Source organism: Coturnix japonica, chromosome 16 (assembly GCF_054131305.1).
Source record: "Coturnix japonica strain WE chromosome 16, WE-NBRP24, whole genome shotgun sequence".
NCBI classification, from domain to species: domain Eukaryota; kingdom Metazoa; phylum Chordata; class Aves; order Galliformes; family Phasianidae; genus Coturnix; species Coturnix japonica.
This window is the reverse complement of record NC_140678.1, coordinates 9357842-9429930: the sequence shown is the minus strand read 5'-3', so window position 1 is coordinate 9429930 and position 72089 is coordinate 9357842.

The following is a 72089-nucleotide window of genomic DNA, read 5'->3' as shown; positions in this document are numbered from 1 at the left end:
CCATAGAGACCCGATAGGAACCTATAGAGACCCCATAGCGACCCTATAGGGACCCATAGAGACCCCACAGGGACCCTATAGGGACCCATAGAGACCCCATAGGGACCCATAGAGACCCCAGAAGGACCCACATAGACCCCATAGGGACCCATAGAGACCCATAGGGACCCATAGAGACCCATAGATACCCCATAGGGACCCATAGAGATCCATAGAGACACCATAGGGACCCATAGAGACCTATAGGGACCCATAGAGACCCATATAGACCCCATAGGGACCCATAGAGACCCCATAGGGACCCATAGAGACCCCATAGGGACCCCATAAGGACCCATAGAGACCTTATACGTACCCATAGAGAACCATAGAGACCCATAGAGATGCATAGAGACCCCATAGGGACTCTATAGGGACCTATAGACAACCCATAGGGACCCCATAGGGATCCATAGAGACCCCTGACCCCATAGGGACCCATAGAGACCCCATAGTTACCGCATAGGGACCCATAGAGACCCATAGGGACCCTATAGGGACCCATAGAGACCCCATAGGGACACATAGAGACCCATAGAGACCCCATAGGGACCCATAGAGACCCCGTAGGGACCCCATAGGGACTCATAGAGACCCCATAGAGACACATGGAGACCCCATAGCGACCCTATAGGGACCCATAGAGACCCCATAGGGACCCATAGAGACCCATAGAGACCTCATAAGGACCCATAGAGACCCATAGAGACCCCATATGGACCCATACGGACCCATTTAGACCCCATAGAGACCCATAGAGACCACATAAAAACCCCATTGGGACCCATAGAGACCCCATAGGGACCCCATAGGAACCCATAGAGACCCCATTGGGACCCATAGAGAACCATAGAGACCCATAGGGACCCATAGAGACCCCATAGGTACCCATAGAGACCCATAGAGACCCCATAGGGACCCATAGAGACCCATAGGGACCCATAGAGACCCATAGAGACCCCATAGGGACCCATAGGGACTCCATAAGGACCCACAGAGACCTCATAGGGACCCATAGAGACCCCATAGGGACCCATAGGAACCCATAGAGACCCATAGGGACCATAGAGACCCCTGACGCCATAGAGACCAATAGAGACCCATAGAGACCCCATAGGGACCCCATAGGGACCCGATAGGGACTCATAGAGTCCCAATAGGGACCCCATACGGACCCCGTAGGGACTCATAGAGACCCGATAGGGACACATAGAGACCCATAGAGACCCCATAGAGACCCATAGAGACCACATAGGGACCCATAGAGACCCCATAGAGACCCATAGAGACCCCAAAGGGACCCATAGGAACACATAGGGAACCATAGGGACCCATAGAGACCCCATACGGACCCATAGAGACCTATAGGGACCAATAGAGACCCATAGAGACCCCATAGGGACCCATAGAGACCTTATAGGTGCCCATAGAGACCCATAGAGACCCCATAGGGACCCTGTAGGGACCCCATAGGGACCCCATAGGGACCCCATAGAGACCCCATAGGGACCCATAGAGACCCCAAAGGGACCCATAGGAACACATAGAGACCCATAGGGACCCATAGAGACCCCATAGGGACCCATAGTGACCCATAGACACCCAAAGGGACCCATAGAGACCCCATACGGACCCATAGAGACCTATAGAGACCAATAGAGACCCATAGAGACCCCATAGGGACCCATAGAGACCCCATAAGGACCCATAGAGACCCCATAGGGACCCATAGAGACCCCATAAGGACCCATAGAGACCCCATAGGGACCCCATAGGGACCCATAGAGACCCATAGAGACCCATAGAGACCCCCTAGGGACCCATAGAGACCCCATAGGGACCCCATAGGGACCCATAGAGACCTTATAGGGACCCATAGAGACCCATAGAGACCACATAGGGACTCTATAGGGACCCATAGACACCCCATAGGGACCCCATAGGGACCCATAGAGACCAATAGAGACCCATAGAGACCCCATAGGGACCCATAGAGACCCCATAAGGACCCATAGAGACCCCATAGGGACCCATAGAGACCCCATAAGGACCCACAGAGACCCCATAAGGACCCATAGAGACCCCATAGGGACCCATAGAGACCCCATAAGGACCCATAGAGACCCCATAGGGACCCCATAGGGACCCATAGAGACCTTATAGGTGCCCATAGAGACCCATAGAGACCCATAGAGACCCCCTAGGGACCCATAGAGACCCCATAGGGACCCCATAGGGACCCAGAGACCTTATAGGGACCCATAGAGACCCATAGAGACCCCATAGGGACTCTATAGGGACCCATAGACACCCCATAGGGACCCCATAGGGACCCATAGAGACCCCTGACCCCATAGGGACCCATAGAGACCCAATAGGGACCCTATAGGGACCCATAGAGCCCCATAGGGCCCTATAGAGACCCCATAGGGACCCCATAGGGACCCATAGAGACCACATAGAGACCCATGGAGACCCCATAGCGACCCTATAGGGACCCATAGAGACCCCATAGGGACCCATAGAGACCCATAGAGACCTCATAAGGACCAATAGAGACCCATAGAGACCCCATAGGGACCCATACGGACCCATATAGACCCCACAGAGACGCCATAGGGACCAATTGGGACCCATAGAGACCCCATAGGGACCCCATAGGGACCCATAGAGACCCCATTGGGACCCATAGAGACCCCATAGAGAACCATAGGGACACATAGAGACCCATAGAGTCCCCATAGAGACCCGTAGAGACCCATAGAGACCCCAAAGGGACCCATAGAGACACATAGGGACCCATAGAGACACATAGGGACCCATGGAGACCCCATAGGGACCCATAGGAACCCATAGAGACCCATAGGGACCCATAGAGACCCCATAGGGACACATAGGGACCCATAGATACCCCATAGTGACCCATAGAGACCCATAGGGACCCATAGAGACCCAATAGGGACCCCATAGGGACCCCATAGAGACCCCTGACGCCATAGAGACCCATAGAGACTTATAGAGACCCCATAGGGACCCCATAGGGACCCTATAGGGACTCATAGAGACCCAATAGGGACCCCATAAGGACCCTGTAGAGACTCATAGAGACCCGACAGGGACACATAGAGACCCATAGAGACCCCATAGAGACCCATAGAGACCCCAAAGGGACCCATAGGAACACATAGAGACCACATAGGGACCCATAGAGACCCATAGAGACCCATAGAGACCCATAGAGACCTCATAAGGACACATAGAGAGCCATAGAGACCCCATACGGACCCATACGTACCCATAGAGACCCCATAGGGACTCATAGAGACCCATAGAGACCCCATGGAGACCCCATAGGGACCCATAGAGACCCATAGGGACACATAGAGACCACATAGGGACACATAGAGACCCATAGAGACCCATAGAGACCCCATAAGGACCCACAGATACCCAATAGGGACCCATAGAGACCCATAGAGACCCCATAGTGACCCATAGAGACCCATAGAGACCCCATATGGACCCATAGGGACTCCATAAGGACCCACAGAGACCCCATAGGGACCCATAGAGACCCATAGGGAACCATAGAGACACCATAGGGAACCATAGAGACCCATAGGGACCCATAGAGACCCATAGAGACCCCATAAGGACCCATAGAGACCAATTGAGACCCATAGAGACCCCATAGGGACCCATACGGACCCACAGAGACCCCATAGGGACCCATAGAGACCACATAGGGACCCCATAGGGACCCATAGAGACCCCATAGGGACACATAGAGACCCATAGAGACCAATAGTGACCAATAGAGACCCATAGAGACCCATAGAGACCCCATAGGGACCCTATAGGGACCCATAGAGACCCCATAGGGACCCATAGAGACCACATAGGGACCCCATAGGGACCCATAGAGACCCATAGTGACCCCATAGGGACCCATAGAGACCCATAGAGACCCCATAGGGACCCCATAGGGACCCATAGAGACCCCATAGGGACCCATAGAGACCCATAGAGACCCGATAGGAACCCATAGAGACCCCATAGCGACCCTATAGGGACCCATAGAGACCCCACAGGGACCCAATAGGGACCCATAGAGACCCCATAGGGACCCATAGAGACCCCATAAGGACCCACAGAGACCCCATAGGGACCAATAGAGACCCAATAGGGACCCCATAGAGAACACATAGAGACCCCATAGGGAACCATAGAGACCAATAGGGACCCATAGAGACCCATAGAGACCCCATAGGGACCCATAGAGACCCATAGAGACCCCATAGGGACCCCATAGGGACCCATAGAGACCCCATAGGGACACATAGAGACCCATAGAGACCCCATAGGGACCCATAGAGACCCATAGAGACACCATAGGGACCCATAGAGACCTATAGGGACCAGTAGAGACCCATATAGACCCCATAGGGACTCATAGAGACCCCATAAGGACCCATAGAGACCCCTTAGGGACCCCATAATGACCCATAGAGACCCCATAGGGACCCATAGAGACCATAGAGATGCATAGAGACCCCATAGGGACTCTATAGGGACCCATAGACAACCCATAGGGACCCCATAGGGACCCATAGAGACCCCTGACCCCATAGGGACCCATAGAGACCCCATAGTGACCGCATAGGGACTCATAGAGACCCCATAGGGACACTATAGGGACCCATAGAGACCCCATAGGGACCCATAGAGACCCATAGAGACCCCATAGGGACCCATAGAGACCCATAGACACCCATAGAGACCCCGTAGGGACCCCATAGGGACTCATAGAGACCCACAGGGACTCATAGAGACCCCAAAGGGACCCATAGGGACCCATAGAGACCCATAGAGACCCCATAGGGACCCCATAGGGACCTTTAAAGGACTCATAGAGACCCAATAGGGACCCCATAGGGACCCTGTAGGGACTCATAGAGACCCGATAGGGACACATAGAGACCCATAGAGACCCCATAGAGACCCATAGAGACCCCATAGAGACCCATAGAGACCCCAAAGGGACCCATAGGAACACATAGAGACCACATAGGGACCCATAGAGACCCCATAGGGACCCATAGAGACCCCAAAGGGACCCATAGGAACACATAGAGACCCATAGGGACCCATAGAGACCCCATAGGGACCCATAGGGACCCATAGAGACCCCATAGGGACTCTATAGGGACCCATAGACACCCCATAGGGACCCCATAGGGACCCATAGACACCCCTGACCACATAGGGACCCATAGAGACACAATAGGGACCCTATAGGGACCCATAGAGCCCCATAGGGCCCTATAGAGACCCCATAGGGACCCACAGAGACCCCATAGGGACCAATAGAGTCCCAATAGGGACCCCATAGAGACCACATAGAGACCCCATAGGGAACCATAGAGACCAATAGGGACCCATAGAGACCCATAGAGACCCCATAGGGACCCATAGAGACCCATAGAGACCCCATAGGGACCCCATAGGGACCCATAGAGACCCCATAGGGACACATAGAGACCCATAGAGACCCCATAGGGACCCATAGAGACCCATAGAGACCCCATAGGGACCCATAGAGACCCATAGAGACCCCATAGGGACCCATAGAGACCCATAGACACCCATAGAGACCCCATAGCGACCCTATTGGGACCCATAGAGACCCCATAGGGACCCATAGAGACCAATAGAGACCTCATAAGGACCCATAGAGACCCATAGAGACCCCATAGGGACCCATACGGACTCATATAGACCCCATAGAGACCCATAGAGACCCCATAGGGACCCCATTGGGACCCATAGAGACCCCATAGGGACCCCATAGGGACCCATAGAGACCCCATTGGGACTCATAGAGAACCATAGAGACCCATAGGGACCCATAGACACCCCATAGGTACCCATAGAGACCCATAGAGACCCCATAGGGACCCATAGAGACCCATAGGGACCCATAGAGACCCATAGAGACCCCATAGAGACCCATAGAGACCCATAGAGACCCCATTGGGACCCATAGGGGCTCCATAAGGACCCACAGAGACCCCATAGGGACCCATAGAGACACATAGGGACCCATAGAAACCCCATAGGGACCCATAGGAACCCATAGAGACCCATAGGGACCCATAGAGACCCCATAGGGACACATAGGGACCCATAGAGACCCATAGGGACCCATAGGGACCCAATAGGGACCCCATAGGGACCCCATAGAGACCCCTGACGCCATAGAGACCCATAGAGACCCATAGGGACCCCATAGGGATTCTATAGGGACTCATAGAGACCCAATAGGGACCCCATAGGGACCCTGTAGCGACTCATAGAGACCCGATAGGGACACATATAGACCCATAGAGACCCCATAGAGACCCATAGAGACCACATAGGGACCCATAGAGACCCCATAGGGACCCATAGAGACCCCAAAGGGACCCATAGGAACACATAGAGACCCATAGGGACCCATAGAGACCCCATAGAGACCCCATACGGACCCATAGAGACCTATAGGGACCAATAGAGACCCATAGAGACCCCATAGGGACCCATAGAGACCCATAAGGACCCATAGAGACCCCATAGGGACCCCATAGGGACCCATAGAGAAAATAGGTGCCCATAGAGACCCATAGAGACCCATAGAGACCCCCTAGGGACCCATAGAGACCCCATATGGACCCCATAGGGACCCATAGAGACCTTATAGGGACCCATAGAGACCCATAGAGACCGCATAGGGACTCTATAGGGACCCATAGACACCCCATAGGGACCCATAGAGACCCCTGACCCCATAGGGACCCATAGAGACCCCATAGGGACCCTATAGGGACTCATAGAGCCCCATAGGGCCCTATAGAGACCCCATAGGGAACCCATAGGGACCCATAGAGACCCCATAGGGACCCTTTAGGGACCCATAGAGACCCCATAGGGACCCATAGAGACCCATAGAGACCCCATAGGGACCCTATAGGGACCCATAGAGACCCAATAGTGACCCATAGAGACCCCATAGAGCCATAGAGACCCATAGAGACCCCATAGGGACCCATAGGGACTCCATAAGGACCCACAGAGACCCCATAGGGACCCATAGAGAAACATAGAGACCCCATAGAGACACATAGAGACCCCATAGAGACCTCTGACCCCATAGAGATTCGATAGGGACCCATAGAGACCCCACAGGGACCCCATAGGGACCCATAGAGACCCCATAGTGACCCATAGGGACCCCATAGGGACCCATAGAGACCCATAGAGACCCCATAGGGACCCATAGAGACCCATAGAGACCCCATAGGGACCCATAGAGACCCATAGACACCCATAGAGACCCCATAGCGACCCTATTGGGACCCATAGAGACCCCATAGGGACCCATAGAGACCAATAGAGACCTCATAAGGACCCATAGAGACCCATAGAGACCCCATAGGGACCCATACGGACTCATATAGACCCCATAGAGACCCATAGAGACCCCATAGGGACCCCATTGGGACCCATAGAGACCCCATAGGGACCCCATAGGGACCCATAGAGACCCCATTGGGACTCATAGAGAACCATAGAGACCCATAGGGACCCATAGACACCCCATAGGTACCCATAGAGACCCATAGAGACCCCATAGGGACCCATAGAGACCCATAGGGACCCATAGAGACCCATAGAGACCCCATAGAGACCCATAGAGACCCATAGAGACCCCATTGGGACCCATAGGGGCTCCATAAGGACCCACAGAGACCCCATAGGGACCCATAGAGACACATAGGGACCCATAGAAACCCCATAGGGACCCATAGGAACCCATAGAGACCCATAGGGACCCATAGAGACCCCATAGGGACACATAGGGACCCATAGAGACCCATAGGGACCCATAGGGACCCAATAGGGACCCCATAGGGACCCCATAGAGACCCCTGACGCCATAGAGACCCATAGAGACCCATAGGGACCCCATAGGGATTCTATAGGGACTCATAGAGACCCAATAGGGACCCCATAGGGACCCTGTAGCGACTCATAGAGACCCGATAGGGACACATATAGACCCATAGAGACCCCATAGAGACCCATAGAGACCACATAGGGACCCATAGAGACCCCATAGGGACCCATAGAGACCCCAAAGGGACCCATAGGAACACATAGAGACCCATAGGGACCCATAGAGACCCCATAGAGACCCCATACGGACCCATAGAGACCTATAGGGACCAATAGAGACCCATAGAGACCCCATAGGGACCCATAGAGACCCATAAGGACCCATAGAGACCCCATAGGGACCCCATAGGGACCCATAGAGAAAATAGGTGCCCATAGAGACCCATAGAGACCCATAGAGACCCCCTAGGGACCCATAGAGACCCCATATGGACCCCATAGGGACCCATAGAGACCTTATAGGGACCCATAGAGACCCATAGAGACCGCATAGGGACTCTATAGGGACCCATAGACACCCCATAGGGACCCATAGAGACCCCTGACCCCATAGGGACCCATAGAGACCCCATAGGGACCCTATAGGGACTCATAGAGCCCCATAGGGCCCTATAGAGACCCCATAGGGAACCCATAGGGACCCATAGAGACCCCATAGGGACCCTTTAGGGACCCATAGAGACCCCATAGGGACCCATAGAGACCCATAGAGACCCCATAGGGACCCTATAGGGACCCATAGAGACCCAATAGTGACCCATAGAGACCCCATAGAGCCATAGAGACCCATAGAGACCCCATAGGGACCCATAGGGACTCCATAAGGACCCACAGAGACCCCATAGGGACCCATAGAGAAACATAGAGACCCCATAGAGACACATAGAGACCCCATAGAGACCTCTGACCCCATAGAGATTCGATAGGGACCCATAGAGACCCCACAGGGACCCCATAGAGACACATAGAGACCCCATAGGGACCCCATAGGGACCCCATAGGGACCCATAGAGACCCCAAAGGGACCCATAGGAACACATAGAGACCCATAGGGACCCATAGAGACCCCATAGGGACCCATAGTGACCCATAGACACCCATAGGGACCCATAGAGACCCCATACGGACCCATAGAGACCTATAGGGACCAATAGAGACACATAGAGACCCCATAGGGACCCATAGAGACCCCATAAGGACCCATAGAGACCCCATAGGGACCCATAGAGACCCCATAAGGACCCATAGAGACCCCTTAGGGACCCATAGAGATACATAGGCAGCCATAGAGACCCCGTAGGGACCCGGTAGGGACCCATAGAGACCCCATAGGGACCCATAGAGACCCCACAGGGACCCCATAGAGACACATAGAGACCCCATAGGGACCTCTGACCCCATAGAGACCCGATAGGGACCCATAGAGACCCCACAGGGACCACATAGAGACACATAGAGACCCCATAGGGACCCATAGAGTCCCCATAGGGACCCCATAGGGACCCCATAGAGACCCCTGACGCCATAGAGACCCATAGAGACCAATACAGACCCTATAGGGACCCCATAGATATCCGTAGAGACCCCATAGAGACCCATAGAGACCCATAGGGACTCATAGAGACCCCAAAGTGACCCATAGGGACCCATAGAGACCCATAGGGACCCATAGAGACCCCATAGGGACCCATAGGAACCCATAGAGACCCATAGGGACCCATAGAGACCCCATAGGGACCCATAGAGACCCCATAAAGACCCATAGAGACCCCATAGGGACCAATAGAGACCCCATAAGGACCCATAGAGACCCCATAGGGACCCCATAGGGACCCATAGAGACCTTATAGGGACCCATAGAGACCCATAGAGACCCCATAGGGACTCTATAGGGACACATAGAGACCCCTGACCCCATAGGGACCCCATAGAGACCCCATAGGGACCCATAGAGACCCATAGAGACCCCATAGGGACCAATAGAGACCCATAGAGACCACATAGGGACCCATAGAGATACATAGACAGCCATAGAGACCCCGTAGGGACCCCATAGCGACTCATAGAGACCCCATAGAAACCCATAGGGACCCCGTAGGGACCAATAGGGACTCCATAAGGACCCACAGAGACCCCATAGGGAACCATAGAGACCCCATAGAGCCATAGAGACCCATAGAGACCCCATAGGGACCCATAGAGACACATAGGGACCCATAGAGACCCCATAGGGACCCCAGAGGGACCCATAGAGACCCCATAGGGACCCTATAGGGACCCATAGAGACCCCATAGGGACACATAGAGTCCCATAGAGACCCCATAGGGACCCATAGATACCTAAAGAGACCCCATAGGGACCCATAGAGACCCATAGACACCCATAGAGACCCCGTAGGGACCCCATAGGGACTCATAGAGACCCCATAGAGACCCATAGAGACCCCATAGAGACCCTATAGGGACCCATAGAGACCCCATAGGGACCCCATAGGGACCCATAGAGACCCCATAGAGACCCATAGAGACCCCTGACCCCATAGGGACCCATACAGACACATAGGGACCCATAGAGACTCCATAAAGACCCATAGAGACCCATAGAGACCCCATAAGGACCCACAGAGACCCCACAGGGACCCTATAGGGACCCATAGAGACCCCATAGGGACCCATAGAGACCCCATAAGGACCCACAGAGACCCCACAGGGACCCTATAGGGACCCATAGAGACCCCATAGGGACCCATAGAGACCCCATAGGGAACCATAGAGACCCCATAGGGACCCTGTAGGGACCCATAGAGACCCCATCGGGACATATAGAGACCCATAGAGACCCCATAGGGACCCATAGAGACCCATAGAGACACCATAGGGACCCATAGAGACCCATAGACACGAATAGAGACCCCGTAGGGACCCCATATTGACTCATAGAGACCCCATAGAGACCCATGGAGACCCCATAAGGACCCTATAGGGACCAATAGAGACCCCATAGGGACCCATAGAGACCCATAGAGACCTCATAAGGACCCATAGAGACCCCATAGAGACCCCAAACGGACCCATACGGACCCATAGAGTCCCCATAGGGACTCATAGAGACTCATAGAGACCCCATAAGGACCCATAGAGACCCCATAGAGACCCCATAGGGACCCATAGAGACCCCTTTGGGACCCATAGAGACCTATAGAGACCCCATAGGGACCCAAAGAGACCCATAGGAACCCATAGAGACCCATAGGGATTCATAGAGACCCCATAGGGACGCATAGGGACCCATAGAGACCGATAGGGACCCATAGAGACTCCATAGGGACACATAGGGACCAATAGTGACCCATAGTAACCCATAGAGACCCCATAGGGACCCCATAGGGACCCATAGAGACCCATAGAGACCCCATAGGGACACATAGAGACCCCATAGGGACACATAGAGACCCCATAGGGACACATAGATACCCATAGAGACCCATAGAGACCCCATAAGGACCCACAGAGACCCCATAGGGACCCATAGAGACCCATACAAAACCCATAGGGACCCATAGAGAGCCATAGAGACCCCATAGGGACCCATAGAGACCACATAGGGACCCATAGAGACCCCATAGGGAACCATAGAGACCCATAGGGACCCATAGAGACCGATAGAGACCCCATAGGGACCCATAGAGACACATAGAGACCCCATAGGGACCCATAGAGACCCTGTAGGGACCTTTAGAGACCCATAGAGACCCATAGTGACCCATAGAGACCCATAGAGACCCCATAGGGACCCTATAGGTACCCATAGAAACCCCATAGGGACCCATAGAGACCCCATAGGGACCCCATAGGGACCCATAGAGACCCCATAGGGACCCCATAGGGACCCATAGAGACCCACAGAGACCCGATAGGAACCCATAGAGACCCCATAGCGACCCTATAGGGACCCATAGAGACCCCATGGGGACCCTATAGGGACCATAGAGACCCCATAGGGACCCATAGAGACCACATAGGGACCCTATAGGGACCCATAGAGACCCCATAGGGACCCATAGAGACCCCATAGGGACACATAGGGACCCATAGAGACCCATAGGGACCCATAGAGTCCCCATAGAGACCCATAGAGACCCCATAAGGACCCCATAGGGACCCATAGATACCCCATAGAGACCCTATAGGGACCCATATAGACCCCATAGAGACCCTATAGGGATCCATTGAGACCCCATAGGGACCATAGAGACCCTTAGAGACCCATAGAGACCCATAGAAACCCATAGAGACGCCATAGGGACCCATACGGACCCATACAGCCCCCAGAGGGACCAATAGAGACCCATTAGGGACCCCATAGGGACCCATAGAGACCCCATAGGGACCCATAGAGACCCATAGAGACCCCATAGAGACCCATAGAGACCCCTGACCCCATAGGGACCCATACAGACACATAGGGACCCATAGAGACCCCATAACGACCCATAGAGACCCATAGAGACCCCATAAGGACCCACAGAGACCCCACAGGGACCCTATAGGGACCCATAGAGACCCCATATGGACCCATAGAGACCCCATAGAGAACCATAGAGACCCCATAGGGACCCTGTAGGGACCCATAGAGACCCCATAGGGACCCATAGAGACCCATAGAGACCCCATAGGGACCCATAGAGACCCATAGAGACACCATAGGGACCCATAGAGACCCATAGACACGAATAGAGACCCCGTAGGGACCCTATATTGACTCATAGAGACCCCATAGAGACCCATGGAGACCCCATAGGGACCCTATAGGGACCAATAGAGACCCCATAGGGACCCATAGAGACCCATAGAGACCTCATAAGGCCACATAGAGACCCATAGAGACCCCATACGGACCCATACGGACCCATAGAGTCCCCATAGGGACTCATAGAGACTCATAGAGTCCCCATAAGGACCCATAGAGACCCCATAGAGACCCCATAGGGACCCATAGAGACCCCATAGGGACCCCATGGAGACCCCGTAAGGACCCACAGAGACCCAATAGGGACCCATAGATACCCCATAGTGACCCATAGAGACCCATAGAGACGTCATAGGGACCCATAGGGACTCCATAAGGACCCACAGAGACCCCATAGGGACCCATAGAGACCCATAGGGACCCATAGAGACACATAGAGACCCCATAGAGACCCCATAGGGAACCATAGAGACCCCATAGGGACCCCATAGGGACCCCATAGTGACCCCTGACGCCATAGAGACCCATAGAGACCCATATAGACCCCATAGGGTCCCCATAGATATCCATAGAGACCCCATAGTGACCCATAGAGACCCATAGGAACCCATAGAGACCCATAGGGATTCATAGAGACTCCATAGGGACACATAGGGACCCATAGAGACCCATAGAGACCCAAAGAGACCCCAAAGGGACCCATAGGGACCATAGAGACCCCATAGGGACCCATAGGAACCCATAGAGACCCATAGGGACCCATAGAGACCCCATAGAAACCCCATAGGGACCCCATAGAGACCCCTGACGCCATAGAGACCCATAGAGACCCATAGAGACCCCATAGGGACCCATAGAGACCCCAAAGGGACCCATAGGAACCCATAGAGACCCATAGGGACCCATAGAGACCCATACGGACCCATAGAGGCCCATAGAGACCCCATAGAGACACATAGGGACCTGTAGAGACCCCATAAGGACCCATAGAGACCTCATAGGGACCCCATAGGGACCCATAGAGACCTTATAGGTGCCCATAGAGACCCACAGAGACCCATAGAGACCCCATAGCGACCCTATAGGGACCCATAGAGACCCCATGGGGACCCTATAGGGACCATAGAGACCCCATAGGGACCCATAGAGACCCATAGAGACGCATAGAGACCCCATAAAAACCCATAGAGTCCCCATAGAGACCCATAGAGACCCCATAAGGACCCCATAGGGACCCATAAAGACCCCATAGAGACCCTATAGGGACCCATATAGACCCCATAGAGACCCTATAGGGATCCATAGAGACCCCATAGGGACCATAGAGACCCTTAGAGACCCATAGAGACCCATAGAAACCCATAGAGACGCCATAGGGACCCATACGGACCCATACAGCCCCCAGAGGGACCAATAGAGACCCATTAGGGACCCCATAGGGACCCATAGAGACCCCATAGGGACCCGTAGAGACCCATAGAGACCCCATAGAGACCCATAGAGACCCCTGACCCCATAGGGACCCATACAGACACATAGGGACCCATAGAGACCCCATAAAGACACATAGAGACCCATAGAGACCCCATAAGGACCCACAGAGACCCCACAGGGACCCTATAGGGACCCATAGAGACCCCATAGGGACCCATAGAGACCCCATAAGGACCCACAGTGACCCCACAGGGACCCTATAGGGACCCATAGAGACCCCATAGGGACCCATAGAGACCCCATAGGGAACCATAGAGACCCCATAGGGACCCTGTAGGGACCCATAGAGACCCCATAGGGACCCATAGAGACCCATTGAGACCCCATAGGGACCCATAGAGACCCATAGAGACACCATAGGGACCCATAGAGACCCATAGACACGAATAGAGACCCCGTAGGGACCCTATATTGACTCATAGAGACCCCATAGAGACCCATAGAGACCCCATACGGACCCATAGAGACCAATAGGGACCAATAGGGACCCATAGAGACCCCATACGGACCCATAGAGACCTATAGGGAAAAATAGAGACCCATAGAGACCCCATAGGGACTCATAGAGACCCCATAAGGACCCATAGAGCCCCATAGGGACCCCATAGGGACCCATAGAGACCTTATAGGTGCCCATAGAGACCCATAGAGACCCGATAGAAACCCATAAAGACCCCATAGCGACCCTATAGGTACCCATAGAGAACCCACAGGGACCCTATAGGGACCCATAGAGACCCCATAAGGACCCACAGAGACCCCATAGGGACCCATAGAGACCCCATAGGGACCCCATAGAGACCACATAGAGACCCCATAGGGACCCATAGAGACCCATAGGGACCCATAGAGACCCATAGAGACCCCATAGGGACCCATAGAGACCCATAGAGACACCATAGGGACCCATAGAGACCTATAGGGACCCATAGAGACCCATATAGACCCCATAGAGACCTATAGAGACCCCATAAGGACACATAGAGACCCCATAGGGACCCCATATGGACCCATAGAGACCTTATAGGGACCCATAGAGACCGATAGAGACCCATAGAGATGCATAGAGACCCCATAGGGACTCTATAGGGACCCATAGACAACCCATAGGGACCCCATAGGGATCCATAGAGACCCCTGACCCCATAGGGACCCATAGAGACCCCATAGTGACCGCATAGGGACCCATAGAGACCCATAGGGACTCTATAGGGACCCATAGAGACCCCATAGGGACCCATAGAGACCCATAGAGGCCCCATAGGGACCCATAGAGACCCATAGAGACCCCATAGGGACCCATAGAGACCCCATAGGGACCCATATAGACCCATAGAGACCCCATAGGGACCCATAGAGACCCATAGAGACCCCATAGGGACCCATAGAGACCCATAGACACCCATAGAGACCCCGTAGGGACCCCATAGGGACTCATAGAGACCCCATAGAGACCCATAGAGACCCATAGAGACCTCATAAGGACCCATAGAGACCCATAGAGACCCCATAGGGACCCATACGGACCCATAGAGACCCCATAGAGACCCATAGAGACCCCATAAGAACCCCATTGCGACCCATAGAGACCCCATAGGGACCCATAGAGACCACATTGGGTCCCATAGAGAACCATAGAGACCCATAGGGACCCATAGAGACCCCATAGGTACCCATAGAGAACCATAGAGACCCCATAGGGACCCATAGAGACCCATAGGGATTCATAGAGACCCATAGAGACCCCATAGAGACGCATAGAGACCCATAGAGACCCCATAGGGACCCATAGGGACTCCATAAGGACCCACAGAGACCCCATAGGGACCCATAGAGACCCATAGGGACAAAAGAGACCCCATAGGGACACATAGGGACCCATAGAGACCCATAGGGACCCATAGAGACCCCATAGAGACCCCTGACGCCATAGAGACCCATAGAGACCCAATAGGGACCCCATAGGGACCCTGTAGGGACTCATAGAGACCCGATAGGGACACATAGAGACCCATAGAGACCCCGTAGGGACCAATAGAGACCCATAGAGACCCCATAGGGACACATAGAGACCCATAGAGACCCCATAGGGACCCATAGAGATACATAGACACCCATAGAGACCCCGTAGGGACCCCATAGGGAGTCATAGAGACCCCATAGAGACCCACAGGGACCCAATAGGGACCCATAGGGACTCCATAAGGACCCACAGAGACCCCATAGGGACCCATATGGACCCATAGAGACCCCATAGGGAACCATAGAGACCCCGTAGAGCCATAGAGACCCATAGAGACCCCATAGGAACCCATAGGGACTCCATAAGGACCCACAGAGACCCCATAGGGTCCCATAGAGACCCCACAGGGACCCCATAGAGACACATAGAGACCCCATAGGGACGCATAGAGACCCCATAGGGCCCCCACAGGGACCCCATTGAGACCCCTGACGACATAGAGACCCATACAGACCGCATAGGGACCCCAAAGATATCCATAGAGACCCCATAGAGACCCATAGAGACCCATAGGGACCCATAGAGACCCCAAAGGGACCCATAGGGACCCATAGAGACCCATAGGGACTCATAGAGACCCCATAGGGACCCATAGGAAACCATAGAGACCCATAGGGACCCTTAGAGACCCATAGGGACCCATAGAGACCCCATAGGGACCAATACGAACCCATAGAGCCCCATAGGGACCCATAGAGACCCCATAGGGACCCCATAGGTACCCATAGAGACCCCATAGGGACCCTATAGGGACCCATAGAGACCCCATAGGGACACATAGAGACCCATAGAGACCCCATAGGGACCCATAGAGACCCCGTAGGGACCCCATAGGGACTCATAGAGACCACATAGCGACCCATAGAGACCCCATAGGGACCCAATAGGGACCCATAGAGACCGCATAGAGACCCATAGAGACCCATAGAGACCCTATAGGGACCAAAGAGACCCCATAGGGACCCATAGAGACACCATAGGGACCCTATAGGGACCCATAGAGACCCATAGAGACCCATAGAGACACCATAAGGACCCATAGGGACCCATAGAGACCCAAAGAGACCCCATAGGGACCCTATAGGGACCAATAGAGCCCCATAGGGACCCATAGAGACCCCATAGAGACCCCATAGAAACCCATAGAGTCCCATAGAGACCCCATAGGGACCCAAAGACACCCCATAGGGACCACATAGGGACCCATAGAGACCCCATAGGGACCCAAAGAGACCCCATAGGGACCACATAGGGACCCATAGAGACCCCTTTGGGACCCATAGAGACTCATAGAGACCCCATAGGGACCCATAGAGACCCATAGAGACCCCATAGGGACACATAGAGACCCCATAGGGACACATAGATACCCATAGAAACCCATAGAGACCCCATAAGGACCCACAGAGACCACATAGGGACCCATAAAGACCTATACAGAACCCATAGGGACCCATAGAGACCCCATAGAGACCCCATAGGGACCCATAGAGACCACTTTGGGACCCATAGAGACCTAAAGAGAACACATAGGGACCCATAGAGACCCATAGGGACACAGAGAGACCCCATAGGGACACATAGAGACACATAGAGACCCATAGAGACCCCATAGGGACCCTATAGGGACCCATAGAGACACCATAGGGACCCTTAGAGACCCATAGAGACCAATAGAGACCCCATAAAGACCCACAGAGACCCAATAGAGACCCATAGAGACCCATAGGGAACCATAGAGACCCCATAGAGAACCATAGAGACCCATAGGGACCCATACAGACCCCATAAGGACCCATAGAGACCCATTGAGACCCATAGAGACCCCATAAGGACCCATACGGACCCACAGAGACCCCATAGGGACCCATAGAGACCACATAGGGACCCCATAGGGACCCATAGAGACCCCATAGGGACCCATAGAGACCCATAGAGACCCATAGTGACCCATAGAGACCCATAGAGACCCATAGAGACCCATAGGGACCCTATAGGGACCCACAGAGACCGCATAGGGACCCATAGAGACCACATAGGGACCCCATAGGGACCCATAGAGACCCATAGTGACCCCATAGAGACCCATAGAGACCCATAGAGACCCCATAGGGACCCCATAGGGAACCATAGAGACATCATAGGGACCCATAGAGACCCATAGAGACCCGATAGGAACCCATAGAGACCCCATTGCGACCCTATAGGGACCCATAGAGACCCCACAGGGACCCTATAGGGACCCATAGAGACCCCATAGGGACCCATAGAGACCCCAGAAGGGCCCACATAGACCCCATAGGGACCCATAGAGACCCATACGGACCCATAGAGACCCATAGATACCCCATAGGGACCCATAGAGATCCATAGAGACACCATAGGGACCCATAGAGACCTATAGGGACCCATAGAGAGCCATATAGACCCCATAGGGACCCATAGAGACCCCATAAGGACCCATAGAGACCCCATAGGGACCCCATAAGGACCCATAGAGACCTTATAGGGATCCATAGAGACCCATAGAGACCCATAGAGATGCATAGAGACCCCATAGGGACTCTATAGGGACCTATAGACAACCCTTAGGGACCCCATAGGGATCCATAGAGACCCCTGACCCCATAGGGACCCATAGAGACCCCATAGTTACCGCATAGGGACCCATAGAGACCCATAGGGACCCTATAGGGACCCATAGAGACCCCATAAAGACACATAGAGACCCATAGAGACCCCATAGGGACCCATAGAGACCCATAGACACCCATAGAGACCCCGTAGGGACCCCATAGGGACTCATAGAGACCCCATAGAGACCCATGGAGACCCCATAGCGACCCTATAGGGACCCATAGAGACCCCATAGGGACCCATAGAGACCCATAGAGACCTCATAAGGACCCATAGAGACCCATAGAGACCCCATAGGGACCCATACGGACCCATATAGACCCCATAGAGACCCATAGAGACCACATAAGAACCCCATTGGGACCCATAGAGACCCCATTGGGACCCATAGAGAACCATAGAGACCCATAGGGACACATAGAGACCCCATAGGTACCCATAGAGACCCATAGAGACCCCATAGGTACCCATAGAGACCCATAGGGACCCATAGAGACCCATAGAGACCCCATAGAGACCCATAGAGACCCATAGAGACCCCATAGGGACCCATAGGGACTCCATAAGGACCCACAGAGACCCCATAGGGACCGATAGAGACACATAGGGACCCATAGAGACCCCATAGGGACCCATAGGAACCCATAGAGACCCATAGGGACCCATAGAGACCCCTGACGCCATAGAGACCCATAGAGACCCATAGAGACCCCATAGGGACCCCATAGGGACCCGATAGGGACTCATAGAGACCCAATAGGGACCCCGTACGGACCCCGTAGGGACTCATAGAGACCCGATAGGGACACATAGAGACCCATAGAGACCCCATAGAGACCCATAGAGACCACATAGGGACCCATAGAGACCCCATAGAGACCCATAGAGACCCCAAAGGGACCCATAGGAACACATAGGGAACCATAGGGACCCATAGAGACCCCATACAGACCCATAGAGACCTATAGGGACCAATAGAGACCCATAGAGACCGCATAGGGACCCATAGAGACCTTATAGGTGCCCATAGAGACCCATAGAGACCCCATAGGGACCCTGTAGGGACCCCATAGGGACCCCATAGGGACCACATAGAGACCCCATAGGGACCCATAGAGACCCCAAAGGGACCCATAGGAACACATAGAGACCCATAGGGACCCATAGAGACCCCATAGGGACCCATAGTGACCCATAGACACCCATAGGGACCCATAGAGACCCCATACGGACCCATAGAGACCTATAGAGACCAATAGAGACCCATAGAGACCCCATAGGGACCCATAGAGACCCCATAAGGACCCATAGAGACCCCATAGGGACCCATAGAGACCCCATAAGGACCCATAGAGACCCCATAGGGACCCCATAGGGACCCATAGAGACCCATAGAGACCCATAGAGAACCATAGAGACCCATAGAGACCCCATAGGGACCCCATAGGGTACCATAGAGACCCACAGAGACCCATAGAGACCCCCTAGGGACCCATAGAGACTCCATAGGGACCCCATAGGGACCCATAGAGACCTTATAGGGACCCATAGAGACCCATAGAGACCACATAGGGACTCTATAGGGACCCATAGACACCCCAAAGGGACCCCATAGGGACCCATAGAGACCAATAGAGACCCATAGAGACCCCATAGGGACCCATAGAGACCCCATAAGGACCCATAGAGACCCCATAGGGACCCATAGAGACCCCATAAGGACCCATAGAGACCCCATAAGGACCCATAGAGACCCCATAGGGACCCATAGAGACCCCATAAGGACCCATAGAGACCCCATAGGGACCCCATAGGGACCCATAGAGACCTTATAGGTGCCCATAGAGACCCATAGAGACCCATAGAGACCCCCTAGGGACCCATAGAGACCCCATAGGGACCCCATAGGGACCCATAGAGACCTTATAGGGACCCAAAGAGACCCATAGAGACCCCATAGGGACTCTATAGGGACCCATAGACACCCCATAGGGACCCCATAGGGACCGATAGAGACCCCTGACCCCATAGGGACCCATAGAGACCCCATAGGGACCCTATAGGGACCCATAGAGCCCCATAGGGCCCTATAGAGACCCCATAGGGACCCCATAGGGACCCATAGAGACCCGATAGGGTCCATAGAGACCCATAGAGACCCTATAGGCACCCATAGAGACCCCATAGGGACCCAAAGAGACCCCAAAGGGACCCATAAGAACCCATAGAGACCCATAGGGACCCATAGAGACCCCATAGGGACTCATAGTGACCCATAGACACCCATAGGGAACCATAGAGACCCCATACGGACCCATAGAGAGCTATAGGGACCAATAGAGACCCATAGAGACCCCATAAGGACCCATAGAGATCCCATAGGGACCCCATAGGGACCCATAGAGACCTTATAGGTGCCCATAGAGACCCATAGAGACCCATAGAGACCCCATAGGGACCCCATAGGGACCCATAGATACCCCATAGGGATCCATAGAGACCCCTTAGAGACCCCATAGCGACCTTATAGGGACCCATAGAGACCCCACAGGGACCCTATAGGGACCCATAGAGACCCCATAGGGACCCATAGAGACCCCATAAGGACCCACAGAGACCCCATAGGGACCCCATAGAGACCACATAGAGACCCCATAGGGACCCATAGAGACCCATAGGGACCCATAGAGACCCCTAGAGACCCCATAGGGACCCATAGAGACCCATAGAGACACCATAGGGACCCATAGAGACCTATAGGGACCCATAGAGACCCATATAGACCCCATAGGGACCCATAGAGACCCCATAAGGACCCATAGAGACCCCATAGGGACCCCATAAGGACCCATAGAGACCTTATAGGGACACATAGAGACCCATAGAGACCCATAGAGATGCATAGAGACCCCATAGGGACTCTATAGGGACCCATAGACAACCCATAGGGACCCCATAGGGATCCATAGAGACCCCTGACCCCATAGGGACCCATAGAGACCCCATAGTGACCGCATAGGGACCGAAAGAGACCCATAGGGACCCTATAGGGACCCATAGAGACCCCATAGGGACCCATAGAGACCCGTAGAGACCCTATAGAGACCCATAGATACCCATAGAGACCCCTTAGGGACCCATAGAGACCCATAGACACCCATAGAGACCCCGTAGGGACCCCATAGGGACTCATAGAGACCCCATAGAGACCCATGGAGACCCCATGGCGACCCTATAGGGACCCATAGAGACCCCATAGGGACCCATAGAGACCCCATAGGGACACATAGGGACCCATAGAGACCCATAGGGACCCATAGAGACCCCATAGGGACCCAATAGGGACCCCATAGGGACCCCTGACGCCATAGAGACCCATAGAGACCCCATAGGGACCCCATAGGGACCCTATAGGGACTCATAGAGACCCGATAGGGACACATAGAGACCCATAGAGACCCCGTAGGGACCAATAGAGACCCATAGAGACCCCATAGGGACACATAGAGACCCATAGAGACCCCATAGGGACCCATAGAGACCTAAAGAGACCCCATAGGGACCCATAGAGACCCATAGACACCCATAGAGACCCCGTAGGGACCCCATAGGGACTCATAGAGACCCCATAGAGACCCATAGAGACCCCATAGGGACCCAATAGGGACCCATAGAGACCCCATAGAGACCCATAGAGATTCCATAGAGACCCTATAGGGACCATAGAGACCCCATAGGGACCCATAGAGACACCATAGGGACCCATAGAGACCCATAGTGACCCCATAGGGACCCATAGAGACCCATAGAGACCCCATAGGGACCCATAGAGCCCATAGACACGCATAGAGACCCCGTAGGGACCCCATAGGGACTCATAGAGACCCCATAGAGACCCATGGAGACCCCATAGGGACCCTATAGGGACCCATAGAGACCACATAGAGACCCATAGAGACCCATAGAGACCTCATAAGCACCCATAGAGACCCATAGAGACCCCATACGGACCCATACGGACCCATAGAGACCCCATAGGGACTCATAGAGACCCATAGAGACCCCATAAGGACCCATAGAGACCCCATAGAGACCCCATAGGGACCCATAGAGACCCATAGAGACCCATAGAGACCCCATAGGGACCCTATAGGGACCCTATAGGGACCCATAGAGACCCCATAGGGACCATATAGGGACCCATAGAGACCCCATAGGGACCCATAGAGACCAATTGAGACCCGTAGAGACCCCATAGGGACCCATAGAGACCACATAGGGACCCCATAGGGACCCATAGAGACCCATAGGGACTCATAGAGACCCCATAGGGACCCATAGGAAACCATAGAGACCCATAGGGACCCTTAGAGACCCATAGGGACCCATAGAGACCCCATAGGGACCAATACGAACCCATAGAGCCCCATAGGGACCCATAGAGACCCCATAGGGACCCCATAGGTACCCATAGAGACCCCATAGGGACCCTATAGGGACCCATAGAGACCCCATAGGGACACATAGAGACCCATAGAGACCCCATAGGGACCCATAGAGACCCCGTAGGGACCCCATAGGGACTCATAGAGACCACATAGCGACCCATAGAGACCCCATAGGGACCCAATAGGGACCCATAGAGACCGCATAGAGACCCATAGAGACCCATAGAGACCCTATAGGGACCAAAGAGACCCCATAGGGACCCATAGAGACACCATAGGGACCCTATAGGGACCCATAGAGACCCATAGAGACCCATAGAGACACCATAAGGACCCATAGGGACCCATAGAGACCCAAAGAGACCCCATAGGGACCCTATAGGGACCAATAGAGCCCCATAGGGACCCATAGAGACCCCATAGAGACCCCATAGAAACCCATAGAGTCCCATAGAGACCCCATAGGGACCCAAAGACACCCCATAGGGACCACATAGGGACCCATAGAGACCCCATAGGGACCCAAAGAGACCCCATAGGGACCACATAGGGACCCATAGAGACCCCTTTGGGACCCATAGAGACTCATAGAGACCCCATAGGGACCCATAGAGACCCATAGAGACCCCATAGGGACACATAGAGACCCCATAGGGACACATAGATACCCATAGAAACCCATAGAGACCCCATAAGGACCCACAGAGACCACATAGGGACCCATAAAGACCTATACAGAACCCATAGGGACCCATAGAGACCCCATAGAGACCCCATAGGGACCCATAGAGACCACTTTGGGACCCATAGAGACCTAAAGAGAACACATAGGGACCCATAGAGACCCATAGGGACACAGAGAGACCCCATAGGGACACATAGAGACACATAGAGACCCATAGAGACCCCATAGGGACCCTATAGGGACCCATAGAGACACCATAGGGACCCTTAGAGACCCATAGAGACCAATAGAGACCCCATAAAGACCCACAGAGACCCAATAGAGACCCATAGAGACCCATAGGGAACCATAGAGACCCCATAGAGAACCATAGAGACCCATAGGGACCCATACAGACCCCATAAGGACCCATAGAGACCCATTGAGACCCATAGAGACCCCATAAGGACCCATACGGACCCACAGAGACCCCATAGGGACCCATAGAGACCACATAGGGACCCCATAGGGACCCATAGAGACCCCATAGGGACCCATAGAGACCCATAGAGACCCATAGTGACCCATAGAGACCCATAGAGACCCATAGAGACCCATAGGGACCCTATAGGGACCCACAGAGACCGCATAGGGACCCATAGAGACCACATAGGGACCCCATAGGGACCCATAGAGACCCATAGTGACCCCATAGAGACCCATAGAGACCCATAGAGACCCCATAGGGACCCCATAGGGAACCATAGAGACATCATAGGGACCCATAGAGACCCATAGAGACCCGATAGGAACCCATAGAGACCCCATTGCGACCCTATAGGGACCCATAGAGACCCCACAGGGACCCTATAGGGACCCATAGAGACCCCATAGGGACCCATAGAGACCCCAGAAGGGCCCACATAGACCCCATAGGGACCCATAGAGACCCATACGGACCCATAGAGACCCATAGATACCCCATAGGGACCCATAGAGATCCATAGAGACACCATAGGGACCCATAGAGACCTATAGGGACCCATAGAGAGCCATATAGACCCCATAGGGACCCATAGAGACCCCATAAGGACCCATAGAGACCCCATAGGGACCCCATAAGGACCCATAGAGACCTTATAGGGATCCATAGAGACCCATAGAGACCCATAGAGATGCATAGAGACCCCATAGGGACTCTATAGGGACCTATAGACAACCCTTAGGGACCCCATAGGGATCCATAGAGACCCCTGACCCCATAGGGACCCATAGAGACCCCATAGTTACCGCATAGGGACCCATAGAGACCCATAGGGACCCTATAGGGACCCATAGAGACCCCATAAAGACACATAGAGACCCATAGAGACCCCATAGGGACCCATAGAGACCCATAGACACCCATAGAGACCCCGTAGGGACCCCATAGGGACTCATAGAGACCCCATAGAGACCCATGGAGACCCCATAGCGACCCTATAGGGACCCATAGAGACCCCATAGGGACCCATAGAGACCCATAGAGACCTCATAAGGACCCATAGAGACCCATAGAGACCCCATAGGGACCCATACGGACCCATATAGACCCCATAGAGACCCATAGAGACCACATAAGAACCCCATTGGGACCCATAGAGACCCCATTGGGACCCATAGAGAACCATAGAGACCCATAGGGACACATAGAGACCCCATAGGTACCCATAGAGACCCATAGAGACCCCATAGGTACCCATAGAGACCCATAGGGACCCATAGAGACCCATAGAGACCCCATAGAGACCCATAGAGACCCATAGAGACCCCATAGGGACCCATAGGGACTCCATAAGGACCCACAGAGACCCCATAGGGACCGATAGAGACACATAGGGACCCATAGAGACCCCATAGGGACCCATAGGAACCCATAGAGACCCATAGGGACCCATAGAGACCCCTGACGCCATAGAGACCCATAGAGACCCATAGAGACCCCATAGGGACCCCATAGGGACCCGATAGGGACTCATAGAGACCCAATAGGGACCCCGTACGGACCCCGTAGGGACTCATAGAGACCCGATAGGGACACATAGAGACCCATAGAGACCCCATAGAGACCCATAGAGACCACATAGGGACCCATAGAGACCCCATAGAGACCCATAGAGACCCCAAAGGGACCCATAGGAACACATAGGGAACCATAGGGACCCATAGAGACCCCATACAGACCCATAGAGACCTATAGGGACCAATAGAGACCCATAGAGACCGCATAGGGACCCATAGAGACCTTATAGGTGCCCATAGAGACCCATAGAGACCCCATAGGGACCCTGTAGGGACCCCATAGGGACCCCATAGGGACCACATAGAGACCCCATAGGGACCCATAGAGACCCCAAAGGGACCCATAGGAACACATAGAGACCCATAGGGACCCATAGAGACCCCATAGGGACCCATAGTGACCCATAGACACCCATAGGGACCCATAGAGACCCCATACGGACCCATAGAGACCTATAGAGACCAATAGAGACCCATAGAGACCCCATAGGGACCCATAGAGACCCCATAAGGACCCATAGAGACCCCATAGGGACCCATAGAGACCCCATAAGGACCCATAGAGACCCCATAGGGACCCCATAGGGACCCATAGAGACCCATAGAGACCCATAGAGAACCATAGAGACCCATAGAGACCCCATAGGGACCCCATAGGGTACCATAGAGACCCACAGAGACCCATAGAGACCCCCTAGGGACCCATAGAGACTCCATAGGGACCCCATAGGGACCCATAGAGACCTTATAGGGACCCATAGAGACCCATAGAGACCACATAGGGACTCTATAGGGACCCATAGACACCCCAAAGGGACCCCATAGGGACCCATAGAGACCAATAGAGACCCATAGAGACCCCATAGGGACCCATAGAGACCCCATAAGGACCCATAGAGACCCCATAGGGACCCATAGAGACCCCATAAGGACCCATAGAGACCCCATAAGGACCCATAGAGACCCCATAGGGACCCATAGAGACCCCATAAGGACCCATAGAGACCCCATAGGGACCCCATAGGGACCCATAGAGACCTTATAGGTGCCCATAGAGACCCATAGAGACCCATAGAGACCCCCTAGGGACCCATAGAGACCCCATAGGGACCCCATAGGGACCCATAGAGACCCCATAGGGACCCAAAGAGACCCCAAAGGGACCCATAAGAACCCATAGAGACCCATAGGGACCCATAGAGACCCCATAGGGACTCATAGTGACCCATAGACACCCATAGGGAACCATAGAGACCCCATACGGACCCATAGAGAGCTATAGGGACCAATAGAGACCCATAGAGACCCCATAAGGACCCATAGAGATCCCATAGGGACCCCATAGGGACCCATAGAGACCTTATAGGTGCCCATAGAGACCCATAGAGACCCATAGAGACCCCATAGGGACCCCATAGGGACCCATAGATACCCCATAGGGATCCATAGAGACCCCTTAGAGACCCCATAGCGACCTTATAGGGACCCATAGAGACCCCACAGGGACCCTATAGGGACCCATAGAGACCCCATAGGGACCCATAGAGACCCCATAAGGACCCACAGAGACCCCATAGGGACCCCATAGAGACCACATAGAGACCCCATAGGGACCCATAGAGACCCATAGGGACCCATAGAGACCCATAGAGACCCCATAGGGACCCATAGAGACCCATAGAGACACCATAGGGACCCATAGAGACCTATAGGGACCCATAGAGACCCATATAGACCCCATAGGGACCCATAGAGACCCCATAAGGACCCATAGAGACCCCATAGGGACCCCATAAGGACCCATAGAGACCTTATAGGGACCCATAGAGACCCATAGAGACCCATAGAGATGCATAGAGACCCCATAGGGACTCTATAGGGACCCATAGACAACCCATAGGGACCCCATAGGGATCCATAGAGACCCCTGACCCCATAGGGACCCATAGAGACCCCATAGTGACCGCATAGGGACCGAAAGAGACCCATAGGGACCCTATAGGGACCCATAGAGACCCCATAGGGACCCATAGAGACCCGTAGAGACCCTATCGGGACCCATAGATACCCATAGAGACCCCTTAGGGACCCATAGAGACCCATAGACACCCATAGAGACCCCGTAGGGACCCCATAGGGACTCATAGAGACCCCATAGAGACCCATGGAGACCCCATGGCGACCCTATAGGGACCCATAGAGACCCCATAGGGACCCATAGAGACCCCATAGGGACACATAGGGACCCATAGAGACCCATAGGGACCCATAGAGACCCCATAGGGACCCAATAGGGACCCCATAGGGACCCCTGACGCCATAGAGACCCATAGAGACCCCATAGGGACCCCATAGGGACCCTATAGGGACTCATAGAGACCCGATAGGGACACATAGAGACCCATAGAGACCCCGTAGGGACCAATAGAGACCCATAGAGACCCCATAGGGACACATAGAGACCCATAGAGACCCCATAGGGACCCATAGAGACCTAAAGAGACCCCATAGGGACCCATAGAGACCCATAGACACCCATAGAGACCCCGTAGGGACCCCATAGGGACTCATAGAGACCCCATAGAGACCCATAGAGACCCCATAGGGACCCAATAGGGACCCATAGAGACCCCATAGAGACCCATAGAGATTCCATAGAGACCCTATAGGGACCATAGAGACCCCATAGGGACCCATAGAGACACCATAGGGACCCATAGAGACCCATAGTGACCCCATAGGGACCCATAGAGACCCATAGAGACCCCATAGGGACCCATAGAGCCCATAGACACGCATAGAGACCCCGTAGGGACCCCATAGGGACTCATAGAGACCCCATAGAGACCCATGGAGACCCCATAGGGACCCTATAGGGACCCATAGAGACCACATAGAGACCCATAGAGACCCATAGAGACCTCATAAGCACCCATAGAGACCCATAGAGACCCCATACGGACCCATACGGACCCATAGAGACCCCATAGGGACTCATAGAGACCCATAGAGACCCCATAAGGACCCATAGAGACCCCATAGAGACCCCATAGGGACCCATAGAGACCCATAGAGACCCATAGAGACCCCATAGGGACCCTATAGGGACCCTATAGGGACCCATAGAGACCCCATAGGGACCATATAGGGACCCATAGAGACCCCATAGGGACCCATAGAGACCAATTGAGACCCGTAGAGACCCCATAGGGACCCATAGAGACCACATAGGGACCCCATAGGGACCCATAGAGACCCCATAGGGACACATAGAGACCCATAGAGACCCATAGTGACCAATAGAGACCCATAGAGACCCATAGAGACCCCATAGGGACCCTATAGGGACCCATAGAGACCCCATAGGGACCCATAGAGACGCCATAGGGACCCCATAGAGACCCCATAGAGACCCATAGAGACCCATAGGGACCCATAGAGACACATAGAGACACCATAGGGACCCATAGAGACCCCATAAGGACCCACAGAGACCCCATAGGGACCCATAGAGACCCCATAGGGAACCATAGAGACCCCATAAGGACCCATAGAGACCCCATAGCGACCCTATAGGGACCCATAGAGACCCCACAGGGACCCTATAGGGACCCATAGAGACCCCATAGGGACCCATAGAGACCCCATAAGGACCCACAGAGACCCCATAGGGACCCCATAGAGACCACATAGAGACCACATAGGGACCCATAGAGACCCATAGAGACACCATAGGGACCCATAGAGACCTATAGGGACCCATAGAGACCCATATAGACCCCATAGGGACCCATAGAGACCCCATAAGGACCCATAGAGACCCCATAGGGACCCCATAAGGACCCATAGAGACCTTATAGGGACCCATAGAGACCCATAGAGACCCATAGAGATGCATAGAGACCCCATAGGGACTCTATAGGGACCCATAGACAACCCATAGGGACCCCATAGGGATCCATAGAGACCCCATAGTGACCGCATAGGGACCGAAAGAGACCCATAGGGACCCTATAGGGACCCATAGAGACCCCATAGGGACCCATAGAGACCCATAGAGACCCCATAGGGACCCATAGAGACCCATAGAGACCCCTTAGGGACCCATAGAGACCCATAGGAACCCATAGAGACCCCGTAGGGACCCCATAGGGACTCATAGAGACCCCATAGAGACCCATGGAGACCCCATAGCGACCCTATAGGGACCCATAGAGACCCCATAGGGACCCATAGAGACCCCATAGGGACACATAGGGACCCATAGAGACCCATAGGGACCCATAGAGACCCCATAGGGACCCCATAGGGACCCCATAGAGACCCCTGACGCCATAGAGACCCATAGAGACCGTATAGGGACCCCATAGGGACCCTATAGGGACTCATAGAGACCCGATAGGGACACATAGAGACCCATAGAGACCCCGTAGGGACCAATAGAGACCCATAGAGACCCCATAGGGACACATAGAGACCCATAGAGACCCCATAGGGACCCATAGAGACCTAAAGAGACCCCATAGGGACCCATAGAGACTCATAGACACCCATAGAGACCCCGTAGGTACCCCATAGGGACTCATAGAGACCCCATAGAGACCCATAGAGACCCCATAGGGACCCAATAGGGACCCATAGAGACCCCATAGAGACCCATAGAGACCCCATAGAGACCCCATAGTGACCGCATAGGGACCGAAAGAGACCCATAGGGACCCTATAGGGACCCATAGAGACCCCATAGGGACCCATAGAGACCCATAGAGACCCCATAGGGACCCATAGAGGCCCATAGAGACCCCTTAGGGACCCATAGAGACCCATAGGAACCCATAGAGACCCCGTAGGGACCCCATAGGGACTCATAGAGACCCCATAGAGACCCATGGAGACCCCATAGCGACCCTATAAGGACCCATAGAGACCCCATAGGGACCCATAGAGACCCCATAGGGACACATAGGGACCCATAGAGACCCATAGGGACCCATAGAGACCCCATAGGGACCCCATAGGGACCCCATAGAGACCCCTGACGCCATAGAGACCCATAGAGACCGTATAGGGACCCCATAGGGACCCTATAGGGACTCATAGAGACCCGATAGGGACACATAGAGACCCATAGAGACCCCGTAGGGACCAATAGAGACCCATAGAGACCCCATAGGGACACATAGAGACCCATAGAGACCCCATAGGGACCCATAGAGACCTAAAGAGACCCCATAGGGACCCATAGAGACTCATAGACACCCATAGAGACCCCGTAGGTACCCCATAGGGACTCATAGAGACCCCATAGAGACCCATAGAGACCCCATAGGGACCCAATAGGGACCCATAGAGACCCCATAGAGACCCATAGAGACCCCATAGAGACCCTATAGGGACCATAGAGACCCCATAGGGACCCATAGAGACACCATAGGGACCCTATAGGGACCCATAGAGACCCATAGAGACCCATAGAGACACCAGAAGGACCCATAGGGACCCATAGAGACCCAAAGTGACCCCATAGGGACCCTATAGGGACCAATAGATCCCCATAGGGACCCATAGAGACCCCATAGGGACCACATAGGGACCCATAGAGACCCCTTTGGGACCCATAGAGACTCATAGAGCACCCATAGGGACCCATAGAGACCCATAGGGACCCATAGGGACAAATAGAGACACCATAGGGACACATAGATACCCATAGAGACCCATAGAGACCCCATAAGGACCCACAGAGACCCCATAGGGACCCCATAGGACCCATAGAGACCCCATAGGGACCCATAGAGAGCCATAGAGACCCCATAGGGACCCATAGAGACCCATAGGGACACATAGAGACCCATAGAGACCCATAGAGACCCCATAAGAACCCATGGAGACCCCATAGAGACCGATAGAGACCCCTTAACCCATAGGGACCCATAGAGACCCCATAGGGACCCTGTAGGGACCCATAGAGACCCCATAGGGACCCATAGAGACCCATAGAGACCCCATAGGGACCCATAGAGACCCATAGAGACCCCATAGGGACCCATAGAGCCCATAGACACGCATAGAGACCCCGTAGGGACCCCATAGGGACTCATTGAGACCCCATAGAGACCCATGGAGACCCCATAGGGACCCTATAGGGACCCATAGAGACCACATAGGGACCCATAGAGACCCATAGAGACCTCATAAGAACCCATAGAGACCCATAGAGACCCCATACGGACCCATACGGACCCATAGAGACCCCATAGGGACTCATAGAGACCCATAGAGACTTCATAAGGACCCATAGAGACCCCATAGAGACCCCATAGGGACCCATAGAGACCCCATAGGGACCCATAGAGACCCAGAGAGACCCCATAGGGACCCATAGAGACCCATACGGACACATAGAGACCCCATAGGGACACATAGAGACCCATAGAGACCCCATAGGGACCCCATAGGGACCCATAGAGACCCCATAGGGACCCATAGAGACCCCATAGGGACCCTATAGGGACCCATAGAGACCCCATAGGGACCCATAGAGACCAATTGAGACCCGTAGAGACCCCATAGGGACCCATAGAGACCACATAGGGACCCCATAGGGACCCATAGAGACCCCATAGGGACACATAGAGACCCATAGAGACCCATAGTGACCAATAGAGACCCATAGAGACCCATAGAGACCCCATAGGGACCCTATAGGGACCCATAGAGACCCCATAGGGACCCATAGAGACCCCATAGGGACCCCATAGAGACCCCATAGAGACCCATAGAGACCCATAGGGACCCATAGAGACACATAGAGACACCATAGGGACCCATAGAGACCCCATAAGGACCCACAGAGACCCCATAGGGACCCATAGAGACCCCATAGGGAACCATAGAGACCCCATAAGGACCCATAGAGACCCCATAGGGACCCCATAGTGACACATAGGGACCCATAGAGACCCCATAGAGACCCATAGAGACCCATAGAGACACCATAGGGACCCATAGAGAACCCATAAGGAACCACAGAGACCCCATAGGGACCCATAGAGACCCCATAGGGAACCATAGAGACACATAGGGACCCATAGAGACCCCATAGAGACCCATAGAGACCCATAGGGACCCATAGAGACCCATAGAGACCCATAGAGACCCCATAAGGACCCATAGAGACCCATAGAGACCCATAGAGACCCCATAGAGACCCCATAAGGACCCATAGAGACCCCATAGGGACCCCATAAGGACCCATAGAGACCTTATAGGGACCCATAGAGACCCATAGAGACACTTAGTGATGCATAGAGACCCCATAGGGACTCTATAGGGAACCATAGACAACCCATAGGGACCACATAGGGACCCATAGAGACCCCATAGGGACCACATAGGGACCCATAGAGACCCCATAGGGACCATATAGGGACCCATAGAGACCCCATAGGGACCCATAGAGACCCATAGAGACCCCATAGGGACCCATAGAGACCCATAGAGACCCCATAGGGACCCATAGAGACCCATAGACACCCATAGAGACCCCATAGGTACCCATAGGGACTCATAGAGACCCCATAGCGACCCTATAGGGACCCATAGAGACCCCACAGGGACCCATAGAGACCCCATAAGGACCCACAGAGACCCCATAGGGACCCCATAGAGACCACATAGAGACCCCATAGAGACCACATAGAGACCCCATAGGGAACCATAGAGACCCATAGGGACCCATAGAGACCCATAGAGACCCCATAGGGACCCATAGAGACCCATAGAGACACCATAGGGACCCATAGAGGCCTATAGGGACCAGTAGAGACCCATATAGACCCCATAGGGACCCATAGAGACCCCATAAGGACCCATAGAGACCCAATAGGGACCCCATAAGGACCCATAGAGACCTTATAGGGACCCATAAAGACCCATAGAGACCCATAGAGATGCATAGAGACCCCTTAGGGACTCTATAGGGACCCATAGAGACCCCTGACCCCATAGGGACCCATATAGACCCCATAGTGACCGCATAGGGACTCATAGAGACCCCATAGGGACACTATAGGGACCCATAGAGACCCCATAGGGACCCATAGAGACCCATAGAGACCCCATAGGGACCCATAGAGACCCATAGACACCCATAGAGTCCCCGTAGGGACCCCATAGGGACTCATAGAGACCCCATAGAGACCCATGGAGACCCCATAGCGACCCTATAGGGACCCATAGAGACCCCATAGGTACCCATAGAAACCCATAGAGACCTCATAAGGACCCATAGAGACCCATAGAGACCCCATAGGGACCCTTACGGACCCATATAGACCCCATAGAGACGCCATAGGGACCCCATTGGGACCCATAGAGACCCCATAGGGACCCCATAGGGACCCATAGAGACCCCATTGGGACCCATAGAGACCCCATAGAGACCCATAGGGACCCATGGAGACCCCATAGGTACCCATAGAGACCCATAGAGACCCCATAGGGACCCATACGGACCCATATAGACCCCATAGAGACGCCATAGGGACCCCATTGGGACCCATAGAGACCCCATAGGGACCCCATAGGGACCCATAGAGACCCCATTGGGACCCATAGAGACCCCATAGAGACCCATAGGGACCCATAGAGACCCCATAGGTACCCATAGAGACCCATAGAGACCCCATAGGGACCCATAGAGACCCATAGGGACCCATAGAGACCCATAGAGTCCCCATAGAGACCCATAGAGACCCATAGGGACCCCATAGGGACCCATAGGTGCTCCATAAGGACCCACAGAGACCCCATAGGGACCCATAGAGACACATAGGGACCCATAAAGACCCCATAGGGACCCATAGGAACCCATAGAGACCCATAGGGACCCATAGAGACCCCATAGGGACACATAGGGACCCATAGATACCCCATAGTGACCCATAGAGACCCATAGGGACTCATAGAGACCCAATAGGGACCCCATAGGGACCCCATAGAGACCCCAAAGGGACCCATAGGAACACATAGAGACCCATACACACCCATAGAGACCACGTAGGGACCCCATAAGGACTCATAGAGACCCCATAGAGACCCATGGAGACCCCATAGCTACCCTATAGGGACCCATAGAGACCCCATAGGGACCCATAGAGACCCATAGAGACCCCATAGGGACCCAATTGGGACCCATAGAGACCCATAGAGACACCATAAGGACCCATAGGGACCCATAGAGACCCAAAGAGACCCCATAGGGACCCTATAGGGACCAATAGAGCCCCATAGGGACCCATAGTGACCCCATAGGGACCCCATAGGGACCAATAGAGACCACATAGGGACCCTATAGGGACCCATAGAGACCCCATAGAAACCCATAGAGTCCCATAGAGACCCCATAGGGACCCAAAGAGACCCCATAGGGACCACATAGGGACCCAGAGAGACCCCTTTGGGACCCATAGAGACTCATAGAGACCCCATATGGACCAATAGAGACCCATAGAGACCCCATAGGGACACATAGAGACCCCATAGGGACACATAGATACCCATAGAGACCCCATAAGGATCCACAGAGACCCCATAGGGACCCATAGAGAGCCATAGAGACCCCATAGGGACCCATAGAGACCCCATAGGGACCCATAGAGACCCCATAGGGAACCATAGAGACCCATAGGGACCCATAGAGACCCCATAGGGACCCCATAGGGACCCATAGAGTAACCATAGAAACCCCATAGGGACCCATAGAGACCCATAGAGACCCGATAGGAACCCATAGAGACCCCATAGCGACCCATAGAGACCCCATAAGGACCCCATAGGGACCAATAGAGACCCCATAGAGACCCTATAGGGACCCATATAGACCCCATAGAGACCCTATAGGGACCATAGAGACCCCATAGGGACCCATAGAGACACCATAGAGACCCTATAGGGATCCATAGAGAACCCATAGGGACCATAGAGACCCATAGAGACCCATAGAGACCCATAGAGACACCATAAGGACCCATAGAGACCCATAGAGACGCCATAGGGACCCATAGAGACCCCTGAACCCATAGGGACCCATACAGACACATAGAGACCCATAGAGACCCCATAGGGAGCCATAGAGACACCATAGGGAACCATAGAGACCCCTGACCCCATAGGGACCCATAGAGACCCCATAGGGACCCTGTAGGGACCCATAGAGATCCCATAGGGACCCATAGAGACCCATAGAGACCCCATAGGAACTCATAGAGACCCATAGAGACCCCATAGGGACCCATAGAGACCCATAGACACGCATAGAGACACCGTAGGGACCATATAGGGACTCATAGAGACCCCATAGAGACCCATGGAGACCCCATAGGTACCCTATAGGGACCCATAGAGACCCCATAGGGACCCATAGAGACCCCATAGAGACCTCATAAGGACCCATACGGACCCATAGAGACCCCATAGGGACTCATAGAGACCCATAGAGACCCCATAAGGACCCATAGAGACCCCATAGAGACCCCATAGGGACCCATAGAGACCCCTTTGGGACCCATAGAGATCCATAGAGACCCCATAGGGACCCATAGAGACACATAGGGACACATAGAGACCCCATAGGGACACATAGAGACCCATAGAGACCCATAGAGACCCCATAGGGACCCATAGAGACCCATAGAGACCCATAGAGACCCCATAAGGACCCACAGATACCCAATAGAAACCCATAGAGACCCATAGAGACCCATAGAGACCCCATATGGACCCATAGGGACTCCATAAGGACCCACAGAGAACCCATAGGGACCCATAGAGACCCATAGGGAACCATAGAGACCCATAGGGACCCATAGAGACCCATAGAGACCCCATAAGGACCCATAGAGACCAATTGAGACCCATAGAGACCCCATAGGGACCCATACGGACCCACAGAGACCCCATAGGGACCCATAGAGACCACATAGGGACCCCATAGGGACCCATAGAGACCCCATAGAGACACCATAAGGACCCATAGAGACCCATAGAGACGCCATAGGGACCCATAGAGATCCCTGAACCCATAGGGACCCATACAGACACATAGGGACACATAGAGACCCCATAGGGAGCCATAGAGACCCCATTGGGAACCATAGAGACCCCTGACCCCATAGGGACCCATAGAGACCCCATAGGGACCCTGTAGGGACCCATAGAGACCCCATAGGGACCCATAGAGACCCATAGAGACCCCATAGGGACCCATAGAGACCCATAGACACGCATAGAGACCCCGTAGGGACCCTATAGGGACTCATAGAGACCCCATAGAGACCCATGGAGACCCAATAGGGACCCTATAGGGACCCATAGAGACCCCATAAAGACCCATAGAGACCCATAGAGACCTCATAAGGACCCATAGAGAGCCATAGAGACCCCATACGGACCCATACGGACCCATAGAGACCCCATAGGGACTCATAGAGACCCATAGAGACCCCATGGAGACCCCATAGGGACCCATAGAGACCCATAGGGACACATAGAGACCCCATAGGGACACATAGAGACCCATAGAGACCCATAGAGACCCCATAAGGACTCACAGATACCCAATAGGGACCCATAGAGACCCATAGATACCCCATAGTGACCCATAGAGACCCATAGAGACCCCATATGGACCCATAGGGACTCCATAAGGACCCACAGAGACCCCATAGGGACCCATAGAGACCCATAGGGAACCATAGAGACCCCATAGGGAACCATAGAGACCCATAGGGACCCATAGAGACTCATAGAGACCCCATAAGGACCCATAGAGACCAATTGAGACCCATAGAGACCCCATAGGGACCCATACGGACCCACAGAGACCCCATAGGGACCCATAGAGACCACATAGGGACCCCATAGGGACCCATAGAGACCCCATAGGGACCCAATAGGGACCCATAGAGACCACATAGGGACCCATAGAGACCCATAGAGACCCCATAGGGACACATAGAGAACCATAGAGACCAATAGTGACCAATAGAGACCCATAGAGACCCATAGAGACCCCATAGGGACCCTGTAGGGACCCATAGAGACCCCATAGGGACCCATAGAGACCACATATGGACCCCATAGGGACCCATAGAGACCCATAGTGACCCCATAGGGACCCATAGAGACCCATAGAGACCCCATAGGGACCCCATAGGGACCGATAGAGACCCATAGAGACCCGATAGGAACCCATAGAGACCCCATAGCGACCCTATAGGGACCCATAGAGACCCCACAGGGACCCAATAGGGACCCATAGAGACCCCATAGGGACCCATAGAGACCCCATAAGGACCCACAGAGACCCCATAGGGACCAATAGAAACCCAATAGGGACCCCATAGAGACCACATAGAGACCCCATAGGGAACCATAGAGACCCTTAGGGACCCATAGAGACCCATAGAGACCCCATAGGGACCCATAGAGACCCATAGAGACACCATAGGGACCCATAGAGACCTATAGGGACCAGTAGAGACCCATATAGACCCCATAGGGACCCATAGAGACCCCATAAAGACCTATAGAGACCCCTTAGGGACCCCATAATGACCCATAGAGACCCCATAGGGACCCATAGAGACCCATAGAGATGCATAGAGACCCCATAGGGACTCTATAGGGACCCATAGACAACCCATAGGGACCCCATAGGGACCCATAGAGACCCCTGACCCCATAGGGACCCATAGAGACCCCATAGTGACCGAATAGGGACTCATAGAGACCCCATAGGGACACTATAGGGACCCATAGAGACCCCATAGAGACCCCATAGGGACCCATAGAGACCCATAGAGACCCCATAGGGACCCATAGAGACCCATAGAGACCCCATAGGGACCCATAGAGACCCATAGACACCCATAGAGACCCCGTAGGGACCCCATAGGGACTCATAGAGACCCACAGGGACTCATAGAGACCCCAAAGGGACACTATAGGGACCCATAGAGACCCATAGAGACCCATAGAGACACATAGAGACCCCCTAGGGACCCATAGAGACCCCAAAGGGACCCATAGGGACCCATAGAGACCCATAGGGACCCATAGAGACCCCATAGGGACCCATAGGAACCCATAGAGATCCATAGGGACCCATAGAGACCCATAGGGACCCATAGACACCCCATAGGGACCAATAGGAACCCATAGAGCCCCATAGGGACCCATAGAGACCTCATAGGGACCACATAGGGTCCCATAGAGACCCCATAGGGACCCTATAGGGACCCATAGAGACCCCATAGGGACACATAGAGACCCATAGAGACCCCATAGGGACCAATAGAGACCTAAAGTGACCCCATAGGGACCCATAGAGACCCATAGACACCCAAAGAGACCCCATAGAGACCCATAGAGACCCATAGACACCCATAGAGACCCCGTAGGGACGCCATAAGGATTCATAGAGACTCCATAGAGACCCATAGAGACCCCATAGGGACCCAATAGGGACCCATAGAGACCCATAGAGACACCATAAGGACCCATAGGGACCCATAGAGACCCAAAGAGACCCCATAGGGATCCTATAGTGACAAATAGAGCCCCATAGGGACCCATAGAGACCCCATAGGGACCCCATAGGGACCCTATAGGGACCCATAGAGACCCCATAGAAACCCATAGAGTCCCATAGAGACCCCATAGAGACCCAAAGGGACCCCATAGGGACCACATAGGGACCAAGAGAGACCCCTTTGGGACCCATAGAGACTCATAGAGACCCCATAGGGACCCATAGAGACCCATAGAGACCCCATAGGGACACATAGAGACTTCATAGGGACACATAGATACCCATAGAGACCCATAGAGACCCCATAAGGACCCACAGAGACCCCATAGGGACCCATAGAGACCCCATAGGGAAACAGAGAGACCACATAGGGACCCATAGAGACCCCATAGGGAACCATAGAGACCCATAGGGACCCATAGAGACCCCATAGGGACCCCATAGGGACCCATAGAGACCCCATAGAAACCCCATAGGGACCCAAAGAGACTCATAGAGACCCGATAGGAACCCATAGAGACCACATAGCGACACATAGAGACCCCATAAGGACCCCATAGGGACCAATAGAGACCCCATAGAGACCCTATAGGGACCCATATAGACCCCATAGAGACCCTATAGGGACCATAGAGACTCCATAGTGACCCATAGAGACACCATAGGGACCCTATAGGGATCCATAGAGAACCCTTAGGGACCATAGAGACCCATAGAGACACCATAAGGACCCATAGAGACCCATAGAGACGCCATAGGGACCCCATTGGGACCCATAGAGACCCCATAGGGACCCCATAGGGACCCATAAAGACCCCATTGGGACCCATAGAGAACCATAGAGACCCATAGGGACCCATAGAGACCCCATAGGTACCCATAGAGACCCATAGAGACCCCATAGGGAGCCATAGAGACCCCATTGGGAACCATAGAGACCCCTGACCCCATAGGGACCCATAGAGACCCCATAGGGACCCTGTAGGGACCCATAGAGACCCCATAGGGACCCATAGAGACCCATAGAGACCCCATAGGGACCCATAGGGACCCTATAGGGACCCCATAGAGACCCAAGGAGACCCATAGAGACCCCATAGGGACCCATAGGGGCTCCATAACGACCCACAGAGACCCCATAGGACCCATAGAGACACATAGGGACCCATAGAGACCCCATAGGGACCCATAGGAACCCATAGAGATTCATAGGGACCCATAGAGACACCATAAGGACCCATAGAGACCCATAGAGACGCCATAGGGACCCATAGAGACCCCTGAACCCATAGGGACCCATACAGACACATAGGGACCCATAGAGACCCATAGAGACCCATAGAGACCCCATAAAGACCCATAGAGACCCATAGAGACCCATAGAGACCTCATAGGGACCCATAGAGACATATAGAGACCCCATACGGACCCATAGAGACCCATAGGGACCCATAGAGACCCCATAGAGACCCATAGAGACCCATAGAGACCCCATAGGAACCATAGGGGCTCCATAAGGACCCACAGAGACCCCATAGGACCCATAGAGACACATAGGGACCCATAGAGACCCCATAGGGACCCATAGGAACCCATAGAGACCCATAGGGACCCATAGAGACAACATAAGGACCCATAGAGACCCATAGAGACCCATAGGGACCCATAGAGACCCCATAGGGACACATAGGGACCCATAGATACCCCATAGTGACCCATAGAGACCCATAGGGACCCATGGAGACCCAATAGGGACCCCATAGGGACCCCATAGAGACCCCTGACGCCATAGAGACCCATAGAGACCCATAGAGACCCCATAGGGACCCCATAGGGACCCAATAGGGACTCATAGAGACCCAAAAGGGACCCCATAGGGACCCTGTAGGGACTCATAGAGACCCGATAGGGACACATAGAGACCCATAGAGACCCCAAAGGGACCCATAGGAACACATAGAGACCACATAGGGACCCATAGAGACCCCATAGGGACCCATAGAGACCCCAAAGGGACCCATAGGAACACATAGAGACCCATAGGGACCCATAGAGACCCCATAGGGACCCATAGGGACCCATAGAGACCCCATAGGGACTCTATAGGGACCCATAGACACCCCATAGGGACCCCATAGGGACCCATAGAGACCCCTGAACCCATAGGGACCCATAGAGACACAATAGGGACCCTATAGGGACCCATAGAGCCCCATAGGGCCCTATAGAGACCCCATAGGGACCCCATAGGGACCCATAGAGACCCCATAGGGACCCTTTAGGGACCCATAGAGACCCCATAGCGACCCATAGAGACCCATAGAGACCCCATAGGGACCCATAGAGTCCCATAGACACCCATAGAGACCCCGTAGGGACCCCATAGGGACTCATAGAGACCACATAGAGACCCATGGAGACCCCATAGCGACCCTATAGGGACCCATAGAGACCCCATAGGGACCCATAGAGACCCATAGAGACCCCATAGGGACCCATACGGACCCATATAGACCCCATAGAGACCCATAGAGACCCCATAGGGACCCCATTGGGACCCATAGAGACCCCATAGGGACCCCATAGGGACCCATAGAGACCCCATTGGGACTCATAGAGAACCATAGAGACCCATAGGGACCCATAGACACCCCATAGGTACCCATAGAGACCCATAGAGACCCCATAGGGACCCATAGAGACCCATAGGGACCCATAGAGACCCATAGAGACCCCATAGAGACCCATAGAGACCCATAGAGACCCCATAGGGACCCATAGGGGCTCCATAAGGACCCATAGAGACCCATAGGGACCCATAGAGACCCCATAGGGACACATAGGGACCCATAGAGACCCATAGGGACCCATAGGGACCCAATAGGGACCCCATAGGGACCCCATAGAGACTCCTGACGCCATAGAGACCCATAGAGTCCCATAGGGACCCCATAGGGATTCTATAGGGACTCATAGAGACCCAATAGGGACCCCATAGGGACCCTGTAGGGACTCATAGAGACCCGATAGGGACACATAGAGACCCATAGAGACCCCATAGAGACCCATAGAGACCACATAGGGACCCATAGAGACCCCATAGGGACCCATAGAGACCCCAAAGGGACCCATAGGAACACATAGAGACCCATAGGGACCCATAGAGACCCCATAGAGACCCCATACGGACCCATAGAGACTTATAGGGACCAATAGAGACCCATAGAGACCCCATAGGGACTCATAGAGACCCATAAGGACCCATAGAGACCCCATAGGGACCCCATAGGGACCCATTGAGAACTTATAGGTGCCCATAGAGACCCATAGAGACCCATAGAGACCCCCTAGGGACCCAGAGAGACCCCATATGGACCCCATAGGGACCCATAGAGACCTTATAGGGACCCATAGAGACCCATAGAGACCGCATAGGGACTCTATAGGGACCCATAGACACCCCATAGGGACCCATAGAGACCCCTGACCCCATAGGGACCCATAGAGACCCCATAGGGACCCTATAGGGACTCATAGAGCCCCATAGGGCCCTATAGAGACCCCATAGGGACCCATAGAGACCTTATAGGGACCCATAGAGACCCATAGAGACCCCATAGGGACCCTATAGGGACCCATAGAGACCCCATAGTGACCCATAGAGACCCCATAGAGCCATAGAGACCCATAGAGACCCCATAGGGACCCATAGGGACTCCATAAGGACCCACAGAGACCCCATAGGGACCCATAGAGACACATAGAGACCCCATAGAGACACATAGAGACCCCATAGAGACCTCTGACCCCATAGAGATTCGATAGGGACCCATAGAGACCCCACAGGGACCCCATAGAGACACATAGAGACCCCATAGGGACCCATAGAGACCCCATAGGGACCCCATAGGGACCCCATAGGGACCCATAGAGACCCCAAAGGGACCCATAGGAACACATAGAGACCCATAGGGACCCATAGAGACCCCATAGGGACCCATAGTGACCCATAGACACCCATAGGGACCCATAGATACCCCATACGGACCCATAGAGACCTATAGGGACCAATAGAGACACATAGAGACCCCATAGGGACCGATAGAGACCCCATAAGGACCCATAGAGACCCCATAGGGACCCATAGAGACCCCATAAGGACCCATAGAGACCCCTTAGGGACCCATAGAGATACATAGGCAGCCATAGAGACCCCGTAGGGACCACATAGGGACTCATAGAGACCCCATAGAGACGCATAGGGACCCCATAGGGACCAATAGGGACTCCATAAGGACCCACAGAGACCCCATAGGGACCCATAGAGACCCATATGGACCCATAGAGACCCCATAGGGAACCATAGAGACCCCATAGGGACCCGGTAGGGACCCATAGAGACCCCATAGGGACCCATAGAGACCCCACAAGGACCCCATAGAGACACATAGAGACCCCATAGGGACGTCTGACCCCATAGAGACCCGATAGGGACCCATAGAGACCCCACAGGGACCACATAGAGACACATAGAGACCCCATAGGGACCCATAGAGTCCCCATAGGGACCCCATAGGGACCCCATAGAGACCCCTGACGCCATAGAGACCCATAGAGACCCATACAGACCCTATAGGGACCCCATAGATATCCGTAGAGACCCCATAGAGACCCATAGAGACCCATAGGGACTCATAGAGACCCCAAAGTGACCCATAGGGACCCATAGAGACCCATAGGGTCCCATAGAGACCCCATAGGGACCCATAGGAACCCATAGAGACCCATAGGGACCCATAGAGACCCCATAGGGACCCATAGAGACCCCATAAAGACCCATAGAGACCCCATAGGGACCAATAGAGACCCCATAAGGACCCATAGAGACCCCATAGGGACCCATAGAGACCTTATAGGGACCCATAGAGACCCATAGAGACCCCATAGGGACTCTATAGGGACACATAGAGACCCCTGACCCCATAGGGACCCCATAGAGACCCCATAGGGACCCATAGAGACCCATAGAGACCCCATAGGGACCAATAGAGACCCATAGAGACCACATAGGGACCCATAGAGATACATAGACAGCCATAGAGACCCCGTAGGGACCCCATAGCGACTCATAGAGACCCCATAGAAACCCATAGGGACCCCGTAGGGACCAATAGGGACTCCATAAGGACCCACAGAGACCCCATAGGGAACCATAGAGACCCCATAGAGCCATAGAGACCCATAGAGACCCCATAGGGACCCATAGAGACACATAGGGACCCATAGAGACCCCATAGGGACCCCAGAGGGACCCATAGAGACCCCATAGGGACCCTATAGGGACCCATAGAGACCCCATAGGGACACATAGAGACCCATAGAGACCCCATAGGGACCCATAGATACCTAAAGAGACCCCATAGGGACCCATAGAGACCCATAGACACCCATAGAGACCCCGTAGGGACCCCATAGGGACTCATAGAGACCCCATAGAGACCCATAGAGACCCCATAGAGACCCTATAGGGACCCATAGAGACCCCATAGGGACCCCATAGGGACCCATAGAGACCCCATAGGGACCCTATAGGGACCAATAGAGACCCCATAGGGACCCTATATGGACCCATAGAGACCCCATAGGGACCCATAGAGACCCATAGAGACCCCCTAGGGACCCATAGAGACCCCATATGGACCCCATAGGGACCCATAGAGACCTTATAGGGACCCATAGAGACCCATAGAGACCGCATAGGGACTCTATAGGGACCCATAGACACCCCATAGGGACCCATAGAGACCCCTGACCCCATAGGGACCCATAGAGACCCCATAGGGACCCTATAGGGACTCATAGAGCCCCATAGGGCCCTATAGAGACCCCATAGGGACCCATAGAGACCTTATAGGGACCCATAGAGACCCATAGAGACCCCATAGGGACCCTATAGGGACCCATAGAGACCCCATAGTGACCCATAGAGACCCCATAGAGCCATAGAGACCCATAGAGACCCCATAGGGACCCATAGGGACTCCATAAGGACCCACAGAGACCCCATAGGGACCCATAGAGACACATAGAGACCCCATAGAGACACATAGAGACCCCATAGAGACCTCTGACCCCATAGAGATTCGATAGGGACCCATAGAGACCCCACAGGGACCCCATAGAGACACATAGAGACCCCATAGGGACCCATAGAGACCCCATAGGGACCCCATAGGGACCCCATAGGGACCCATAGAGACCCCAAAGGGACCCATAGGAACACATAGAGACCCATAGGGACCCATAGAGACCCCATAGGGACCCATAGTGACCCATAGACACCCATAGGGACCCATAGATACCCCATACGGACCCATAGAGACCTATAGGGACCAATAGAGACACATAGAGACCCCATAGGGACCGATAGAGACCCCATAAGGACCCATAGAGACCCCATAGGGACCCATAGAGACCCCATAAGGACCCATAGAGACCCCTTAGGGACCCATAGAGATACATAGGCAGCCATAGAGACCCCGTAGGGACCACATAGGGACTCATAGAGACCCCATAGAGACGCATAGGGACCCCATAGGGACCAATAGGGACTCCATAAGGACCCACAGAGACCCCATAGGGACCCATAGAGACCCATATGGACCCATAGAGACCCCATAGGGAACCATAGAGACCCCATAGGGACCCGGTAGGGACCCATAGAGACCCCATAGGGACCCATAGAGACCCCACAAGGACCCCATAGAGACACATAGAGACCCCATAGGGACGTCTGACCCCATAGAGACCCGATAGGGACCCATAGAGACCCCACAGGGACCACATAGAGACACATAGAGACCCCATAGGGACCCATAGAGTCCCCATAGGGACCCCATAGGGACCCCATAGAGACCCCTGACGCCATAGAGACCCATAGAGACCCATACAGACCCTATAGGGACCCCATAGATATCCGTAGAGACCCCATAGAGACCCATAGAGACCCATAGGGACTCATAGAGACCCCAAAGTGACCCATAGGGACCCATAGAGACCCATAGGGTCCCATAGAGACCCCATAGGGACCCATAGGAACCCATAGAGACCCATAGGGACCCATAGAGACCCCATAGGGACCCATAGAGACCCCATAAAGACCCATAGAGACCCCATAGGGACCAATAGAGACCCCATAAGGACCCATAGAGACCCCATAGGGACCCATAGAGACCTTATAGGGACCCATAGAGACCCATAGAGACCCCATAGGGACCCATAGAGACCCATAGAGACCCCATAGGGACCAATAGAGACCCATAGAGACCACATAGGGACCCATAGAGATACATAGACAGCCATAGAGACCCCGTAGGGACCCCATAGCGACTCATAGAGACCCCATAGAAACCCATAGGGACCCCGTAGGGACCAATAGGGACTCCATAAAGACCCACAGAGACCCCATAGGGAACCATAGAGACCCCATAGAGCCATAGAGACCCATAGAGACCCCATAGGGACCCATAGAGACACATAGGGACCCATAGAGACCCCATAGGGACCCCAGAGGGACCCATAGAGACCCCATAGGGACCCTATAGGGACCCATAGAGACCCCATAGGGACACATAGAGACCCATAGAGACCCCATAGGGACCCATAGATACCTAAAGAGACCCCATAGGGACCCATAGAGACCCATAGACACCCATAGAGACCCCGTAGGGACCCCATAGGGACTCATAGAGACCCCATAGAGACCCATAGAGACCCCATAGAGACCCTATAGGGACCCATAGAGACCCCATAGGGACCCCATAGGGACCCATAGAGACCCCATAGGGACCCTATAGGGACCAATAGAGACCCCATAGGGACCCTATATGGACCCATAGAGACCCCATAGGGACCCATAGAGACCCATAGAGACCCCATAGGGACCCATAGAGACCCCATAGTGACCCCATAGGGACCCATAGAGACCACATAGGGACTCTATAGGGACCCATAGAGACCCCTGACCCCATAGGGACTCAATAGAGACCCCATAGGGACCCATAGAGACCCATACAGAACCCATAGGGACCCATAGAGAGCCATAGAGACCCCATAGGGACCCATAGAGACCACATAGGGACCCATAGAGACCCCTTTGGGAACCATAGAGACCCATAGGGACCCATAGAGACACATAGAGACCCCATAGGGACCCATAGAGACCCCGTAGGGACCCTTAGAGACCCATAGAGACCCCATAGGGACCCTATAGGTACCCATAGAAACCCCATAGAGACCCCATAGGGACCCCATAGAGACCCCATAGGGACCCCATAGGGACCACATAGGGACCCATAGGGACCCATAGGAACCCATAGCGACCCTATAGGGACCCATAGAGACCCCATGGGGACCCTATAGGGACCATAGAGACCCCATAGGGACCCATAGAGACCCATAGAGACTCATAGAGACCCCATAAGAACCCATAGAGACCCCATAGAGACCCATATAGACCCCATAAGGACCCCATAGGGACCCATAGAGACCCCATAGAGACCCTATAGGGACCCATATAGACCCCATAGAGACCGTATAGGGATCCATAGAGACCCCATAGGGACCATAGAGACCCATAGAGACCCATAGAGACCCATAGAGACACCATAAGGACCCATAGAGACCCATAGAGACGCCATAGGGACCCATACGGACCCATACAGCCCCCAGAGGGACCAATAGAGACCCATTAGGGACCCCATAGGAACCCGTAGAGACCCCATAGGGACCCATAGAGACCCATAGAGACCCCATAGAGACCCATAGAGACCCCTGACCCCATAGGGACCCATACAGACACATAGGGACCCATAGAGACGCCATAAAGACCCATAGAGACCCATAGAGACCCCATAAGGACCCACAGAGACCACACAGGGACCCTATAGGGACCCATAGAGACCCCATAGGGACCCATAGAGACCCCTTAGGGAACCATAGAGACCCCATAGGGACCCTGTAGGGACCCATAGAGACCCCATCGGGACATATAGAGACCCATAGAGACCCCATAGGGACCCATAGAGACCCATAGAGACACCATAGGGACCCATAGAGACCCATAGACACGAATAGAGACCCCGTAGGGACCCTATATTGACTCATAGAGACCCCATAGAGACCCACGGAGACCCCATAGGGACCCTATAGGGACCAATAGAGACCCCATAGGGACCCATAGAGACCCATAGAGACCTCATAAGGACACATTGAGACCCATAGAGACCCCATACGGACCCATACGGACCCATAGAGTCCCCATAGGGACTCATAGAGACTCATAGAGACCCCATAAGGACCCATAGAGACCACATAGAGACCCCATAGGGACCCATAGAGACCTATAGAGACCCCATAGGGACCCAAAGAGACCCATAAGGACACAGAGAGACCCAATAGGGACACATAGAGACCCATAGAGACCCATAGAGACCCATAGGGACCCTATAGGGACACATAGAGACCCATAGAGACCCCATAGTGACCCATAGAGACCCATAGAGACCCATAGTGACCCATAGAGACCCATAGGGACCCATAGAGACCACATAGTGACCCTATAGGGACCCATAGAGACCCCATAGGGACCCATAGAGACCCCATAGGGACCCCATAGGGACCCATAGAGACCCATACTGACCCATAGAGACCCATAGAGACCCCATAGAGACCCCATAGGGACCCCATAGAGACCCCATAAGGACCCACAGAGACCCAATAGGGACCCATAGAGACCCATAGATACCCCATAGTGACCCATAGAGACCCATAGAGACCCCGTAGGGACCCATAGGGACTCCATAAGGACCCACAGAGACCCCATAGGGACCCATAGAGACCCATAGGGACCCATAGAGACACATAGAGACCCCATAGAGACCCCATAGGGAACCATAGAGACCCCATAGGGACCCCATAGGGACCCCATAGTGACCCCTGACGCCATAGAGACCCATAGAGACCCATACAGACCCCATAGGGTCCCCATAGATATCCATAGAGACCCCATAGTGACCCATAGAGACCCATAGGAACCCATAGAGACCCATAGGGATTCATAGAGACTCCATAGGGACACATAGGGACCAATAGAGACCCATAGTAACCCATAGAGACCCCATAGGGACCCCATAGGGACCCCATAGAGACCCCTGACGCCATAGAGACCCATAGAGACCCATAGTAACCCCATAGGGACCCCATAGGGACCCATAGAGACCCATAGAGACCCCATAGGGACACATAGAGACCCCATAGGGACACATAGAGACCCATAGAGACCTCATAAGGACACATTGAGACCCATAGAGACCCCATACGGACCCATACGGACCCATAGAGTCCCCATAGGGACTCATAGAGACTCATAGAGACCCCATAAGGACCCATAGAGACCACATAGAGACCCCATAGGGACCCATAGAGACCCCTTTGGGACCCATAGAGACCTATAGAGACCCCATAGGGACCCAAAGAGACCCATAGGGACACAGAGAGACCCAATAGGGACACATAGAGACCCATAGAGACCCATAGAGACCCATAGGGACCCTATAGGGACACATAGAGACCCATAGAGACCCCATAGTGACCCATAGAGACCCATAGAGACCCATAGTGACCCATAGAGACCCATAGGGACCCATAGAGACCCCATAGTGACCCTATAGGGACCCATAGAGACCCCATAGGGACCCATAGAGACCCCATAGGGACCCCATAGGGACCCATAGAGACCCATACTGACCCATAGAGACCCATAGAGACCCCATAGAGACCCCATAGGGACCCCATAGAGACCCCATAAGGACCCACAGAGACCCAATAGGGACCCATAGAGACCCATAGATACCCCATAGTGACCCATAGAGACCCATAGAGACCCCATAGGGACCCATAGGGACTCCATAAGGACCCACAGAGACCCCATAGGGACCCATAGAGACCCATAGGGACCCATAGAGACACATAGAGACCCCATAGAGACCCCATAGGGAACCATAGAGACCCCATAGGGACCCCATAGGGACCCCATAGTGACCCCTGACGCCATAGAGACCCATAGAGACCCATACAGACCCCATAGGGTCCCCATAGATATGCATAGAGACCCCATAGTGACCCATAGAGACCCATAGGAACCCATAGAGACCCATAGGGATTCATAGAGACTCCATAGGGACACATAGGGACCAATAGAGACCCATAGTAACCCATAGAGACCCCATAGGGACCCCATAGGGACCCATAGAGACCCCATAGGGACCAATAGAGACCCCATAGGGAACCATAGAGACCCCATAGGGACACATAGATACCCATAGAGACCCATAGAGACCCCATAAGGACCCACAGAGACCCCATAGGGACCCATAGAGACCCATACAAAACCCATAGGGACCCATAGAGAGCCATAGAGACCCCATAGGGACCCATAGAGACCACATAGGGACCCATAGAGACCCCATAGGGAACCATAGAGACCCATAGGGACCCATAGAGACCGATAGAGACCCCATAGGGACCCATAGAGACACATAGAGACCCCATAGGGACCCACAGAGACCCTGTAGGGACCCTTAGAGACCCATAGAGACCCATAGTGACCCATAGAGACCCATAGAGACCCCATAGGGACCCTATAGGTACCCATAGAAACCCCATTGAGACCCATAGAGACCCCATAGGGACCCCATAGGGACCCATAGAGACCCCATAGGGACCCCATAGGGACCCATAGAGACCCACAGAGACCCGATAGGAACCCATAGAGACCCCATAGCGACCCTATAGGGACCCATAGAGACCCCATGGGGACCCTATAGGGACCATAGAGACCCCATAGGGACCCATAGAGACCCATAGAGACTCATAGAGACCCCATAAAAACCCATAGAGTCCCCATAGAGACCCATAGAGACCCCATAAGGACCCCATAGGGACCCATAGAGACCCCATAGAGACCCTATAGGGCCCCATATAGACCCCATAGAGACCCTATAGGGATCCATAGAGACCCCATAGGGACCATAGAGACCCTTAGAGACCCATAGAGACCCATAGAAACCCATAGAGACGCCATAGGGACCCATACAGACCCATACAGCCCCCAGAGGGACCAATAGAGACCCATTAGGGACCCCATAGGGACCCATAGAGACCCCATAGGGACCCATAGAGACCCATAGAGACCCCATAGAGACCCATAGAGACCCCTGACCCCATAGGGACCCATACAGACACATAGGGACCCATAGAGACCCCATAAAGACCCATAGAGACCCATAGAGACCCCATAAGGACCCACAGAGACCACACAGGGACCCTATAGGGACCCATAGAGACCCCATAGGGACCCATAGAGACCCCATAGGGAACCATAGAGACCCCATAGGGACCCTGTAGGGACCCATAGAGACCCCATAGGGACCCATAGAGACCCATAGAGACCCCATAGGGACCCATAGAGACCCATAGAGACACCATAGGGACCCATAGAGACCCATAGACACGAATAGAGACCCCGTAGGGACCCTATATTGACTCATAGAGACCCCATAGAGACCCATGGAGACCCCATAGGGACCCTATAGGGACCAATAGAGACCCCATAGGGATCCATAGAGACCCGTAGAGACCTCATAAGGCCACATAGAGACCCATAGAGACCCCATACGGACCCATACGGACCCATAGAGTCCCCATAGGGACTCATAGAGACTCATAGAGTCCCCATAAGGACCCATAGAGACCCCATAGAGACCCCATAGGGACCCATAGAGACCCCATAGGGACCCATAGAGACCCCTTTGGGACCCATAGAGACCTATAGAGACCCCATAGGGTCCCATAGAGACCCATAGGTACACAGAGAGACCCATAGAGACCCATAGAGACCCATAGGGACCCTATAGGGACCCATAGAGACCCCATAGGGACCCATAGAGACCCATAGAGACCCATAGAGACCCCATAAGGACCCACAGAGACCCAATAGGGACCCATAGAGACCCATAGATACCCCATAGTGACCCATAGAGATCCATGGAGACACCATAGGGACCCATAGAGACCCATAGGGACCCATAGAGACCACATAGGGACCCATAGAGACCCATAGAGACCCATAGTGACCCATAGAGACATATAGGGACCCATAGAGACCCCATAGTGACCCTATAGGGACCCATAGAGACCCCATAGGGACCCATAGAGACCCCATAGGGACCCCATAGGGACACATAGAGACGCATACTGACGCATAGAGACCCATAGAGACCCCATAGGGACCCCATAGGGACCCATAGAGACCCATTGAGACCCGTTAGGAACCCATAGAGACCCCATAGAGACCCCATAGGGACCCATAGAGACCCCATAGGGACCCCATGGAGACCCCATAAGGACCCACAGAGACCCAATAGGGACCCATAGAGACCCATAGATACCCCATAGTGACCCATAGAGACCCATAGAGACGTCATAGGGACCCATAGGGACTCCATAAGGACCCACAGAGACCCCATAGGGACCCATAGAGACCCATAGGGACCCATAGAGACACATAGAGACCCCATAGAGACCCCATAGGGAACCATAGAGACCCCATAGGGACCCCATAGGGACCCCATAGTGACCCCTGACGCCATAGAGACCCATAGAGACCCATATAGACCCCATAGGGTCCCCATAGATATCCATAGAGACCCCATAGTGACCCATAGAGACCCATAGGAACCCATAGAGACCCATAGGGATTCATAGAGACTCCATAGGGACACATAGGGACCCATAGAGACTCATAGAGACCCAAAGAGACCCCAAAGGGACCCATAGGGACCATAGAGACCCCATAGGGACCCATAGGAACCCATAGAGACCCATAGGGACCCATAGAGACTCCATAGGGACACATAGGGACCCATAGAGACCCAAAGAGACCCAAAGAGACCCCAAAGGGACCCATAGGGACCATAGAGACCCCATAGGGACCCATAGGAACCCATAGAGACCCATAGGGACCCATAGAGACTCCATAGGGACACATAGGGACCAATAGAGACCCATAGGGACCCATAGAGACCCCATAGAAACCCCATAGGGACCCCATAGAGACCCCTGACGCCATAGAGACCCATAGAGACCCATAGAGACCCCATAGGGACCCATAGAGACCCCAAAGGGACCCATAGGAACCCATAGAGACCCATAGGGACCCATAGAGACCCATAGGGACCCATAGAGGCCCATAGAGACCCAATAGAGACACATAGGGACCCGTAGAGACCCCATAAGGACCCATAGAGACCTCATAGGGACCCCATAGGGACCCATAGAGACCTTATAGGTGCCCATAGAGACCCACAGAGACCCATAGAGACCCCATAGCGACCCTATAGGGACCCATAGAGACCCCATGGGGACCCTATAGGGACCATAGAGACCCCATAGGGACCCATAGAGACCCATAGAGACTCATAGAGACCCCATAAAAACCCATAGAGTCCCCATAGAGACCCATAGAGACCCCATAAGGACCCCATAGGGACCCATAGAGACCCCATAGAGACCCTATAGGGACCCATATAGACCCCATAGAGACCCTATAGGGATCCATAGAGACCCCATAAAGACACATAGAGACCCATAGAGACCCCATAAGGACCCACAGAGACCCCACAGGGACCCTATAGGGACCCATAGAAACCCCATAGGGACCCATAGAGACCCCATAAGGACCCACAGTGACCCCACAGGGACCCTATAGGGACCCATAGAGACCCCATAGGGACCCATAGAGACCCCATAGGGAACCATAGAGACCCCATAGGGACCCTGTAGGGACCCATAGAGACCCCATAGGGACCCATAGAGACCCATAGAGACCCCATAGGGACCCATAGAGACCCATAGAGACACCATAGGGACCCATAGAGACCCATAGAGACCTCATAAGGCCACATAGAGACCCATAGAGACCCCATACGGACCCATACGGACCCATAGAGTCCCCATAGGGACTCATAGAGACTCATAGAGTCCCCATAAGGACCAATAGAGACCCCATAGAGACCCCATAGGGACCCATAGAGACCCCATAGGGACCCATAGAGACCCCTTTGGGACCCATAGAGACCTATAGAGACCCCATAGGGACCCATAGAGACCCATAGGGACCCTATAGGGACCTATAGAGACCCCATAGGGACCCATAGAGACACATAGAGACCCATAGAGACCACATAGGGACCCATAGAGACCCATAGAGACCCATAGTGACCCATAGAGACCCATAGGGACCCATAGAGACCCCATAGTGACCCTATAGGGACCCATAGAGACCCCATAGGGACCCATAGAGACCCCATAGGGACCCCATAGGGACCCATAGAGACCCATTGAGACCCGTTAGGAACCCATAGAGACCCCATAGAGACCCCATAGGGACCCATAGAGACCCCATAGGGACCCCATGGAGACCCCATAAGGACCCACAGAGACCCAATAGGGACCCATAGAGACCCATAGATACCCCATAGTGACCCATAGAGACCCATGGAGACCCCATAGGGACCCATAGAGACCCATAGGGACCCATAGAGACCCCATAGGGACCCATAGAGACCCCATAGGGACCCCATAGTGACCCATAGAGACCCATAGAGACCCATAGTGACCCATAGAGACCCATAGGGACCCATAGAGACCCCATAGTGACCCTATAGGGACCCATAGAGACCCATAGGGACCCATAGAGACCCCATAGTGACCCCATAGGGACCCATAGAGACCCCATAGGGACCCCATGGAGACCCCATAAGGACCCACAGAGACCCAATAGGGACTCATAGAGACCCATAGATACCCCATAGTGACCCATAGAGACCCATAGAGACGTCATAGGGACCCATAGGGACTCCATAAGGACCCACAGAGACCCCATAGGGACCCATAGAGACCCATAGGGACCCATAGAGACACATAGAGACCCCATAGAGACCCCATAGGGAACCATAGAGACCCCATAGGGACCCCATAGGGACCCCATAGAGACCCCTGACGCCATAGAGACCCATAGAGACCCAAAGAGACCCCAAAGGGACCCATAGGGACCATAGAGACCCCATAGGGACCCATAGGAACCCATAGAGACCCATAGGGACCCATAGAGACTCCATAGGGACACATAGGGACCAATAGAGACCCATAGGGACCCATAGAGACCCCATAGAAACCCCATAGGGACCCCATAGAGACCCCTGACGCCATAGAGACCCATAGAGACCATAGAGACACCAAAGGGACCCATAGAGACCCCAAAGGGACCCATAGGAACCCATAGAGACCCATAGGGACCCATAGAGGCCCATAGAGACCCCATAGAGACACATAGGGACCCGTAGAGACCCCATAAGGACCCATAGAGACCTCATAGGGACCCCATAGGGACCCATAGAGACCTTATAGGTGCCCATAGAGACCCCATAGGGACACATAGAGACCTTATAGGGACCCATAGAGACGCCATAGGGACCCTATAGGGACCCATAGTGCCCCAAAGGGACCCATAGAGACCCGATAGGGACCCATAGAGACCCATAGAGACCCCATACAGACCCATAGAGACCCATAGAGACACCATAGGGACCCATAAAGACCTATAGGGACCCATAGGGACCCATAGAGACAGATAGAGACCCCATAAGGACCCACAGAGACCCCATAGTGAACCATAGTGACCCATAGAGACCCCATAGGGACCCATAGGGACTCCATAAGGACCCACAGAGACCCCATAGGGACCCATAGAGACCCCTAGGGACCCATAGAGACCCCATATGGAACCATAGAGACCCATAGGGACCCATACAGACCCATAGAGACCCCATAAGGACCCATAGAGACCCATTGAGACCCATAGAGACCCCATAGGGACGCATACGGACCCATAGAGACCCCATAGGGACCCATAGAGACCCCATAGGGACCCATAGAAACCCATAGAGACCCATAGTGACCCATAGAGACCCATAGATACCCACAGAGACCCCATAGGGACCCCATAGGGACCCATAGAGACCCCATAGGGACCCCATAGGGACCCATAGAGACCCCATAGGGACCCATAGAGACCTATAGAGACCCGATAGGAACCCATAGAGACCCCATAGCGACCTTATAGGGACCCATAGGGACCCCACAAGGACCCTATAGGGACCCATAGAGACCCCATAGGGACCCATAGAGACCCCATAGGGACCCATAGAGACACATAGAGACCCATAGAGACCCCATAGGGACCCCGTAGGGACCCATAGAGACCCCATAGGGACCCATAGAGACCCCATAAGGACCCATAGAGTCCCTTATAGACCGCATAGGGACCCATAGGGACCCATAGATACCCCATAGGGACCCCATAGAAACCCCATAGAGACCCCCGACCCCATAGAGACACATGGAGACCCCATAGGGACCCCATAGGGACCCTATAGAGACCCCTGACCCTATAGAGGCCACATAGGGACCCAATATGGAACCCATTGAGACCCATAGAGACCCCATAAGGACCCTATAGAGACCCATAGAGACCCCATAGGGACCCATAGAGACCCCATAAGGACCCATAGAGTCCCATAGAGACCGCATAGGTACCCATAGGGACCCATAGAGACCCCATAGGGACCCTATAGAGACACATAGAGACCCCATAGGGACCCCATAGGGACCCCATAGAGACCCCTGACCTTATAAAGACCACATAGGGACCCAATAGGGACTCCTTGAGACCCATAGAAATCCCATGGGGACCCTATAGGGACCCATAGAGACCCCATAAAGACCCATAGAGACCCATAGAGACCCCGTATGGGCCCATAGAGACCCATAGAGACCCCATAGGAACCCTATAGGGACCCATAGAGACCCCATAGGGACTTTATAGGGACCCATAGAGACCCCATAGGGACCCATAGAGACCCCAAAATGACCCATAGGTACCCATAGGGACCCATAGAGACCCCATAGGGACCCATAGGGACCCATAGAGTCCCATAGGGACCCATAGAGACCCCAGAGGGACCCTACAGGGAACCCATAGGGACCCATAGAGACCCCATAGTGACCCATTGAGACCCATAGAGACCCCATAGGGACCCTATAGGGACCCATAGAGACCCCATAAAGACCCATAGAGACCCATAGAGACCACATAGGGACCCATAGAGACCCATAGAGACCCCATAGGGACTCATAGAGACCCATAGAGACCCATAGGGACCCATAGAGACCCCATAGGGACCCTATAGAGACCCATAGAGACCCCATAGGGACCCCTGACCCCATAGAGACCCCATAGGGACCCATAGAGACCCATAGGGACCCATGGAGACCCCATAGGGACCTATAGAGACCCATAGGGACCCATAGAGACCCCAAAGGAACCCTATAGGGACCCATAGAGACCCCATAGGGACCCTATAGGGACCCATAGAGACCCCATAGGGACCCTATAGGGACCCATAGAGACCACATAGGGACCCATAGAGACACCAAAAAGACCCATAGGGACCCATAGGGACCCATAGAGACCCCATAGGGACCCATAGGGACCCATAGAGTCCCATAGGGACCCATAGAGACCCCAGAGGGACCCTACAGGGAACCCATAGGGACCCATAGAGACCCCATAGTGACCCACTGAGACCCATAGAGACCCCATAGGGACCCTATAGGGACCCATAGAGACCCCATAAAGACCCATAGAGACCCATAGAGACCACATAGGGACCCATAGGGACCCATAGAGACCCCATAGGGACCCATAGAGACCCATAGAGACACATAGGGACCCATAGAGACCCCATAGGGACCCTATAGGGACCCATAGAGACCCCATAGGGACCCCTGACCGCAGAGAGACCCCATAGGAACCCATAGAGACCCATAGGGACCCATGGAGACCCCATAGGGACCCATAGAGACCCATAGGGACCCATAGAGACCCCAAAGGGACCCATAGGGACCCATAGAGACCCATAGGGACCCATAGAGACCCCATAAGGACCCATGGAGACACATACAGACCCCATAGGGACCCATAGAGACCCATAGATACCCGATAGTGACCCATAGAGAGCCCATAGAGACCCATAGAGACCCCGTAGGGACCCTATAGGGACCCATAGAGACCCCATAGGGACCCATAGAGACCCATAGAGACCCATAGAGACCACATAGGGACCCATAGAGACCACATAGAGACCCATAGAGTCAAATAGAGACCCCATAGGGACCCATAGGGACCCATAGTGACCCCATAGGGACCATAGAGACCCATAGAGACCCATAGAGACCCCATAGGGACCCTATAGGGACCCATAGAGACCCCATAGGGACCCTATAGGGACCCATAGAGACCACATAGGGACCCATTGAGACCCATAGAGACCCCACAGGGACCCTATAGGGAAACATAGATACCTCATAGGGACCCTATAGGGACCCATAGAGACCCCATAGGGACCCCTGACCCTATAGAGACACATGGAGACCCCTGACCCCATAGAGACCCTATAGGGAACCCATAGGGACCCATAGAGACCCTTTACCCCATAGAGACCCATAGAGACCCCATAGGGACCCATAGAGACCCCATAAGGACCCATAGAGACACATAGAGACCCATAGAGACCCCAAAGGGACCCATAGGAACCCATAGAGACCCATAGGGACCCATAGAGACCCCATAAGGACCCATAGAGACACATAGAGTCCCCATAGGGACCCATAGAGACCCATAGATACCCCATAGGGACCCATAGAGACCCCATAGAGACCCATAGAGACCCCATAGGGACCCTATAGGGACCCATAGAGACCCCATAGAGACCCATAGAGACCCCATAGGGACCCTATAGGGACCCATAGAGACCCCATAGGGACCCATAGAGACCCATAGAGACCCATAGAGACACCGTAGGGACCCATAGAGACCCATAGAGACCCATAGAGACGCCATAGGGACCCATAGAGACCCCTGACCCCATAGGGACCCATAGAGACCCATAGGGACCCATAGAGACCCATAGAGACCCCATAGGGACCCATGGAGACCCATAGGGACCCATAGAGACCCCATAAGGACACATAGAGACCCATAGAGACCCATAGAGACCCCATAAAGACCCATAGAGACCCATAGAGACCCCATAGGGACCCATAGAGACCCATAGAGACCCCATAGGAACCCTATAGGGACCCATAGAGACCCCATAGGGACCCTATAGGGACCCATAGAGACCCCATAGGGACCCATAGAGACCCCAAAGGGACCCCGTAGGGACCAATAGGGACCATATATGGACCCATAGAGACCCCATAGGGACCCATAGAGACCCCAAACGGGACCCATAGGGACCCATAGAGACCCATAGGGACCCATAGAGACCCCATAGGGACCCCTGACCCTATAGAGACACATGGAGACCCCTGACCCCATAGAGACCCTATAGGGAACCCATAGGGACCCATAGAGACCCTTTACCCCATAGAGACCCATAGAGACCCCATAGGGACCCATAGAGACCCCATAAGGACCCATAGAGACACATAGAGACCCATAGAGACCCCAAAGGGACCCATAGGAAACCATAGAGACCCATAGGGACCCATAGAGACCCCATAAGGACCCATAGAGACACATAGAGTCCCCATAGGGACCCATAGAGACCCATAGATACCCCATAGGGACCCATAGAGACCCCATAGAGACCCATAGAGACCCCATAGGGACCCTATAGGGACCCATAGAGACCCCATAGGGACCCATAGAGACCCATAGAGACCCATAGAGACCCCATAGGGACCCATAGAGACCCCATTGAGACCCATAGAGACACATAGAGACCCCATAGGGACACTATAGGGACCCATAGAGACCCCATAGGGACACTATAGGGACCCATAGAGACCCCATAGTGACCCATAGGGACCCCATAAGGACCCATAGAGACACATAGAGTCCCCATAGGGTCCCATAGAGACCCATAGATACCGCATAGGGACCCATAGAGACCCCATAGAGACCCATAGAGACCCCATAGGGACCCTATAGGGACCCATAGAGACCCCATAGGGACCCATAGAGACCCATAGAGACCCATAGAGACCCCATAGGGACCCATAGAGACCCCATTGAGACCCATAGAGACACATAGAGACCCCATAGGGACACTATAGGGACCCATAGAGACCCCATAGGGACACTATAGGGACCCATAGAGACCCCATAGTGACCCATAGGGACCCCATAAGGACCCATAGAGACACATAGAGTCCCCATAGGGTCCCATAGAGACCCATAGATACCGCATAGGGACCCATAGAGACCCCATAGAGACCCATAGAGACCCCATAGGGACCCTATAGGGACCCATAGAGACCCCATAGGGACCCATAGAGACCCATAGAGACCCATAGAGACCCCATAGGGACCCATAGAGACCCCATTGAGACCCATAGAGACACATAGAGACCCCATAGGGACACTATAGGGACCCATAGAGACCCCATAGGGACACTATAGGGACCCATAGAGACCCCATAGTGACCCATAGAGACCCCATAAGGACCCATAGAGACACATAGAGTCCCCATAGGGACCCTTAGAGACCCATAGATACCCCACAGGGACCCATAGAGACCCCATAGAGACCCATAGAGACCCCATAGGGACCCTATAGGGACCCATAGAGACCCCATATGGACCCAAAGAGACCCATAGAGACACATAGAGACCCCATAGGGACCCCACAGGGACCCATAGAGACCCCATAGAGACCCATAGAGACCCCATAGGGACCCATAGTGACCCATAGAGACCCCATAGGGACCCATAGAGACCCCATAGGGACCCATAGAGACCCCATAGGGACCCCTGACCCTATAGAGACACATGGAGACCCCTGACCCCATAGAGACCCTATAGGGAACCCATAGGGACCCATAGAGACCCTTTACCCTATAGAGACACCATAGGGACCCTATAGGGACACGTAGAGACCCCAGACCCCATAGAGACCCCATAGGGACCCATAGAGACCCCATAGGAACCCCTGACCCCATAGAAACCCTATAGGGGCCCATAGAGACCCATAGAGACCCCATAGGGACCCATAGAGACCCCATAAGGACCCATAGAGACCCATAGAGACCCTATAGGGACCCATAGAGACCCCATAAGGACCCACAGAGACCCCATAGGGACCCATAGAGACGCCATAGGGACCCTATAGGGACACATAGAGACCCCATAGGGACCCATAGAGACCCCATAGAGACTACTGACCCCATAGAGACCCCATAGGGACCCCATAGGGACCCATAGAGACCCCATAGAGACCCCTGACCCCATAGAGACACATAGAGACCCCATAGGCACCCCATAGGGACCCCTGAACCCATAGAGACCCATACAGAACCCATAAAGACTCCATAGAGACCCCATACAGACCCCTGACCCCATAGAGACCCTATAGGGACCCCATAGGGACCCATAGAGAACTCTGACCCCATAGAGACCCCATAGGGACCCCATAGGGACCCATAGAGACCCCATAGTGTCCCCATAGGGACCCATAGAGACCCCATAGGGACCCTATAGGGACCCATAGAGACCCCATAGGGACCCTATAGGGACCCATAGAGACCACATAGGGACCCATTGAGACCCATAGAGACACCATAGGGACCCTATAGGGAACCATAGAGACCTCATAGGGACCCTATAGGGACACATAGAGACCCCATAAAGACCCATAGAGACCCATAGAGACCCCATAGGGACCTCATAAGGACCCCATAGAGACCCCTGACCCCATAGGGACCCCACAGAGACCCCATAGGGACCCATAGAGACCCCTGACCACATAGAGAGCCATAGTGACCTCATAGGGACCCATAGAGTCCCCATAGGGACCCGTAGAGACGTCATAGTGACCCATAGTGACCCATAGAGACCCCATAGAGACCCATAGAGACCCCATAAAGACCCATTGAGACCCATAGGGACCCATAGAGACCCCATAGGGACCCTATAGTGACCCACAGAGACCCCATAGGGACCCATAGAGACCCATAGAGACCCCATAAGGACCCATAGAGACCCATAGAGACCCATAGAGACCCCATAAGGACCCATAGAGACCCATAGAGACCCCATAGGGACCCATAAAGACCCCAGACCCCAAAGGGACTCATAGAGACCCAGAGGGACCCATAGAGATTCATAGAGACCCCATAGGGACCCACAGACACCACCTAAGGACTCACAGAGACCCCATAGGGACCCATAGAGACCCCATAGGGACCCTATAGGGACCCATAGAGACCCATAGAGACCCCATAGAGACTTATAGAGACCCATAGAGACACCGTAGGGACCCATAGAGACCCCTGACCCCATAGGGACCCATAGAGACCCATAGGGACCCATAGAGACCCATAGAGACCCCATAGGGACCCATAGAGACCCATAGGGACCCATAGAGACCCCATAAGGACACATAGAGACCCATAGAGACCCATAGAGACCCCATAAAGACCCATAGAGACCCATAGAGACCCCATAGGGACCCATAGAGACCCATAGAGACCCCATAGGAACCCTATAGGGACCCATTGAGACCCCATAGGGACCCTATAGGGACCCATAGAGACCCCATAGGGACCCATAGAGACCCCAAAGGGACCCCGTAGGGACCAATAGGGACCATATATGGACCCATAGAGACCCCATAGGGACCCATAGAGACCCCAAAGGGACCCATAGGGACCCATAGAGACCCATAGGGACCCATAGAGACCCCATAGGGACCCCTGACCCTATAGAGACACATGGAGACCCCTGACCCCATAGAGACCCTATAGGGAACCCATAGGGACCCATAGAGACCCTTTACCCCATAGAGACCCATAGAGACCCCATAGGGACCCATAGAGACCCCATAAGGACCCATAGAGACACATAGAGACCCATAGAGACCCCAAAGGGACCCATAGGAACCCATAGAGACCCATAGGGACCCATAGAGACCCCATAAGGACCCATAGAGACACATAGAGTCCCCATAGGGACCCATAGAGACCCATAGATACCCCATAGGGACCCATAGAGACCCCATAGAGACCCATAGAGACCCCATAGGGACCCTATAGGGACCCATAGAGACCCCATAGGGACCCATAGAGACCCATAGAGACCCATAGAGACACCGTAGGGACCCATAGAGACCCATAGAGACCCATAGAGACGCCATAGGGACCCATAGAGACCCCTGACCCCATAGGGACCCATAGAGACCCATAGGGACCCATAGAGACCCATAGAGACCCCATAGGGACCCATGGAGACCCATAGGGACCCATAGAGACCCCATAAGGACACATAGAGACCCATAGAGACCCATAGAGACCCCATAAAGACCCATAGAGACCCATAGAGACCCCATAGGGACCCATAGAGACCCATAGAGACCCCATAGGAACCCTATAGGGACCCATAGAGACCCCATAGGGACCCTATAGGGACCCATAGAGACCCCATAGGGACCCATAGAGACCCCAAAGGGACCCCGTAGGGACCAATAGGGACCATATATGGACCCATAGAGACCCCATAGGGACCCATAGAGACCCCAAACGGGACCCATAGGGACCCATAGAGACCCATAGGGACCCATAGAGACCCCATAGGGACCCCTGACCCTATAGAGACACATGGAGACCCCTGACCCCATAGAGACCCTATAGGGAACCCATAGGGACCCATAGAGACCCTTTACCCCATAGAGACCCATAGAGACCCCATAGGGACCCATAGAGACCCCATAAGGACCCATAGAGACACATAGAGACCCATAGAGACCCCAAAGGGACCCATAGGAAACCATAGAGACCCATAGGGACCCATAGAGACCCCATAAGGACCCATAGAGACACATAGAGTCCCCATAGGGACCCATAGAGACCCATAGATACCCCATAGGGACCCATAGAGACCCCATAGAGACCCATAGAGACCCCATAGGGACCCTATAGGGACCCATAGAGACCCCATAGGGACCCATAGAGACCCATAGAGACCCATAGAGACCCCATAGGGACCCATAGAGACCCCATTGAGACCCATAGAGACACATAGAGACCCCATAGGGACACTATAGGGACCCATAGAGACCCCATAGGGACACTATAGGGACCCATAGAGACCCCATAGTGACCCATAGGGACCCCATAAGGACCCATAGAGACACATAGAGTCCCCATAGGGTCCCATAGAGACCCATAGATACCGCATAGGGACCCATAGAGACCCCATAGAGACCCATAGAGACCCCATAGGGACCCTATAGGGACCCATAGAGACCCCATAGGGACCCATAGAGACCCATAGAGACCCATAGAGACCCCATAGGGACCCATAGAGACCCCATTGAGACCCATAGAGACACATAGAGACCCCATAGGGACACTATAGGGACCCATAGAGACCCCATAGGGACACTATAGGGACCCATAGAGACCCCATAGTGACCCATAGAGACCCCATAAGGACCCATAGAGACACATAGAGTCCCCATAGGGACCCTTAGAGACCCATAGATACCCCACAGGGACCCATAGAGACCCCATAGAGACCCATAGAGACCCCATAGGGACCCTATAGGGACCCATAGAGACCCCATATGGACCCAAAGAGACCCATAGAGACACATAGAGACCCCATAGGGACCCCACAGGGACCCATAGAGACCCCATAGAGACCCATAGAGACCCCATAGGGACCCATAGAGACCCCATAGAGACACATAGAGACCCCATAGGGACCCCACAGGGACCCATAGAGACCCCATAGAGACCCATAGAGACCCCATAGGGACCCATAGTGACCCATAGAGACCCCATAGGGACCCATAGAGACCCCATAGGGACCCATAGAGACCCCATAGGGACCCCTGACCCTATAGAGACACATGGAGACCCCTGACCCCATAGAGACCCTATAGGGAACCCATAGGGACCCATAGAGACCCTTTACCCTATAGAGACACCATAGGGACCCTATAGGGACACGTAGAGACCCCAGACCCCATAGAGACCCCATAGGGACCCATAGAGACCCCATAGGAACCCCTGACCCCATAGAAACCCTATAGGGGCCCATAGAGACCCATAGAGACCCCATAGGGACCCATAGAGACCCCATAAGGACCCATAGAGACCCATAGAGACCCTATAGGGACCCATAGAGACCCCATAAGGACCCACAGAGACCCCATAGGGACCCATAGAGACGCCATAGGGACCCTATAGGGACACATAGAGACCCCATAGGGACCCATAGAGACCCCATAGAGACTACTGACCCCATAGAGACCCCATAGGGACCCCATAGGGACCCATAGAGACCCCATAGAGACCCCTGACCCCATAGAGACACATAGAGACCCCATAGGCACCCCATAGGGACCCCTGAACCCATAGAGACCCATACAGAACCCATAAAGACTCCATAGAGACCCCATACAGACCCCTGACCCCATAGAGACCCTATAGGGACCCCATAGGGACCCATAGAGAACTCTGACCCCATAGAGACCCCATAGGGACCCCATAGGGACCCATAGAGACCCCATAGTGTCCCCATAGGGACCCATAGAGACCCCATAGGGACCCTATAGGGATCCGTAGAGACCCCAGACCCCATAGAGACCCCATAGGGACCAATAGAGACGCCATAGAGACACCATAGAGACCCCTGACCCCATAGAGACCCCATAGGGAACCCATAGAGACCCCTGACCCCATAGAGACCCCATAGGGACCCCATAGGGACCCCATAGAGACCCCTGACCCAATAGGGACCCCATAGAGACCCCATAGGGACACATAGAGACCCCTGACCCCATAGAGACCCTATAGGGAACCCATAGGGACCCATAGAGACCCTTTACCCCATAGAGACCCCATAGGGACCCTATAGGGACCCGTAGAGAGCCCAGACCCCATAGAGACCCCATAGGGACCCATAGAGACCCCATAGGGACCCCTGACCCCATAGAAACCCCATAGAGACCCATAGAGACCCCATAGGGACCAATAGAGACCCCATAAGGACCCATAGAGACCCCATAGGGACCCATAGAGACAACATAGGGACCCTATAGGGACACATAGAGACCCCATAGGGACCCATAGAGACCCCATAGAGACTACTGACCCCATAGAGACCCCATAGGGACCCCATAGGGACCCATAGAGACCCCATAGAGACCCCTGACTCCATAGAGACACATAGAGACCCCATAGGGACCCCATAGGGACCTCTGAACCCATAGAGACCCATACAGAACCCATAAAGACCCCATTGAGACCCCATACAGACCCCTGACCCCATAGAGACCCTATAGGGACCCCATAGGGACCCATAGAGACCCCATAAGGACCCCATAGGGACCCATAGAGACCCCATAGGGACCCTATAGGGATCCGTAGAGACCCCAGACCCCATAGAGACCCCATAGGGACCAATAGAGACCCCATAGAGACCCCATAGAGACCCCTGACCCCATAGAGACCCATAGGGACCCCATAGGGACCCCATAGAGACCCCTGACCCAATAGGGACCCCATAGAGACCCCATAGGGACCCATAGTGACCCCTGACCCCAGAGAGACCCCATAGAGACCCATAGAGACCTCTGACCCCATAGAGAACTTATAGGGACCCTATAGGGACCCATAGAGACCCCTGACCCCATAGGGACCCATAGTGACCCCTGACCCCATAGAGACCCCATAGAGACCCATAGAGACCTCTGACCCCATAGAGAACCCATAGGGACCCTATAGGGACCCATAGAGACCCCTGACCCCATAGGGACCCATAGAGACCCCTGACCCCATAGAGACCCCATAGAGACCCCTGACCCCATAGAGACCCATAGAGACCCCATAGGGACCCCATAGATACGCCTGACCCTATAGAGACCCCTTGGGGCCCTATAGGGACCCCATAGAGACTCCTGACCCCATAGAGACCCCATAGGGACCCCATAGAGACCCCATAGAGACCCCATAGGGACCCCATAGAGACCCCATAGATACCCCATAGAGACCCCTGACCCCATAGAGACCACATAGGGACCCGATAGGAACCCATAGAGACCCCATAGGGACCCCTGACCCCATTGAGACCCATAGAGACCCCTGACCCCATAGAGACCCATAGAGAACCCATAGGGAGCCCATACGGACCCCATAGAGACCCCTGATCCCATAGAGACCCATAGAGACCCCATAGGGACCCTTAGAGACCCCATAGAGACCCCTGACCCTATGACCTATGGGGTCTCTATGGGGTCTCTATGAGGCAGCTATGGGGCAGCTATGGTGTCTCTATGGGGCAGCTATGGGGTCTCTATGGGGTCTCTATGGAGCAGCTATAGGGTGTCTATGGGGTGTCTATGGGACAGCTATGGGGTCTCTATGGGGTCTCTATGGAGCACCTATGGGGTGTCTATGGGGTGTCTATGGGGCAGCTATGGGGTCTCTATGGGGCAGCTATGGGGTCTCTATGGGGTCTCTATGGGGCAGCTATGGGGTCTCTATGGGGTGTCTATGGGGCAGCTATGGGGTCTGACCTGTGTATGACGTGGATGCGGTGCCTGTAGGCCAGGCCGTGCAGCGCCCCATGGATGATGGCGGTGATCTCAACCTCCAGCAGCGACGGGTGCTGGGCTGTGGGACACAGATACATAGAGACCCATAGCGACCCCATAGGGACCCCATAGGGACCCATAGGGAACCATAGGGACACACAGAGACCCATTGACCTCATAGAGACCCATAGGGACCCATAGAGACCAATTGAGACCCATAGAGACCCATAGAGACCCATAGAGACCCATAGGGACCCAAAGAGACCCATTGAGACCCCATAGTGACCCCATAGGGACCCATAGGGACACACAGAGACACATAGAGACCCATAGGGACACATAAAGACACATAGAGACACATAGAGACATATAGAGACCCATAGAGTCCCACTGACCCCATAGAGACCCATAGGGACCCATAGGGACCCATAGGGACCCATAGAGACCCATAGGGACACATAGGGACACATAGGGACCCATAGAGACCCATAGAGACCCATAGAGACCCCATAGGGACACATAGGAACACATAGAGACACATAGAGACCCCATAGTGACCCCATAGTGACCCACAAAGACCCCATAGGGACCCATAGAGATCCATAGAGACTCATAGACCCCATAGCGACCCATAAAGACCCCATAGGGACCCACAGAGACCCATAGAGACACATAGGGACACATAGGGACACATAGGGACACATTGAGACCCCATAGGGACCCCATAGGGACACACACAGACCCATAGAGACCCATAGAGACCTACTGACCCCATAGAGACCCATAGAGACCCCATAGACACCCATAGAAATCCATAGAAACCCATAGAGATCTATAGAGACCCATAGAGACCCATAGAGACCCCATAAAGACCCATAGAGACCCATAGAGACCCACAGTGACTCATAGCGACCCATAGACCCCATTAAGACCCATAGCAACCCATGGAGACCCCATAGTGACCCATAGAGACCCACAGAGAACCATAGTGACCCATAGAGACCCCATAGAGACCCATAGAGACCCCATAGCACCCCATAGGGAACCATAGAGACCCATAGAGACCCATAGCCCCACATGTGCCCCCATCCCCCACTTACGTTGCAGCAGGTCGGCGGCCGAACCCACACAGAACTCCATGGCGATCTATGGGGAGATGGGGGGCACCCCATAACCACCCCATAACCATTTCCCACCCCATAACCACCCCATAGCCCCCTATATGACCCCATATCCACCCCATACCCCACTATATGACACCATAACCACCCCATATGGCCCCATAAGAACCCCATACCCCCACTATAAGACCCCATATCCCCCCATATGGCCCCATATGGCCCCATAACCACCCCATATGACCCCATATCCCCCCATATGACTCCATAACCCACCCATATCCCCCCATATGACCCCATAACCACCCCATACCCCCCATTTCCCACCCCATAACCACCCCATACCCCCCCATATGACCCCATATCCCCCCATATGGCCCCATAAGACCCCATAACCACCCCATACCCCCCCTATAAGACCCCATAGCCCTCCATATGGCCCCATAACCACCCCATAGCCCCCTATATAACCCCATATCCACCCCATACCCCACTATATGAGCACATAACCACCCCATATGGCCTAATATCCCCCCATATGACCCCATTCCCACCCCATATCCCCCCATAACTATCCCATATCCCCCCATAAGACGCCATAACCACCCCATATCTCCCCGATATGCCCCCTATACGACCCCATAACTCCCCCATATCCCCCCATACCCAACCCATATACCCCATAGCCACCCCATATCCCCCCCATAATCACCCCATAACCCCAACCCCAAGCCCCATATCCCCCCATAACCCCCCTATATCCCCCATGTCCCCCCATAACCATCTCATATCCCCCCATATCCCCCATATGGCCCCATAACTACCCCACATCCCCCCATATCACCCCATATCCCCCCATATGACCCCATACCCCTCATATCCCCCCATAACCACCACATATCTCCCCCATATGACTACATATCCCCCCATAACCACCCCACAGCCCCCCATAACCACCCCATATGACCCCATATTCCCCTATAACCACCCATATGACCCCATATCTTCCCCATATGACCCCATATCCCCCCATAACCACCCCATATCCCACCATATGACCCTATATCCCCCATATGGCCCCATATTCCCCCATAACCACCCCATATCCCCACATATCCACCCCATAACCCCAACCCCCAGCCCCATATCCCCCCATAACCCCCCTATATCCACCCCATATCCCCCCGTATTACCCCATATCCCCCCATATGACCCCATATCCCCCCATATGACCCCATAACCCCCATAACTCCCCCACATCCCCCTATATGACCCCATATCCGCCCCATATGACACCATAACCACCCCATAACCACCCCATATGACCCCATATCCCCCCATAACCCCCCCATACCCCCCATACCCACCCCATCTCCACCCCATATCCCATTTATTTCCCCAATATTTCACCCACACGCAGTGCCCCCTTAGGAATGCCCCATACCCCCCATATCCCCTCATAACCACCCCATATGACCCCATAGCCACCCCATAGCCACCCCATAACCCCATAACCACCCCATAACCACCCCATAATCCCATAACCACCCCATAACCCCATAACCACCCCATAACCACCCCATAACCCCATAACCCCATAACCACCCCATAACCACCCCATAACCACCCCATAACCACCCCATAACCCCATAACCATCCCATAACCCCCCCATAACCCCATAACCACCCCATAACCACCCCATAACCCCATAACCACCCCATAACCCCATAACCACCCCATAACCACCCCATAACCCCATAACCCCATAACCACATAACCACCCCATAACCACCCCATAACCCCATAACCACCCCATAGACCCATAACCACCCCATAACCACCCCATAACCCCATAACCCCATAACCCCATAACCACCCCATAACCACCCCATAACCCCATAACCACCCCATAACCCCCCCATAAGGCCATAACCCCATAACCACCCCATAACCCCATAACCACCCCATACCCCATAACCACCCCATAACCCCATAACCCCATAACCACCCCATAACCCCATAACCACCCCATAACCCCCCCATAACCCCATAACCCCATAACCACCCCATAACCCCATAACCCCATAACCACCCCATAACCACCCCATAACCCCCCCATAACCCCATAACAACCCCATAACCACCCCATAACCCCATAACCACCCCATAACCCCCCCATAACCCCATAACCCCATAACCACCCCATAACCCCATAACCACCCCATAACCCCATAACCCCATAACCGCATAACCCCATAACCCCATAACCACCCCATAACCCCATAACCACCCCATAACCACCCCATAACCCCATAACCACCCCATAACCAACCCATAACCCCATAACCACCCCATAACCCCCCCATAACCATCCCATAACCACCCCATAACCCCATAACCACCCCATAACCACCCCATAACCCCATAACCACCCCATAACCCCATAACCACCCCATAACCACCCCATAACCACCCCATAACCCC